The sequence below is a fragment of the Ranitomeya variabilis genome, chromosome 2, assembly GCF_051348905.1.
Source record: "Ranitomeya variabilis isolate aRanVar5 chromosome 2, aRanVar5.hap1, whole genome shotgun sequence".
Classification (NCBI taxonomy): Eukaryota; Metazoa; Chordata; class Amphibia; order Anura; family Dendrobatidae; genus Ranitomeya; species Ranitomeya variabilis.
The window spans coordinates 1,110,098,062-1,110,169,612 of NC_135233.1; the positions used below are offsets into that span (position 1 = coordinate 1,110,098,062).

The window sequence follows — 71,551 nt, forward strand, 5'->3', positions numbered from 1 at the left end:
GCCCCGACACCTCCTCATGTACCACACCGCCCCGACACCTCATGTACCACACCGCCCCGACACCTCCTCCTGTACCACACCGCCCCGACACCTCCTCCTGTACCACACCGCCCCGACACCTCCTCATGTACCACACTGCCCCGACACCTCCTCATGTACCACACCGCCCCGACACCTCCTCATGTACCACACAGCCCCGACACCTCCTCATGTACCACACCGTCCTGACACCTCCTCATGTACCACACCGCCCCGACACCTCCTCATGTACCGCACCGCCCCGACACCTCCTCCAGTACCACACCGCCTCGATACCTCCTCCTGTACCACACCGCCCCGACACCTCCTCCTGTACCACACCGCCCCGACACCTCCTCATGTACCACACCGCCCCGACACCTCCTCATGTACCACACCGCCCCAACACCTCCTCATGTACCACACCGCCCCGACACCTCCTCATGTACCACACCGTCCTGACACCTCCTCATGTACCACACCGCCCCAACACCTCCTCATGTACCACACCGCCCCGACACCTCCTCCTGTACCACACCGCCCCGACACCTCCTCATGTACCACACCGCCCCGACACCTCCTCATGTACCACACCGTCCTGACACCTCCTCATGTACCACACCGCCCCGACACCTCCTCATGTACCGCACCGCCCCGACACCTCCTCATGTACCACACCGCCCCGACACCTCCTCATGTACCACACCGCCCCGACACCTCCTCATGTACCGCACCGCCCCGACACCTCCTCATGTACCACACCGCCCCGACACCTCCTCATGTACCGCACCGCCCCGACACCTCCTCATGTACCACACCGCCTCGATACCTCCTCCTGTACCACACCGCCCCGACACCTCCTCATGTACCACACCGCCCCAACACCTCCTCATGTACCACACCGCCCCAACACCTCCTCATGTACCACACCGCCCCGACACCTCCTCATGTACCACACCGTCCTGACACCTCCTCATGTACCACACCGCCCCAACACCTCCTCATGTACCACACCGCCCCGACACCTCCTCCTGTACCACACCGCCCCGACACCTCCTCATGTACCACACCGCCCCGACACCTCCTCATGTACCACACCGCCCCGACACCTCCTCCTGTACCACACCGCCCCGACACCTCCTCATGTACCACACCGCCCCGACACCTCCTCATGTACCACACCGCCCCGACACCTCCTCCTGTACCACACCGCCCCAACACCTCCTCCAATACCGCACTGCCCCTAAAGTCACATGTTTAGTCCTCAGGTTCCACCAATCAGGTGTGGTACTGAAGCTGTAGCACAGACAAAGTCACCAATCACATTCCTGCTTTCATGTGTTTAGCCTGGATAATAGCAGCGATCTGATTGGTTCACATGTGATACTCTGCTCACTCCTTCTCCAGCAGAGTGACTGTATGACGCGGGGGTTGCCGGGAGATGTAGTCTGATGCTGACGCGGAGGATGCCGGGAGATGTAGTCTGATGCTGACGCGGAGGATGCCAGGAGATGACGTCATCAGACGCAGGGGACGCTGGGAGTTGTAGTCTGTGATGCAGCGCACTTGTTCCGGCATGGAGAAGAGAGCGGTAGAGAAGAGAGGCTGCGGGGAGATGGAGGGGGAGCCGGGGCGAGGACGGACACACAGGTGCGGAGCGGGCGGGGCTGTATAATGTCCGGGAACTGTGCGGCCTCCGTGTGCGACTCCTCAGTGCCCCCTGCTGAGCGGAGAGTGTGAGGATACAATGTCACCCGTAGTGGGCGGAGTATCTCAGGCCCTTCCCTCTGTGGTGGGCGGAGTATCTCAGGCCCTTCCCTCTGTGGTGGGCGGAGTATCTCAGGCCCTTCCCCCTGTGGTGGGCGGAGTATCTCAGGCCCTTCCCCCCTGTGGTGGGCGGAGTATCTCAGACCCTTCCCCCTGTGGTGGGCGGAGTATCTCAGGCCCTTCCCCCTGTGGTGGGCGGAGTATCTCAGGCCCTTCCCCCTGTGGTGGGCGGAGTATCTCAGGCCCTTCCCCCCTGTGGTGGGCGGAGTATCTCAGACCCTTCTCCCTTTGGTGGGCGGAGTATCTCAGGCCCTTCCCCCTGTGGTGGGTGGAGTATCTCAGGCCCTTCCCCCCTGTGGTGGGCGGAGTATCTCAGGCCCTTCCCCCTGTGGTGGGCGGAGTATCTCAGACCCTTCCCCCTGTGGTGGGTGGAGTATCTCAGGCCCTTCCCCCTGTGGTGGGTGGAGTATCTCAGGCCCTTCCCCCCTGTGGTGGGCGGAGTATCTCAGGCCCTTCCCCCTGTGGTGGGCGGAGTATCTCAGACCCTTCCCCCTGTGGTGGGCGGAGTATCTCAGGCCCTTCCCCCTGTGGTGGGCGGAGTATCTCAGGCCCTTCCCCCTGTGGTGGGCGGAGTATCTCAGACCCTTCTCCCTTTGGTGGGCGGAGTATCTCAGGCCCTTCCCCCTGTGGTGGGTGGAGTATCTCAGGCCCTTCCCCCTGTGGTGGGCGGAGTATCTCAGACCCTTCCCCCTGTGGTGGGCGGAGTATCTCAGGCCCTTCCCCCCTGTGGTGGGCGGAGTATCTCAGACCCTTCCCCCTGTGGTGGGCGGAGTATCTCAGGCCCTTCCCCCTGTGGTGGGCGGAGTATCTCAGGCCCTTCCCCCTGTGGTGGGCGGAGTATCTCAGACCCTTCCCCCTGTGGTGGGCGGAGTATCTCAGACCCTTCCCCCTGTGGTGGGCGGAGTATCTCAGAGCCTTCTCCCTTTGGTGGGCGGAGTATCTCAGACCCTTCCCCCTGTGGTGGGCGGAGTATCTCAGGCCCTTCCCCCTGTGGTGGGCGGAGTATCTCAGGCCCTTCCCCCTGTGGTGGGCGGAGTATCTCAGGCCCTTCCCCCTGTGGTGGGCGGAGTATCTCAGACCCTTCTCCCTGTGGTGGGCGGAGTATCTCAGACCCTTCCCCCTGTGGTGGGCGGAGTATCTCAGACCCTTCCCCCTGTGGTGGGCGGAGTATCTCAGGCCCTTCCCCCTGTGGTGGGCGGAGTATCTCAGGCCCTTCCCCCTGTGGTGGGCGGAGTATCTCAGGCCCTTCCCCCCTGTGGTGGGCGGAGTATCTCAGACCCTTCTCCCTGTGGTGGGCGGAGTATCTCAGACCCTTCCCCCTGTGGTGGGCGGAGTATCTCAGGCCCTTCCCCCTGTGGTGGGCGGAGTATCTCAGGCCCTTCCCCCTGTGGTGGGCGGAGTATCTCAGACCCTTCCCCATGTGGTGGGCGGAGTATCTCAGACCCTTCTCCCTGTGGTGGGCGGAGTATCTCAGGCCCTTCCCCCCTGTGGTGGGCGGAGTATCTCAGGCCCTTCCCCCCTGTGGTGGGCGGAGTATCTCAGACCCTTCCCCCTGTGGTGGGCGGAGTATCTCAGACCCTTCTCCCTGTGGTGGGCGGAGTATCTCAGACCCTCCTCCCTGTGGTGGGCGGAGTATCTCAGGCCCTTCCCTGTTGTGGATTCTGTTTGTGGGCTCCCTCTGGTGGTTACTGCTGGTACTGGGTGACTTTGGTGGGTTGCGGCCTTTGGTTTCCACCTGTCCATCAGAGGCTGGGTGTTTCCTATTTTACCTGGCCTTTCTGTCATTCCCTTGCCGGCTATCAATGTATTCAGATGTGCTCTGTTTGGTTCCTGCCTACCTGCTCCCAGATCTTTCAGGATAAGCTAAGTGCTGATTTTCAGTTGTTGGTTTTTTTGTCCAGCTTGCTTATTATGTCTCTATGCTAGCTGGTAGCTCTAGTGGACTGAGGTTCTCCCCATGTGCCATGAGTTGGCACATGGGTTCTTGTAATCTCAGGATGGTTTTTTGATTAGGGTTTTTTGCTGACCGCTCAGACCCCTTTTGTATCGTTCTGCTTTCTAGTTTACAGCAGGCCTCAATTTGCTGAACCTATATATATCATCTCTATGTGTGTGCCTTCCTCTCATTTCACCGTCAATACATGTGGGGGGCAACTATACCTTTTGGGGTTCATTCCTCTGGAGGCAAGTGAGGTCTTATTTTCTCTGCAGTACTAGTTAGCTCTTAGGCTGGTGCGTGGCGTCTAGAACCAACGTAGGCACGCTCCCTGGCTATCTCTAGTTGCGTTTGTCAGGCGTAGGGCAGCGGTCAGCCCAGGTTCCATCACCCTAAAGCTCGTCCGATATTTTGTATTACTTTGCTTGTCCCTTGCTATCCCTAGCCATTGGGATTCATGACACTTCTCCCTGTGGTGGGCGGAGTATCTCAGGCCCTTCCCCCTGTGGTGGGCGGAGTATCTCAGGCCCTTCCCCCTGTGGTGGGCGGAGTATCTCAGACCCTTCCCCCTGTGGTGGGCGGAGTATCTCAGGCCCTTCTCCCTGTGGTTGGCGGAGTATCTCAGACCCTTCCCCCTGTGGTGGGCGGAGTATCTCAGGCCCTTCTTTCTGTGGTGGGCGGAGTATCTCAGGCCCTTCTCCCTGTGGTGGGCGGAGTATCTCAGACCCTCCTCCCTGTGGTGGGCGGAGTATCTCAGGCCCTTCCCCCTGTGGTGGGTGGAGTATCTCAGGCCCTTCTCCCTGTGGTGGGCGGAGTATCTCAGGCCCTTCTCCCTGTGGTGGGCGGAGTATCTCAGGCCCTTCTCCCTGTGGTGGGCGGAGTATCTCAGACCCTCCTCCCTGTGGTGGGCGGAGTATCTCAGGCCCTTCACCCTGTCGTGGGTGGAGTATCTCAGGCCCTTCCCCCTGTGGTGGGCGGAGTATCTCAGGCCCTTCCCCCCTGTGGTGGGCGGAGTATCTCAGACCCTTCCCCCTGTGGTGGGCGGAGTATCTCAGGCCCTTCCCCCTGTGGTGGGCGGAGTATCTCAGGCCCTTCCCCCTGTGGTGGGCGGAGTATCTCAGACCCTTCCCCCTGTGGTGGGCGGAGTATCTCAGACCCTTCCCCCTGTGGTGGGCGGAGTATCTCAGAGCCTTCTCCCTTTGGTGGGCGGAGTATCTCAGACCCTTCCCCCTGTGGTGGGCGGAGTATCTCAGGCCCTTCCCCCTGTGGTGGGCGGAGTATCTCAGGCCCTTCCCCCTGTGGTGGGCGGAGTATCTCAGGCCCTTCCCCCTGTGGTGGGCGGAGTATCTCAGACCCTTCTCCCTGTGGTGGGCGGAGTATCTCAGACCCTTCCCCCTGTGGTGGGCGGAGTATCTCAGACCCTTCCCCCTGTGGTGGGCGGAGTATCTCAGGCCCTTCCCCCTGTGGTGGGCGGAGTATCTCAGGCCCTTGCCCCTGTGGTGGGCGGAGTATCTCAGGCCCTTCCCCCTGTGGTGGGCGGAGTATCTCAGGCCCTTCCCCCCTGTGGTGGGCGGAGTATCTCAGACCCTTCTCCCTGTGGTGGGCGGAGTATCTCAGACCCTTCCCCCTGTGGTGGGCGGAGTATCTCAGGCCCTTCCCCCTGTGGTGGGCGGAGTATCTCAGGCCCTTCCCCCTGTGGTGGGCGGAGTATCTCAGACCCTTCCCCATGTGGTGGGCGGAGTATCTCAGACCCTTCTCCCTGTGGTGGGCGGAGTATCTCAGGCCCTTCCCCCCTGTGGTGGGCGGAGTATCTCAGGCCCTTCCCCCCTGTGGTGGGCGGAGTATCTCAGACCCTTCCCCCTGTGGTGGGCGGAGTATCTCAGACCCTTCTCCCTGTGGTGGGCGGAGTATCTCAGACCCTCCTCCCTGTGGTGGGCGGAGTATCTCAGGCCCTTCCCTGTTGTGGATTCTGTTTGTGGGCTCCCTCTGGTGGTTACTGCTGGTACTGGGTGACTTTGGTGGGTTGCGGCCTTTGGTTTCCACCTGTCCATCAGAGGCTGGGTGTTTCCTATTTTACCTGGCCTTTCTGTCATTCCCTTGCCGGCTATCAATGTATTCAGATGTGCTCTGTTTGGTTCCTGCCTACCTGCTCCCAGATCTTTCAGGATAAGCTAAGTGCTGATTTTCAGTTGTTGGTTTTTTTGTCCAGCTTGCTTATTATGTCTCTATGCTAGCTGGTAGCTCTAGTGGACTGAGGTTCTCCCCATGTGCCATGAGTTGGCACATGGGTTCTTGTAATCTCAGGATGGTTTTTTGATTAGGGTTTTTTGCTGACCGCTCAGACCCCTTTTGTATCGTTCTGCTTTCTAGTTTACAGCAGGCCTCAATTTGCTGAACCTATATATATCATCTCTATGTGTGTGCCTTCCTCTCATTTCACCGTCAATACATGTGGGGGGCAACTATACCTTTTGGGGTTCATTCCTCTGGAGGCAAGTGAGGTCTTATTTTCTCTGCAGTACTAGTTAGCTCTTAGGCTGGTGCGTGGCGTCTAGAACCAACGTAGGCACGCTCCCTGGCTATCTCTAGTTGCGTTTGTCAGGCGTAGGGCAGCGGTCAGCCCAGGTTCCATCACCCTAAAGCTCGTCCGATATTTTGTATTACTTTGCTTGTCCCTTGCTATCCCTAGCCATTGGGATTCATGACACTTCTCCCTGTGGTGGGCGGAGTATCTCAGGCCCTTCCCCCTGTGGTGGGCGGAGTATCTCAGGCCCTTCCCCCTGTGGTGGGCGGAGTATCTCAGACCCTTCCCCCTGTGGTGGGCGGAGTATCTCAGGCCCTTCTCCCTGTGGTTGGCGGAGTATCTCAGACCCTTCCCCCTGTGGTGGGCGGAGTATCTCAGGCCCTTCTTTCTGTGGTGGGCGGAGTATCTCAGGCCCTTCTCCCTGTGGTGGGCGGAGTATCTCAGACCCTCCTCCCTGTGGTGGGCGGAGTATCTCAGGCCCTTCCCCCTGTGGTGGGTGGAGTATCTCAGGCCCTTCTCCCTGTGGTTGGCGGAGTATCTCAGGCCCTTCTCCCTGTGGTGGGCGGAGTATCTCAGGCCCTTCTCCCTGTGGTGGGCGGAGTATCTCAGACCCTCCTCCCTGTGGTGGGCGGAGTATCTCAGGCCCTTCACCCTGTCGTGGGTGGAGTATCTCAGGCCCTTCCCCCTGTGGTGGGCGGAGTATCTCAGGCCCTTCTCCCTGTGGTTGGCGGAGTATCTCAGACCCTTCCCCCTGTGGTGGGCGGAGTATCTCAGGCCCTTCTCCCTGTGGTGGGCGGAGTATCTCAGGCCCTTCTCCCTGTGTTAGGCGGAATATCTCAGACCCTTCCCCCTGTGGTGGGCGGAGTATCTCAGGCTCTTCTGTGGTGGGCGGAGTATCTCAGGCTCTTCTCCTGTGGTGGGCGGAGTATCTCACCCTCTTCTGTGGTGGGCGGAGTATCTCAGGCCCTTCCCCCTGTGGTGGGCGGAGTGTCTCAGGCCCTTCCTCCTGTGGTGGGCAGAGTGTCTCAGGCCCTTCCTCCTGTGGTGGGCGGAGTATCCCAGGCTCTTTTCCCTGTGGTGGGCGGAGTATCTCAGACCCTTCCCCCTGTGGTTGGCGGAGTATCTCAGGCTCTTCTCCTGTGGTGGGCGGAGTATCTCAGGCCCTTCTGTGGTGGGCGGAGTGTCTCAGACCCTTCCCCCTGTGGTGGGCGGAGTATCAGGCTCTTCTCCCTGTGGTAGGCGGAGTATCTCAGGCCCTTCCCCCTGTGATGGGCGGAGTATATCAGGCTCTTCTCCTGTGGTGGGCGGAGTGTCTCAGACCCTTCCCCCTGTGGTGGGCGGAGTATCTCAGGCTCTTCTCCCTGTGGTAGGCGGAGTATCTCAGGCCCTTCCCCCTGTGATGGGCGGAGTATATCAGGCTCTTCTCCTGTGGTGGGCGGAGTATCTCAGGCTCTTCTGTGGTGGGCGGAGCATATCAGGCTCTTCTCCTGTGGTGGGCGGAGTATCTCAGGCCCTTTCCCCCAGTGGTGGGCGGAGTATCTCACCCTCTTCTGTGGTGGGCGGAGTATCTCAGGCTCTTCTGTGGTGGGCGGAGTTTCTAAGGCTCTTCTCCTGTGGTGGGTGGAGTATATCAGGCTCTTCTCCTGTGGTGGGCGGAGTATCTCAGGCTCTTGTCCTGTGGTGGGCGGAGTATCTCAGGCCCTTCCCCCTGTGGTGGGTGGAGTATATCAGGCTCTTCTCCCTGTGGTGGGCGGAGTATCTCAGACCCTTCTCCCTGTGGTGGGCGGAGTATCTCAGGCCCTTCCCCCTGTGGTGGGTGGAGTATATCAGACCCTTCTCCCTGTGGTGGGCGGAGTATCTCAGGCTCTTCTCCTGTGTTGGGCCGAGTATCTCAGGCTCTTCTGTGGTGGGCGGAGTATCTCAGGCTCTTCCCCCTGTGGTGGGCGGAGTATCTCAGGCTCTTCTTCTCTGGTGGGCGGAGTATCTCAGGCTCTTCGACGTCCTGCAGGGGAGGAGTGGAGAGGCGATCTGCAGGGGGAGGAGCGGAGAGGTGATCTGCAGGGGGAGGAGCGGAGAGGCGACCTGCAGGGGGAGGAGCGGAGAGACGTCCTGCAGGGGAGGAGTGGAGAGGCGACCTGCAGGGGGAGGAGCGGAGAGGCGTCCTGCAGGGGAGGAGCGGAGAGGCGATCTGCAGGGGGAGGAGCGGGGAGGCGATCTGCAGGGGGAGGAGTGGAGAGGTGATCTGCAGGGGAGGAGCGGAGAGACGACCTGCAGGGGGAGGAGCGGAGAGACGTTCTGCAGGGGAGGAGCGGAGAGGCGACCTGCAGGGGGAGGAGCGGAGAGACGTCCTGCAGGGGAGGAGCGGAGAGGCGTCCTGCAGGGGAGGAGCGGAGAGGCGTTCTGCAGGGGGAGGAGCGGTGAGGCGACCTGCAGGGAGAGGAGCGGAGAGGCGATCTGCAGGGGGAGGAGCGGAGAGGCGACCTGCAGGGGGAGGAGCGGAGAGGCGATCTGCAGGGGGAGGAGCGGAGAGGCGACCTGCAGGGGGAGGAGCGGAGAGACGTCCTGCAGGGGAGGAGCGGAGAGGCGACCTGCAGGGAGAGGAGCGGTGAGGTCATCTGCAGGGGGAGGAGCGGAGAGGCGACCTGCAGGGGAGGAGCGGGGAGGCGGCCTGCAGGGGGAGGAGCGGAGAGACGTCCTGCAGGGGGAGGAGCGGAGAGGCGATCTGCAGGGGGAGGAGCGGAGAGGCGACCTTCAGGGGGAGGAGCGGAGAGGCGATCTGCAGGGGAGGAGCGGTGAGGCGACCTGCAGGGGAGGAGCGGGGAGGCGGCCTGCAGGGGGAGGAGCGGTGAGGTGATCTGCAGGGGGAGGTGCGGAGAGGCGACCTGCAGGGGGAGGAGCGGAGAGGTGTCCTGCAGGGGGAGGAGCGGAGAGGCGACCTTCAGGGGGAGGAGCGGAGAGGCGATCTGCAGGGGAGGAGCGGTGAGGCGACCTCCAGGGGAGGAGCGGGGAGGCGGCCTGCAGGGGAGGAGCGGGGAGGCGGCCTGCAGGGGGAGGAGCGGAGAGACGTCCTGCAGGGGGAGGAACGGAGAGGCGTTCTGCAGGGGGAGGAGCGGAGAGGTGTCCTGCAGGGGGAGGAGCGGAGAGACATCCTGCAGGGGGAGGAGCGGAGAGGCGATCTGCAGGCAGGGATGGATTGGAGGAGGTGACACTGACTTTTCTCCCTCCTGTGGTCAGTGACAGTGGCGAGGACTCTCTGGACACCCTGCTCACCCGACTGCCTCTCACCCCGTCTCTGTCACCCCGGAAACGCACCACCAGCCAGAGTAAAACTGAGCCTCCATTGTTGCGCACCAGTAAAAGGACCATCTACACGGCCGGACGCCCTCCCTGGTACAACGAGTCGGGGACCCCTTTCAAGGAGGCTTTTGTGATCGGTGAGTTGGTGTGGTGGCACAGCGTGGCCTCGCAGTGCGCTAGTCTGACACCCATGATTCTCTCTTCCAGGTCTGTGCGGGGGCAGCGCATCGGGGAAGACAACTGTGGCCAATAAGATTATAGAAGCTCTGGACGTGCCGTGGGTGGTGCTCCTGTCCATGGACTGCTTCTATAAGGTGGGAGCCCCCCTATTACCGTGAGAGGGTGCGTGCTCACCGTTACCGCTCTTTGTGACTCCTCCCCTGTGGTGATGTCATCACGCCACATTCCTGAAATTCAGGGTCCTCCCCTTCTGTGGTGTTCTCCCTTTGCCAGCCACCTGGGGGCATCACGACCCCATCCCAGAGAGGGCAGGCGATGATGTACGGCGCCCATTGTATGGTGGTAGTAATGATGATCAGGCCGCGGGGCGCACTCTAGTTTTCCTTGTGGCGGTTTTATTGGTGCTCTTATCTAGCCCAGCATGTGGTGCAGTACGAGCGGTGTAGTGGTGGGCAGAACGTGCGTTGTAGTGGTGGGCAGTACGTGCGTTGTAGTGGTGGGCAGTACGAGCGGTGTAGTGGTGGGCAGTACGAGCGGTGTAGTGGTGGGCAGTACGTGCGTTGTAGTGGTGGGCAGTACGAGCGGTGTAGTGGTGGGCAGTAGTAGCGGTGTAGTGGTGGGCAGTACGAGCGGTGTAGTGGTGGGCAGTACGAGCGGTGTAGTGGTGGGCAGTACGAGCGGTGTAGTGGTGGGCAGTACGAGCGGTGTGGTGGGCAGTACGAGCGGTGTGGTGGGCAGTACGAGCGGTGTGGTGGGCAGTAGTAGCGGTGTAGTGGTGGGCAGTACGAGCGGTGTAGTGGTGGGCAGTACGAGCGGTGTAGTGGTGGGCAGTACGAGCGGTGTAGTGGTGGGCAGTACGAGCGGTGTGGTGGGCAGTACGAGCGGTGTGGTGGGCAGTACGAGCGGTGTAGTGGTGGGCAGTACGAGCGGTGCGGTGGGCAGTACGAGCGGTGTAGTGGTGGGCAGTACGAGCGGTGTAGCGGTGGGCAGTACGAGCGGTGTAGCGGTGGGCAGTACGAGCGGTGTAGCGGTGGGCAGTACGAGCGGTGGAGCGGTGGGCAGTACGAGCGGTGGAGTGGTGGGCAGTACGAGCGGTGTAGCGGTGGGCAGTACGAGCGGTGGAGTGGTGGGCAGTACGAGCGGTGGAGCGGTGGGCAGTACGAGCGGTGGAGTGGTGGGCAGTACGAGCGGTGTAGCGGTGGGCAGTACGAGCGGTGGAGCGGTGGGCAGTACGAGCGGTGTAGTGGTGGGCAGTACGAGCGGTGGAGTGGTGGGCAGTATGAGCGGTGTAGCGGTGGGCAGTACGAGCGGTGTAGCAGTACGAGCGGTGTAGTGGTGGGCAGTACGAGCGGTGTAGTGGTGGGCAGTACGAGCGGTGTAGTGGTGGGCAGTACGAGCGGTGTAGTGGTGGGCAGTACGAGCGGTGTAGTGGTGGGCAGTACGAGCGGTGTAGTGGTGGGCAGTACGAGCGGTGGAGTGGTGGGCAGTATGAGCGGTGTAGCGGTGGGCAGTACGAGCGGTGTAGCAGTACGAGCGGTGTAGTGGTGGGCAGTACGAGCGGTGTAGTGGTGGGCAGTACGAGCGGTGTAGTGGTGGGCAGTACGAGCGGTGTAGTGGTGGGCAGTACGAGCGGTGTAGTGGTGGGCAGTACGAGCGGTGTAGTGGTGGGCAGTACGAGCGGTGTAGTGGTGGGCAGTACGAGCGGTGTAGTGGTGGGCAGTACGAGCGGTGTGGTGGTGGGCAGTACGAGCGGTGTGGTGGGCAGTACGAGCGGTGTGGTGGGCAGTACGAGCGGTGTAGTGGTGGGCAGTACGAGCGGTGTGGTGGGCAGTACGAGCGGCAGGGTGGATAAAAATCAATGTTTTTTAAAAAAAAATCAAAAAAATCGGATTTTTTTTATTTAAATCGGATTTTTTTGATTTAAATCGGATTTTTTTAAATAAACTGCTTTTTGAGGAAAATATTTTACCATCCAAAGGTTGTTCCATCATGAGATAAAGCTGAGTTGTTTAACTCAGTAGAATAAAGGCTGTATATGTGTAACATTCACAATGCCATGCTCTTCCAGAGGTTTCTGTAGGATTAGTGGGCAGTTTCTCTCCTATATTATCACAGACGCTCGCTTTACTTACGCAGTTCTCAAAACTGAATTGGACTCCGCAGAGGTCCCAGCCTCTTCTTCACGGCAAAAATGTTACAACATGAACAGAGTTGAGAAAAAGACCTTAATCCTATTGTTCTACAAACCTATGAATACAGAATCAACCCCTTCAGTGCCAAGTCCAAGAAGTTAGACAATATGTTTCTGATTGTTTGGAGTGGAATAGATCTGCACAACACAAGAAGAATGTGAATCTAAGTGTGAGGAGGAGGAAGGGCAAGCAGACAAAAAAATGAAAGTGAAACTTTGAGCACAATACTGCAGCATAGCCACAGACAGACAAGTCTGGATCTGTTTGTGTGTACGATCTGAGGTTTATTACATTCTTTCCTTATAATGGCAGCAGGCCGTAAAAGAGACCCAGTTTGGGAATATTTTAATGAAGCTCCTTCGCCTATCGGTAAGGCAGGCATGCGTGCAAAATGCAAACGATGCAACAAAGAGATGCAAGGCCTGGTGGCGTGAATGAGGCAACATCATGAGAAGTGCGGTGATGAAGATGACCAAAGAAACACTTCACTATCAACATCTTCATTTCCCTTCTGGTTGCAGTTTTCATAATGTGATTTCAAACGGCAAACAAGTCCTTGGATATCCTTTTGACAGTATTTGCACTTTGCTCTTGCACCTTTCTTTCCAAGATCTGCTGCTGGCATCTCAACAAAATGAACCCAAATAGGGTCTCTCTTACGACCTGCCATGGCTCACACAGATCACTTATGAAGTTTGATTGTTACTACAGCCAAGTACTGCTGACTATCCAACAAGTTTGGGCATGTCAACTGAATGGAAAAAGAAACTAAACCAAAAGTGAAACCAAGCTAGAAGTGTGGAATTAAAGGGGCAGTATGAACAAAATGTGGAGGCTATTAATAGTTTATACAATTAAGACATGCTGCTTTTAAACACCTACCTATTGCCATATAGTAAAACAAAAAAGATTTTTACTTACTTTGGGGTCCCCCCCTCACCCTGGCGTTAGATCGTTGCCCCTAGTTTCGTCCGTGTAACTATGGGCGCACATGCGCACTGCTCTCACTTCTCATTTTAATCGTGATTTATATTAAAAAAAACCTTTTGATTTAAATCAGTGATTTAAATCATGATTAAAATCATGATTTAAATCGATCCGATTTAAATAGAAAAAAATCTTTTGATTTAAATCGTGATTTAAATCATGATTTAAATCGGCGTGATTTAAATCAATCCACCCTGACGAGCGGTGTAGCGGTGGGCAGTACGAGCGGTGTAGCGGTGGGCAGTACGAGCGGTGGATCGGTGGGCAGTACGAGCGGTGGATCGGTGGGCAGTACGAGCGGTGGAGCGGTGGGCAGTACGAGCGGTGTAGCGGTGGGCAGTACGAGCGGTGTAGCGGTGGGCAGTACGAGCGGTGGAGTGGTGGGCAATATGAGTCAGGGTTGTGGAGTCGGTAGGCTAAATCTCCGACTCCTCAATTTCCATGACACACTCCGACTCCCTCATACACGGCTCATGTGTAAGTGACAAATTTACTGTAGTAAAATGGTAACATCAGGCTTTTAATCATTATTATGATACAATAATCCAGCCATTTAGATCTAGAATTTAGATTTAGAACACTAAATATATTTATTGGAATACAACTTTAGGACAAAAACCTTATTCATATTTACAATTTATTATAGTATAATAACATTTGTGCAGTCTATGAATTTGTTCTGAGAAATAGTATCGCCTCCATCAGATCCTCCTTCATAGATGACCTCACATCTGACCTGATTATTTTGAGGCTGGAGAACGACCTCTCTACACTAACTTGGGTTGGGGTAAAGCAGTAACCACATGGGCGACATCTCTAACAATTTCAGGGTATAAAGGAATTGCCTCGTGCACAGTCAGCTTTGATGAAAGATTGAACTCTTCTAATTTTGCTGAAATGTGGTCAATCTGTGTTCTATGGGAGTGGAATCTTTTTCCTGCAGCGACACTTTGCCTGCTCCATGTCATCCAAATACTTGTCGAAATCAAACTCCTCATCTGATGAGGATGAAGGAACGGCAGCACCCGAGTCCTCTTGCTCTTGGCCGTCCTGTAGCTCACGCATCCGACTGCTACCTCAAGCAGAGCTTCTGTCCATTTAGTAGCTGTTGGTCATCCAGCAATATACGATGACTCAGGTCCACATAAACAGCGGTGCATCGGTGGTGTGCAGTACAAGCAGTGTGGTGGTGCGCAGTACGAGCGTTGTTGTGGTGTGCAATGCGAGCAGTACAGCGGTGGTGCATAGTATGGGCGGTGTTGTGTGTACTACGAGCAGTGCAGCGGTGTGTGCAGTACAAGCGGTGTTGTGGTGCGCAGTACGGGCGGTGTGGTGTTGTGTGCATTCTCTGAGAGGCTCCGAGCTTGCATCAAACCCTGGATCTCTGGTGCCCGGGGCTGAGCCTGGATCTGTGATGCCCAAGGCTGAGCCTGGATTTGTGGTGCCCGGGGCTGAGCCTGGATCTCTGGTGCCCGGGGCTGAGCCTGGATCTGTGGTGTCAGGGGCTGAGCCTGAGTCTGTAGTGCGCGGGGCTGAGCGGGGATCTACGGTGCTCGGGACTGAGCCTGGATCTGCGGTGCCCGGGTCTGAGCCGGGATCTTTCGTGACCGGGGCTGAGCCTGGATCTGTGGTGACCGGGGCTGAGCCTGGATCTGTGGTGACCGGGGCTGAGCCAGGATCTGCGGTATCGGTGCTAAGCCAGGATTTGTGGTGCCTGGGCTGAACCTGGATCTTTGGGGCCCGGGGCTGAGCCTGGATCTGTGGTGCCTCAGTTTGTAGTGTCCGAGGCTGATCATGGTTATATGGTGCCCAGTGTCGCTGAGCCCGGATCCGTGCCATCGGGGGTGGGTGGCAGAGACCAGATATGGGGTGCTGGTGCTCGTACTCTTGGATATTACTGGTTGTGTCCTCCCAGATCCTCACTAAGGAGCAGCAGGATTTGGCCGCCAGGAATGAGTATAACTTCGATCACCCTGATGCGTTTGACTTCGATCTTCTGGTCAGTGTCCTGCGCAAACTGAAGAAGGGGAAGAGCGTGAAAGTGCCGGTGTACGACTTCACCACACACAGCCGCCGCAAGGACTGGGTGAGTGACCCCACAATGACATAACATGGGAACCAACCGGTGTAAGACCACCCTTCACCAAGGTATGACCCCATCCTCTCTACTCCTGCAGAAAACCGTTTATGGCGCTAATGTCGTCATATTTGAGGGAATTCTCTCCTTTGCCAATAAGGAGCTTCTGAAGGTAAAATCAACGGCTTCTGCTAATTTCCGAGCTTTGTTTCCGGGCTCCCCGGTGTCTGGGCGCGCTCCCCTCTTCGCACTGCATCTGAGCGCACTCCCCGCTTCTCCCTGCATCTGAGTTCACTCCCTGCTTCCCCTTGCATCTGAGCGTACTCCCCACCTCGCCCAGCGTTTCCCTGATTCACCTGGCGATTGGCCACGCTCCTCTCTTTGCCTGGCGTCTGGGCGCGCTTCCCGCTTCACCTGACGTCTGGGCGCGCTCCACTCCTCGCTTTGCCTGGGGTTTCCCAACTCGTCCGGTGTCTGGCTTCGCTCCCCGCTTCGCCTGGCGTTTCCCCGACTCTCCCGGTGTTTCCCTGACTCGCTCGGTGTCTGGGCGCTCTCCCCGCTTCGCCCAGTGTCTGAGTGCGCTCTCCGCTTTCACCAGCGTTTCCCCAACTCGCCTGGCATCTGGGCACGCTCCCTGCCTCGCCTGGTGTCTGGGTGCGCTCCCGGCTTCCCTTGCGTTTCCCTGTCTCACCTGGCATCTGAGCGCGCTCCCTGCCTCGCCCAGTGTCTGGGTGCACTCCCCGCTTTCCCCGGCGTTTCCCTGCCTCGGTCGGCGTCTGGGTGCGCTCCTTGCCTCGCTCGGCATCTGGACTCGGTCCATGCCTCGCTCGGCATCTGGGCACACTCCCTGTCTGGGTGTGCTTCCTGCTTTCCCCGGTGTTTCCCCATCTCGCCCGGCATCTGGGCGCCCTCCCTGCCTCGCTTGGCGTCTAGGCGCGCTCACTGCCTCGCTTGGCATCAGGGTGTGCTCCCTGCCTTGCCCAATGTCTGGGTGCGCTCCCGGCGTTTCCCCGTCTTGCCCGGCGTCTGGGCTCACTCCCTGCCTCGTTCGGCGTCTGGGCACGCTCCCTGCCTCGCTCGGCGTCTGGGTGCGCTCCCTGCCTCGCTCGGCGTCTGGGTGCGCTCCCTGCCTCGCTCGGCGTCTGGGTGCGCTCCCTGCCTCACTCGGCGTCTGGGTGCGCTCCCTGCCTCGCTCGGCGTCTGGGTGCGCTCCCTGCCTCGTTTGGCGTCTGGGCTCACTCCCTGCCTCGTTTGGCGTCTGGGCTCACTCCCTGCCTCGTTCGGCGTCTGCGCACGCTCCCTGCCTCGTTCGGTGTTTGCGCACGCTCCCTGCCTCGCTCGGCGTCTAGGCGCGCTCCCTGCCTCACTCGGCGTCTGGGCGCACTCCCTGCCTTGCCTGGCGTCTGGGCGCGCTCCCTGCCTCACTCGGCGTCTGGGCGCACTCCCTGCCTTGCCTGGTGTCTGGGTGCACTCCCGGCATTTCCTTGTCTCGCCCGGCGTCTGGGCTCACTCCCTGCCTCGCTCGGCATCTGGGCTCACTCCCTGCCTCGCTCGGCATCTGGGTGCGCTCCATGCCTCGCCTGGCGTCTGGGCGCACTCCCTGCCTCGCCCAGTGTCTGGGTGTGCTCGCCACTTCCCTCGGCGTTTCCCCGCCTTGCTCAGTGTCTGGGCCCTCTCCCCGCCTCGCCCAGTATCTGGGTGTACTCCCCGCTTCCCTGCCTCGCTCGGCATCTGGGCTCACTCCCTACCTCGTTCGGCGTCTGGGCACACTCCCTGCCTCGCTCGACGTCTGGGTGCACTCCCTGCCTCGCCTGGTGTCTGGGCGCGCTCCCAGCCTTGCTCGGCGTCTGGGCGCACTCCCTGCCTCGCCTGGTGTCTGGGCGCGCTCCCAGCCTTGCTCGGCGTCTGGGCGCACTCCCTGCCTCGCCCGGTGTCTGGGTGTGCTCCCCTTGGCGTTTCCCCGCCTCGCCCAGTATCTGGGGGCGCTCCCCGCTTCCCCGTCTCGCCCGGCGTCTGGGCGCGCTCCCTGCATTGCTCGGCTGTCTCACCGCACCTCTATCTTTTCTGCACGCTGGGGTGGTATTTGCTCCGTTACGTGATTTTGCTTTCCTCCAGCTTTTAGACATGAAGGTGTTTGTAGATACAGACTCTGACATTCGGCTGGTGCGGCGGTTGAAGCGAGACATCACCGAGCGCGGCCGTGACATTGTCGGGGTGATCAAGCAATACAATAAGTTTGTGAAGCCGGCGTTCGAGCAGTATATCGAGCCCACCGTACAGCTGGCAGATATCGTGGTGCCCAGAGGTAATCTGCACCCTGTGGTGTCATGTATGTGTACCTGCGCCATGTTACCCCGACCTCCCACCTGTATACCGCAGGTAGTATATACACCTGGGGTCTGCACCTGATGTAATGTTTTGGATAATTGTGTGTTTTAGGGGGGGAGAACTCTGTGGCTCTGGACCTCATTGTTCAGCACGTGCACAGTCAGCTGGAAAAGGTGAGTCCCGTCCAGCGCAGCGCCCCCTCCAGGTGATACTGCGCTGACGCTGTCACTTAGTACGGCTGACGTGGTGCTGCCAGGTGCCATCTGGTGCTGTCATACCGGACTCCCCGCAGCTGCTCTGCCGCCTTGCTCGCTGTATTCACTTACCTGTGTGCATAAGGCCTGATCTTCCTGCCCGAGTACCACTGTGACGGGGACATAGTGCACATGGTCAGACGTATGTACTATGCCTTGTCCTACCTGAGCCTTGTAGGCTGCGATGGGGAGGTGAATACTGTAACTGTGAACAGCCGTGGCGGACAATATGACCGGATAGCATGACTGTCACTGTAACACTGCACGCTCGCATGCCTTGTCGTCTTCATATTACCATCTCTTACCTGATGATCGCTCTTCCTGCGCTCTCTACCACATGATCGCTCTTCTTCCTGCGCTCTCTACCTCATGATCGCTCTTCCTGCGCTCTCTACTACATGACCCCTCTTCTTCCTGCGCTCTATACCTTATAATCGCTCTTTCTGCGCTCTCTCCCTCATGATCGCTCTTCCTGCGCTCTCTTCTTCCTGCGCTCTCTACCTCATGATCGCTCTTCTTCCTGCGCTCTCTACCTCACGATCGCTCTTCCTGCGTTCTCTACCACATGATCCCTCTTCTTCCTGCGCTCTCTACCACATGATCGCTCTTCCTGCGCTCTCTACCTCATGATCGCTCTTCTTCCTGCGATCTCTACCTCATGATCACTCTTACTGCGCTCTCTACCTCATGATGGCTCTTCCTGCTCTCTCTACCACATGATCCCTCTTCTTCCTACGCACTCTACCTCATAATCGCTCTTCCTACGCTCTCTACCACACGATCCCTCTTCTTCTTGCGCTCTCTTCCTTATGATCGCTCTTCCTGCGCTCTCTACCTCATGATCGCTCTTCCTGCGCTCTCGACCTCATGATCGCTCTTCTTCCTGCAATCTCTACCTCATGATCACTCTTACTGTGCTCTCTACCTCATGATCGCTCTTCTTCCTGCGCTCTCTACCTCATGATCGCTCTTCCTGCGCTCTCTACTACATGACCCCTCTTCTTCCTGCGCTCTCTACCTTATGATCGCTCTTTCTGCGCTCTCTCCCTCATGATCGCTCTTCCTGCGCTCTCTTCTTCCTGCGCTCTCTACCTCATGACCCCTCTTCTTCCTGCGCTCTCTACCTCACGATCGCTCTTCCTGCGTTCTCTACCACATGATCCCTCTTCTTCCTGCGCTCTCTACCACATGATCGCTCTTCCTGCGCTCTCTACCACATGATCGCTCTTCTTCCTGCGCTCTCTACCTCATGATCGCTCTTCCTGTGCTGTCTACCTCATGATCGCTCTTCCTGCGCTCTCTACTACATGACCCCTCTTCTTCCTGCGCTCTCTACCTTATAATCGCTCTTTCTGCGCTCTCTCCCTCATGATCGCTCTTCCTGCGCTCTCTTCTTCCTGCGCTCTCTACCTCATGATCGCTCTTCTTCCTGCGCTCTCTACCTCACGATCGCTCTTCCTGCGTTCTCTACCACATGATCCCTCTTCTTCCTGCGCTCTCTACCACATGATCGCTCTTCCTGCGCTCTCTACCACATGATCGCTCTTCCTGCGCTCTCTACCTCATGATCGCTCTTCTTCCTGCGATCTCTACCTCATGATCACTCTTACTGCGCTCTCTACCTCATGATCGCTCTTCCTGCGCTCTCTACCACATGATCCCTCTTCTTCCTGCGCACTCTACCTCATAATCGCTCTTCCTACGCTCTCTACCACACGATCCCTCTTCTTCTTGTGCTCTCTTCCTTATGATCGCTCTTCCTGCGCTCTCTACCTCATGATCGCTCTTCCTGCGCTCTCGACCTCATGATCGCTCTTCTTCCTGCGCTGTCTAACACATGATCGCTCTTCTTCCTGCGCTCTCTACCACATGATTTCTTTTCTTCCTGCGCTCTCTACCACATGATCGCTCTTCTTCCTGCACTCTCTACCACATGATCCCTCTTCTTCCTGCGCTCTCTACCTCATGATCGCTCTTCCTGCGCTCTCTACCTCATGATCGCTCTTCCTGCGCTCTCTACCTCATGATCGCTCTTCCTGCGCTGTCTACCTCATGATCGCTCTTCCTGCGCTCTCTACTACATGACCCCTCTTATTCCTGCGCTCTCTACCTTATGATCGCTCTTCCTGCGCTCTCTACCACATGATCGCTCTTCCTGCGCTCTCTACCTCATGATCGCTCTTCTTCCTGCGATCTCTACCTCATGATCACTCTTACTGCGCTCTCTACCTCATGATCGCTCTTCCTGCGCTCTCTACTACATGACCCCTCTTCTTCCTGCGCTCTCTACCCTATGATCGCTCTTTCTGCGCTCTCTCCCTCATGATCGCTCTTCCTGCGCTCTCTTCTTCCTGCGCTCTCTACCTCATGATCGCTCTTCTTCCTGCGCTCTCTACCTCACGATCGCTCTTCCTGCGTTCTCTACCTCACGATCGCTCTTCCTGCGTTCTCTACATGATCCCTCTTCTTCCTGCGTTCTCTACCACATGATCGCTCTTCTTCCTGCGCTCTCTACCTCATGATCGCTCTTCCTGTGCTGTCTACCTCATGATCGCTCTTCCTGCGCTCTCTACTACATGACCCCTCTTCTTCCTGCGCTCTCTACCTTATAATCGCTCTTTCTGCGCTCTCTCCCTCATGATCGCTCTTCCTGCGCTCTCTTCTTCCTGCGCTCTCTACCTCATGATCGCTCTTCTTCCTGCGCTCTCTACCTCACGATCGCTCTTCCTGCGTTCTCTACCACATGATCCCTCTTCTTCCTGCGCTCTCTACCACATGATCGCTCTTCCTGCGCTCTCTACCACATGATCGCTCTTCCTGCGCTCTCTACCTCATGATCGCTCTTCTTCCTGCGATCTCTACCTCATGATCACTCTTACTGCGCTCTCTACCTCATGATCGCTCTTCCTGCGCTCTCTACCACATGATCCCTCTTCTTCCTGCGCACTCTACCTCATAATCGCTCTTCCTACGCTCTCTACCACACGATCCCTCTTCTTCTTGTGCTCTCTTCCTTATGATCGCTCTTCCTGCGCTCTCTACCTCATGATCGCTCTTCCTGCGCTCTCGACCTCATGATCGCTCTTCTTCCTGCGCTGTCTAACACATGATCGCTCTTCTTCCTGCGCTCTCTACCACATGATTTCTTTTCTTCCTGCGCTCTCTACCACATGATCGCTCTTCTTCCTGCACTCTCTACCACATGATCCCTCTTCTTCCTGCGCTCTCTACCTCATGATCGCTCTTCCTGCGCTCTCTACCTCATGATCGCTCTTCCTGCGCTCTCTACCTCATGATCGCTCTTCCTGCGCTGTCTACCTCATGATCGCTCTTCCTGCGCTCTCTACTACATGACCCCTCTTATTCCTGCGCTCTCTACCTTATGATCGCTCTTCCTGCGCTCTCTACCACATGATCGCTCTTCCTGCGCTCTCTACCTCATGATCGCTCTTCTTCCTGCGATCTCTACCTCATGATCACTCTTACTGCGCTCTCTACTTCATGATCGCTCTTCCTGCGCTCTCTACTACATGACCCCTCTTCTTCCTGCGCTCTCTACCCTATGATCGCTCTTTCTGCGCTCTCTCCCTCATGATCGCTCTTCCTGCGCTCTCTTCTTCCTGCGCTCTCTACCTCATGATCGCTCTTCTTCCTGCGCTCTCTACCTCACGATCGCTCTTCCTGCGTTCTCTACCACATGATCCCTCTTCTTCCTGCGCTCTCTACCACATGATCGCTCTTCCTGCGCTCTCAACCACATGATCGCTCTTCCTGCGCTCTCTACCTCATGATCGCTCTTCTTCCTGCGATCTCTACCTCATGATCACTCTTACTGCGCTCTCTACCTCATGATCGCTCTTCTTCCTGCGATCTCTACCTCATGATCACTCTTACTGCGCTCTCTACCACATGATCCCTCTTCTTCCTGCGCACTCTACCTCATAATCGCTCTTCCTACGCTCTCTACCACACGATCCCTCTTCTTCTTGCGCTCTCTTCCTTATGATCACTCTTCCTGCGCTCTCTACCTCATGATCGCTCTTCCTGCGCTCTCGACCTCATGATCGCTCTTCTTCCTGCGCTGTCTAACACATGATCGCTCTTCTTCCTGCGCTCTCTACCACATGATTTCTTTTCTTCCTGCGCTCTCTACCACATGATCGCTCTTCTTCCTGCACTCGCTACCACATGATCCCTCTTCTTCCTGCGCTCTCTACCTCATGATCGCTCTTCCTGCGCTCTCTACCTCATGATCGCTCTTCCTGCGCTGTCTACCTCATGATCGCTCTTCCTGCGCTCTCTACCACATGATCGCTCTTCCTGCGCTCTCTACCTCATGATCGCTCTTCTTCCTGCAATCTCTACCTCATGATCACTCTTACTGCGCTCTCTACCTCATGATCGCTCTTCTTCCTGCGCTCTCTACCTCATGATCGCTCTTCCTGCGCTCTCTACTACATGACCCCTCTTCTTCCTGCGCTCTCTACCTTATGATCGCTCTTTCTGCGCTCTCTCCCTCATGATCGCTCTTCCTGCGCTCTCTTCTTCCTGCGCTCTCTACCTCATGACCCCTCTTCTTCCTGCGCTCTCTACCTCACGATCGCTCTTCCTGCGTTCTCTACCACATGATCCCTCTTCTTCCTGCGCTCTCTACCACATGATCGCTCTTCCTGCGCTCTCTACCACATGATCGCTCTTCTTCCTGCGCTCTCTACCTCATGATCGCTCTTCCTGTGCTGTCTACCTCATGATCGCTCTTCCTGCGCTCTCTACTACATGACCCCTCTTCTTCCTGCGCTCTCTACCTTATAATCGCTCTTTCTGCGCTCTCTCCCTCATGATCGCTCTTCCTGCGCTCTCTTCTTCCTGCGCTCTCTACCTCATGATCGCTCTTCTTCCTGCGCTCTCTACCTCACGATCGCTCTTCCTGCGTTCTCTACCACATGATCCCTCTTCTTCCTGCGCTCTCTACCACATGATCGCTCTTCCTGCGCTCTCTACCACATGATCGCTCTTCCTGCGCTCTCTACCTCATGATCGCTCTTCTTCCTGCGATCTCTACCTCATGATCACTCTTACTGCGCTCTCTACCTCATGATCGCTCTTCCTGCGCTCTCTACCACATGATCCCTCTTCTTCCTGCGCACTCTACCTCATAATCGCTCTTCCTACGCTCTCTACCACACGATCCCTCTTCTTCTTGTGCTCTCTTCCTTATGATCGCTCTTCCTGCGCTCTCTACCTCATGATCGCTCTTCCTGCGCTCTCGACCTCATGATCGCTCTTCTTCCTGCGCTGTCTAACACATGATCGCTCTTCTTCCTGCGCTCTCTACCACATGATTTATTTTCTTCCTGCGCTCTCTACCACATGATCGCTCTTCTTCCTGCACTCTCTACCACATGATCCCTCTTCTTCCTGCGCTCTCTACCTCATGATCGCTCTTCCTGCGCTCTCTACTACATGACCCCTCTTCTTCCTGCGCTCTCTACCCTATGATCGCTCTTTCTGCGCTCTCTCCCTCATGATCGCTCTTCCTGCGCTCTCTTCTTCCTGCGCTCTCTACCTCATGATCGCTCTTCTTCCTGCGCTCTCTACCTCACGATCGCTCTTCCTGCGTTCTCTACCACATGATGCCTGTTGTGAATTTGGATTCTGGGCTCCCCCGGTGGCTACTGGTGGAATTGAACTGGTGTCTTCATCTTCTCTGTTCACCTGTTCCCATCAAGATGTGGGAGTCGCTATATAGCCTTGCTGCTTTGTTAGTTGCTTGCCGGTCAACAATGTTATCAGAAGCCTCTCTGTGCTTGTTCCTGCTCCTAGACAACTACTAGATAAGTTGGACTCTTGTCCATGTTTGTTTTTGCATTTTGTTCCAGTTCACAGCTGTAGTTTCGTTACTGTGTCTGGAAAGCTCTTGTGAACGGGAATTGCCACTCTGGTGTTATGAGTTAATGCCAGAGTTTTAAAGTAATTTCTGGATGGTGTATTGATAGGGTTTTCAGCTGACCATGAAAGTGTCCTTTCTGTCTTCTGCTATGTAGTAAGTGGACCTCAAATTTGCTAAACCTATTTTCATACTACGTTTGTTATTTCATCTTAACTCACCGCCAATACATGTGGGGGGCCTCTGTCTCCTTTCGGGGTATTTCTCTAGAGGTGAGCTAGGACTGATATTTTCCTCTGCTAGCATTATTTAGTCCTCCGGCTGGTGCTGGGCATCTAGAATCAACGTAGGCATGCTACCCGGCCACTGCTAGTTGTGCGTTAGGTTTAGTTCATGGTCAGCTCAGTTCCCATCTTCCAAGAGCTAGTTCCTATATATGCTTATGCTATGTTCTCTTGCCATTGAGATCATGACAGTTTGACCGGCCAGCAAAGTGTTAATTGTTTGGGCTGAAGCAGGAGAAAAAGAAGTGTTGAAGGGAAATTTTTTTTTTTTTCCCCCTCAGAGTTTTGCTGCCTAGCCCTTAATTGCTGTCTAGCTGCTTCTTACCTCCTCTTAACCCTTGAATGGCTCTGTGTCCACCTGTTTGTAATGGATCTTCAGAGTGTAACTGCAGGTTTGAATATTCTCGCCACGAAGGTACAAAATTTGCAAGATTTTGTTTGTCATGCACCTGTATCTGAGCCGAGAATTCCTTTGCCGGAATTTTTCTCGGGGAATAGATCCGGGTTTCAGAATTTTCGAAATAATTGCAAATTATTTTTGTCCCTGAAATCTCGCTCTGCCGGAGATCCTGCACAGCAGGTCAGGATTGTGATTTCCTTGCTCCGGGGCGACCCTCAAGACTGGGCTTTTTCATTGACACCAGGGGATCCTGCGTTGCTCAATGTGGATGCGTTTTTTCTGGCCTTGGGGTTGCTTTATGACGAACCTCATTTGGAGCTTCAGGCAGAAAAAACTTTGATGTCCCTATCTCAGGGGCAAGATGAAGCGGAAATTTACTGCCAAAGATTCCGTAAATGGTCTGTGCTTACTCAGTGGAATGAGTGCGCCCTGGCGGCGACTTTCAGAGAGGGTCTCTCTGATGCCATTAAGGATGTTATGGTGGGGTTCCCTGTGCCTGCGGGTCTGAATGAGTCCATGACAATGGCTATTCAGATCGATAGGCGTTTGCGGGAGCGCAAACCAGTGCACCATCTGGCGGTGTCCACTGAGAAGTCGCCAGAGAGTATGCAGTGTGATAGAATTCTGTCCCGAAGCGAGCGGCAGAATTTTAGACGGAAAAATGGGTTGTGTTTCTATTGTGGTGATTCTACTCATGTTATATCAGCATGCTCTAAGCGCACTAAAAAGCTTGGTAAATCTGTTTCCATTTGCACCTTACCGTCTAAATTTATTCTATCTGTGACCCTGATTTGCTCTTTGTCATCTATTACCACGGACGCCTATGTCGACTCTGGCGCCGCTTTGAGTCTTATGGATTGGTCCTTTGCCAAACGCTGTGGGTATGATTTAGAGCCTTTGGAGACTCCTATTCCTCTGAAGGGGATTGACTCCACCCCATTGGCTAATAATAAACCACAATACTGGACACAAGTAACTATGCGTATTAATCCGGATCACCAGGAGATTATTCGCTTTCTGGTGCTGTATAATCTACATGATGATTTGGTGCTAGGATTGCCTTGGCTGCAATCTCACAACCCAGTCCTCGACTGGAGAGCTATGTCTGTGTTGAGCTGGGGATGTAAGGGGGCTCATGGGGATGTACCTGTGGTTTCCATTTCATCATCCATTCCCTCTGAAATTCCTGAGTTCCTGTCTGACTATCGTGACGTCTTTGAAGAATCCAAGGTTGGTTCACTACCTCCGCACCGAGAGTGCGATTGTGCCATAGATTTAATCCCGGGTAGTAAATACCCAAAGGGTCGTTTATTTAATCTGTCTGTGCCTGAACACGCGGCTATGCGAGAATATATAAAGGAGTCCTTGGAAAAGGGACATATTCGTCCATCGTCATCTCCCTTAGGAGCCGGCTTTTTCTTTGTGTCAAAAAAAGACGGCTCTTTGAGACCATGTATTGATTATCGGCTTTTGAATAAAATCACTGTTAAATATCAATACCCATTGCCGTTGCTGACTGATTTGTTTGCTCGCATAAAGGGGGCCAAGTGGTTCTCTAAGATTGACCTTCGTGGGGCGTATAATTTGGTGCGAATCAGGCAGGGGGATGAGTGGAAAACCGCATTTAATACGCCCGAGGGCCACTTTGAGTATTTAGTGATGCCTTTTGGTCTTTCTAATGCTCCGTCAGTTTTCCAGTCCTTTATGCATGATATTTTTCGCGATTATTTGGATAAATTTATGATTGTGTATCTGGATGATATTCTGATTTTTTTCGGATGACTGGGACTCTCATGTCCAGCAAGTCAGGAGGGTTTTTCAGGTTTTGCGGTCTAATTCTTTGTGTGTGAAGGGTTCTAAGTGTGTTTTTGGGGTACAGAGGATTTCCTTTTTGGGATATATTTTTTCCCCCTCTTCCATTGAAATGGATCCTGTCAAGGTTCAAGCTATTTGTGATTGGACGCAGCCCTCTTCTCTTAAGAGTCTTCAGAAATTTTTGGGCTTTGCTAACTTTTATCGTCGATTTATTGCTGGTTTTTCGGATATTGCTAAGCCATTGACCGATTTGACTAAGAAGGGTGCTGATGTTGCTGATTGGTCCCCTGATGCTGTGGAGGCCTTTCGGGAGCTTAAGCGCCGTTTTTCCTCTGCCCCTGTGTTGCGTCAGCCTGATGTTGCTCTACCTTTTCAGGTTGAGGTCGACGCTTCTGAGATCGGAGCTGGGGCAGTGTTGTCGCAGAAAAGTTCTGACTGCTCCGTGATGAGGCCTTGTGCCTTCTTTTCCCGTAAATTTTCGCCCGCTGAGCGGAATTATGATGTTGGGAATCGGGAGCTTTTGGCCATGAAGTGGGCTTTTGAGGAGTGGCGCCATTGGCTTGAGGGGGCCAGACATCAGGTGGTGGTATTGACTGACCACAAAAATTTGATTTATCTTGAGACCGCCAGGCGCCTGAATCCTAGACAGGCGCGCTGGTCATTATTTTTCTCTCGGTTTAATTTTGTGGTGTCATACCTACCGGGTTCTAAGAATGTTAAGGCGGATGCCCTTTCTAGGAGTTTTGAGCCTGACTCGCCTGGTAACTCTGAGCCCACAGGTATCCTTAAGGATGGAGTGGTATTGTCAGCCGTTTCTCCAGACCTGCGGCGGGCCTTGCAGGAGTTTCAGGCGGAGAGACCTGATCGTTGCCCACCTGATAAACTGTTTGTTCCTGATGATTGGACCAGTAGAGTCATCTCTGAGGTTCATTCTTCTGCGTTGGCAGGTCATCCTGGCATTTTTGGTACCAGGGATTTGGTGGCAAGGTCCTTCTGGTGGCCTTCCCTGTCACGAGATGTGCGAGGCTTTGTGCAGTCTTGTGACGTTTGTGCTCGGGCCAAGCCTTGTTGTTCTCGGGCTAGTGGATTATTGTTGCCCTTGCCTATTCCTAAGAGGCCTTGGACGCACATCTCGATGGATTTTATTTCAGATCTGCCTGTTTCTCAGAAGATGTCTGTCATCTGGGTGGTGTGTGACCGTTTTTCTAAGATGGTCCATTTGGTTCCTCTGCCCAAGTTACCTTCTTCTTCCGAGTTGGTTCCTCTGTTTTTTCAAAACGTTGTTCGTTTGCATGGTATTCCTGAGAATATCGTTTCTGACAGAGGGACCCAATTCGTGTCTAGATTTTGGCGGGCATTCTGTGCTAGGATGGGCATAGATTTATCTTTTTCGTCCGCTTTCCATCCTCAGACGAATGGCCAGACCGAGCGGATTAATCAGACCCTGGAGACATATCTGAGGTGTTTTGTGTCTGCTGACCAGGATGATTGGGTTGCTTTTTTGCCATTGGCGGAGTTCGCTCTCAATAATCGGGCCAGCTCTGCCACTTTGGTGTCCCCGTTTTTCTGTAATTCGGGGTTTCATCCTCGATTTTCCTCTGGTCAGGTGGAATCTTCGGATTGTCCTGGAGTGGATGCTGTGGTGGAGAGATTGCATCAGATCTGGGGGCAGGTGGTGGACAATTTGAGGTTGTCCCAGGAGAAGACTCAGCTTTTTGCCAACCGCCACCGTCGTGTTGGTCCTCGGCTTTCTGTTGGGGATTTGGTGTGGTTGTCTTCTCGTTTTGTCCCTATGAGGGTCTCTTCTCCTAAGTTTAAGCCTCGGTTTATCGGCCCGTATAAGATATTGGAGATTCTTAACCCTGTTTCCTTCCGTTTGGACCTCCCTGCATCCTTTTCTATTCATAACGTTTTTCATCGGTCATTATTGCGCAGGTATGAGGTACCGGTTGTGCCTTCCGTTGAGCCTCCTGCTCCGGTGTTGGTTGAGGGTGAGTTGGAGTACGTTGTGGAGAAAATCTTGGACTCTCGTGTTTCCAGACGGAGACTCCAGTATCTGGTCAAGTGGAAGGGATACGGCCAGGAGGATAATTCTTGGGTGAATGCATCTGATGTTCATGCCTCCGATCTGGTTCGTGCCTTTCATAGGGCCCATCCTGATCGCCCTGGTGGTTCTGGTTAGGGTTCGGTGCCCCCTCCTTGAGGGGGGGGTACTGTTGTGAATTTGGATTCTGGGCTCCCCCGGTGGCTACTGGTGGAATTGAACTGGTGTCTTCATCTTCTCTGTTCACCTGTTCCCATCAAGATGTGGGAGTCGCTATATAACCTTGCTGCTCTGTTAGTTGCTTGCCGGTCAACAATGTTATCAGAAGCCTCTCTGTGCTTGTTCCTGCTCCTAGACAACTACTAGATAAGTTGGACTCTTGTCCATGTTTGTTTTTGCATTTTGTTCCAGTTCACAGCTGTAGTTTCGTTACTGTGTCTGGAAAGCTCTTGTGAACGGGAATTGCCACTCTGGTGTTATGAGTTAATGCCAGAGTTTTAAAGTAATTTCTGGATGGTATTTTTGATAGGGTTTTCAGCTGACCATGAAAGTGTCCTTTCTGTCTTCTGCTATGTAGTAAGTGGACCTCAAATTTGCTAAACCTATTTTCATACTACGTTTGTTATTTCATCTCAACTCACCGCCAATACATGTGGGGGGCCTCTGTCTCCTTTCGGGGTATTTCTCTAGAGGTGAGCTAGGACTAATATTTTCTTCTGCTAGCTTTATTTAGTCCTCCGGCTGGGCTGGGCATCTAGAATCAACGTAGGCATGCTACCCGGCCACTGCTAGTTGTGCGTTAGGTTTAGTTCATGGTCAGCTCAGTTCCCATCTTCCAAGAGCTAGTTCCTATATATGCTTATGCTATGTTCTCTTGCCATTGAGATCATGACAGATCCCTCTTCTTCCTGCGCTCTCTACCACATGATCGCTCTTCCTGCGCTCTCAACCACATGATCGCTCTTCCTGCGCTCTCTACCTCATGATCGCTCTTCTTCCTGCGATCTCTACCTCATGATCACTCTTACTGCGCTCTCTACCTCATGATCGCTCTTCTTCCTGCGATCTCTACCTCATGATCACTCTTACTGCGCTCTCTACCACATGATCCCTCTTCTTCCTGCGCACTCTACCTCATAATCGCTCTTCCTACGCTCTCTACCACACGATCCCTCTTCTTCTTGCGCTCTCTTCCTTATGATCACTCTTCCTGCGCTCTCTACCTCATGATCGCTCTTCCTGCGCTCTCGACCTCATGATCGCTCTTCTTCCTGCGCTGTCTAACACATGATCGCTCTTCTTCCTGCGCTCTCTACCACATGATTTCTTTTCTTCCTGCGCTCTCTACCACATGATCGCTCTTCTTCCTGCACTCGCTACCACATGATCCCTCTTCTTCCTGCGCTCTCTACCTCATGATCGCTCTTCCTGCGCTCTCTACCTCATGATCGCTCTTCCTGCGCTGTCTACCTCATGATCGCTCTTCCTGCGCTCTCTACTACATGACCCCTCTTCTTCCTGCGCTCTCTACCTTATGATCGCTCTTCCTGCGCTCTCTACCACATGATCGCTCTTCCTGCGCTCTCTACCTCATGATCGCTCTTTTTCCTGCGATCTCTACCTCATGATCACTCTTACTGCGCTCTCTACCTCATGATCGCTCTTACTGCGCTCTCTACCACATGATCCCTCTTCTTCCTGCGCACTCTACCTCATAATCGCTCTTCCTACGCTCTCTACCACACGATCCCTCTTCTTCTTGCGCTCTCTTCCTTATGATCGCTCTTCCTGCGCTCTCTACCTCATGATTGCTCTTCCTGCGCTCTCGACCTCATGATCGCTCTTCTTCCTGCGCTGTCTAACACATGATCGCTCTTCTTCCTGCGCTCTCTACCACATGATTTCTTTTCTTCCTGCGCTCTCTACCACATGATCGCTCTTCTTCCTGCACTCTCTACCACATGATCCCTCTTCTTCCTGCGCTCTCTACCTCATGATCGCTCTTCCTGCGATCTCTACCTCATGATCACTCTTACTGCGCTCTCTACCTCATGATCGCTCTTCCTGCGCTCTCTACCACATGATCCCTCTTCTTCCTGCGCACTCTACCTCATAACCGCTCTTCCTACGCTCTCTACCACACGATCCCTCTTCTTCTTGCGCTCTCTTCCTTATGATCGCTCTTCCTGCGCTCTCTACCTCATGATCGCTCTTCCTGCGCTCTCGACCTCATGATCGCTCTTCTTCCTGCGCTGTCTACCTTATGATCGCTCTTTCTGCGCTCTCTACCTCATGATCGCTCTTCCTGCGCTCTCTACCACATGATCGCTCTTCTTCCTGCGCTCTCTACCACATGATCGCTCTTCCTGCGCTCTCTACCACATGATCGCTCTTCCTGCCCTCTCTACCACATGATCGCTCTTCCTGCGCTCTCTACCTCATGATCGCTCTTCTTCCTGCGCTCTCTACCTCACGATCGCTCTTCCTGCGTTCTCTACCACATGATCCCTCTTCTTCCTGCGCTCTCTACCACATGATCGCTCTTCCTGCGCTCTCTACCACATGATCGCTCTTCTTCCTGCGCTCTCTACCTCATGATCGCTCTTCCTGTGCTGTCTACCTCATGATTGCTCTTCCTGCGCTCTCTACTACATGACCCCTCTTCTTCCTGCGCTCTCTACCTTATGATCGCTCTTTCTGCGCTCTCTCCCTCATGATCGCTCTTCCTGCGCTCTCTTCTTCCTGCGCTCTACCTCATGATCGCTCTTCTTCCTGCGCTCTCTACCTCACGATCGCTCTTCCTGCGTTCTCTACCACATGATCCCTCTTCTTCCTGCGCTCTCTACCACATGATCGCTCTTCCTGCGCTCTCTACCTCATGATCGCTCTTCTTCCTGCGATCTCTACCTCATGATCACTCTTACTGCGCTCTCTACCTCATGATCGCTCTTCCTGCGCTCTCTACCACATGATCCCTCTTCTTCCTGCGCACTCTACCTCATAACCGCTCTTCCTACGCTCTCTACCACACGATCCCTCTTCTTCTTGCGCTCTCTTCCTTATGATCGCTCTTCCTGCGCTCTCTACCTCATGATCGCTCTTCCTGCGCTCTCGACCTCATGATCGCTCTTCTTCCTGCGCTGTCTAACACATGATTTCTTTTCTTCCTGCGCTCTCTACCACATGATCGCTCTTCTTCCTGCACTCTCTACCACATGATCCCTCTTCTTCCTGCGCTCTCTACCTCATGATCGCTCTTCCTGCGCTCTCTACCTCATGATCGCTCTTCCTGCGCTCTCTACCTCATGATCGCTCTTCCTGCGCTGTCTACCTCATGATCGCTCTTCCTGCGCTCTCTACTACATGACCCCTCTTCTTCCTGCGCTCTCTACCTTATGATCGCTCTTTATGCGCTCTCTACCTCATGATCGCTCTTCCTGCGCTCTCTACCACATGATCGCTCTTCTTCCTGCGCTCTCTACCACATGATCGCTCTTCTTCCTGCGCTCTCTACCACATGATCGCTCTTCCTGCCCTCTCTACCACATGATCGCTCTTCCTGCGCTCTCTACCTCATGATCGCTCTTCTTCCTGCGCTCTCTACCTCACGATCGCTCTTCCTGCGTTCTCTACCACATGATCCCTCTTCTTCCTGCGCTCTCTACCACATGATCGCTCTTCCTGCGCTCTCTACCACATGATCGCTCTTCTTCCTGCGCTCTCTACCACATGATTTCCTTTCTTCCTGCGCTCTCTACCACATGATCGCTCTTCTTCCTGCACTCTCTACCACATGATCCCTCTTCTTCCTGCGCTCTCTACCTCATGATCGCTCTTCCTGCGCTCTCTACCTCATGATCGCTCTTCCTGCGCTGTCTACCTCATGATCGCTCTTCCTGCGCTCTCTACTACATGACCCCTCTTCTTCCTGCGCTCTCTACCTTATGATCGCTCTTCCTGCGCTCTCTACCACATGATCGCTCTTCCTGCGCTCTCTACCTCATGATCGCTCTTCTTCCTGCGATCTCTACCTCATGATCACTCTTACTGCGCTCTCTACCTCATGATCGCTCTTCCTGCGCTCTCTACCACATGATCCCTCTTCTTCCTGCGCACTCTACCTCATAATCGCTCTTCCTACGCTCTCTACCACACGATCCCTCTTCTTCTTGCGCTCTCTTCCTTATGATCGCTCTTCCTGCGCTCTCTACCTCATGATCGCTCTTCCTGCGCTCTCGACCTCATGATCGCTCTTCTTCCTGCGCTGTCTAACACATGATCGCTCTTCTTCCTGCGCTCTCTACCACATGATTTCTTTTCTTCCTGCGCTCTCTACCACATGATCGCTCTTCTTCCTGCACTCTCTACCACATGATCCCTCTTCTTCCTGCGCTCTCTACCTCATGATCGCTCTTCCTGCGCTCTCTACCTCATGATCGCTCTTCCTGCGCTCTCTACCTCATGATCTCTCTTCCTGCGCTGTCTACCTCATGATCGCTCTTCCTGCGCTCTCTACTACATGACCCCTCTTCTTCCTGCGCTCTCTACCTTATGATCGCTCTTTCTGCGCTCTCTACCTCATGATCGCTCTTCCTGCGCTCTCTACTACATGACCCCTCTTCTTCCTGCGCTCTCTACCTCATGATCGCTCTTCTTCCTGTGCTCTCTACCTCATGATCGCTCTTCCTGCGCTCTCTACCACATGATCGCTCTTCTTCCTGCGCTCTCTACCACATGATCGCTCTTCCTGCGCTCTCTACCACATGATCGCTCTTCCTGCCCTCTCTACCACATGATCGCTCTTCCTGCGCTCTCTACCTTATGATCGCTCTTCCTGCGCTCTCTACCACATGATCCCTCTTCTTCCTGCGCACTCTACCTCATAATCGCTCTTCCTACGCTCTCTACCACACGATCCCTCTTCTTCTTGCGCTCTCTTCCTTATGATCTCTCTTCCTGCGCTCTCTACCTCATGATCGCTCTTCCTGCACTCTCGACCTCATGATCGCTCTTCTTCCTGCGCTGTCTACCACATGATCGCTCTTCTTCCTGTGCTCTCTACCACATGATTGCTTTTCTTCCTGCGCTCTCTACCACATGATCGCTCTTCTTCCTGCACTCTCTACCACATGATCCCTCTTCTTCTTGCGCTCTCTACCTCATGATCGCTCTTCCTGCGCTCTCTACCTCATGATCGCTCTTCCTGCGCTCTCTACCTCATGATCGCTTTTTCCTGCGCTGTCTACCACATGATCGCTCTTCCTGCGCTCTCTACCACATGATCCCTCTTCTTCCTGCACTCTGCACCCCATGATCGCTCTTCCTGTGCTCTCTACCTCATGATTGCTCTTCCTGCGCTCTCTACCTCATGATCGCTCTTCTTCCTGCGCTGTGTACCACATGATCCCTCTTCTTCCTGCGCTCTCTACCTCATGATCGCTCTTCTTCCTGTTCTCTCTACCACATCGCTTTTCTTTCTGCGCTCTCTACCACATGATCACTCTTTCTGCACTCTCTACCACATGATCGCTCTTCTTCCTGCGCTCTCTACCTCATGATCGCTCTTCCTCCTGTGTTCTCATAACTCGTGATCGCTCTTCCTCCTGTGTTCTCGTAACTCTTGATCGCTCTTCCTCCTGTGTTCTCGTAACTCATGATCGCTCTTCTTCCTGCTCTCTACCACATGATCGCTCTTCTTCCTGCGCTCTCTACCTCATGATCGCTCTTCCTCCTGTGTTCTCATAACTCGTGATCGCTCTTCCTCCTGTGTTCTCATAACTCGTGATCGCTCTTCCTCCTGTGTTCTCGTAACTCTTGATCGCTCTTCCTCCTGTGTTCTCGTAACTCATGATCGCTCTTCTTCCTGCTCTCTACCACATGATCGCTCTTCTTCCTGCGCTCTCTACCTCATGATTGCTCTTCTTCCTGCGCTCTCTTCCTCATTATCGCTCTTCTTCCTGCCCTCTCTACCTCATGTTCGCTCTTCTTCCTTCCCTCTCTACCTCATGATTGCTCTTCTTCCTGCGCTCTTTACCTCATGATCGCTCTTCCTCCTGTGTTCTCGTAACTCATGATCGCTCTTCCTCCTGCTTTCTCGTAACTCATGATCGCTCTTCTTCCTGCTCTCTACCACATGATCGCACTTCTTCCTGCGCTCTCTACCTCATGATCGCTCTTCTTCCTGCGCTCTCTTCCTCATTATCGCTCTTCTTCCTATGCTCCCTACTTCATGATCGCTCTTCTTCCTGCCCTCTCTACCTCATGTTCGCTCTTCTTCCTTCCCTCTCTACCTCATGATCGCTCTTCTTCCTGCGCTCTCTACCTCATGATCGCTCTTCCTCCTGTGTTCTCGTAACTCATGATCGCTCTTCCTCCTGCGTTCTCGTAACTCATGATCGCTCTTCTTCCTGCTCTCTACCACATGATCGCTCTTCTTCCTGCGCTCTCTACCTCATGATCGCTCTTCTTCCTGCGCTCTCTTCCTCATTATCGCTCTTCTTCCTATGCTCCCTACCTCATGATCGCTCTTTTTCCTGCCCTCTCTACCTCATGTTCGCTCTTCTTCCTTCCCTCTCTACCTCATGATCGCTCTTCTTCCTGCGCTCTCTACCTCATGATCGCTCTTCCTCCTGTGTTCTCGTAACTCATGATCGCTCTTCTTCCTGCTCTCTACCTCATGATCTTTCTTCTTCCTGCATTCTCGTAACTCGTCATCTCTCATCTTCCCCGATCATTATCCCTCTGTCTTTGGCACTCTCTCTCGCAGCCGTCACCCTCTGTCTTGCTGTCTACTCCGTTGTGCTCCTTTATTCCTGTTTCATGTTGTTTTCCTTCTCTCTCTCTAACCATCCGTGTGATCCTGCGTGCTGTGACGTTAACCCTTGGTTGACCTGTTCTTTGTGTCAGCGGGAGATCACAGTAAGGTAGGATTGTGGGTCGTACATGGCGGGTGGTGGGGCGTTGGGTGTACGAAGGGGGGTTGTGGCTTCACTAAATATTGTCCAGGATAAGGAGAGTTTGATTTATATGAACTGCAAAATATGGTGAAGGCCAGAATTCTTCAGTGCTGACGGTGCTGCTCCTCGGTGCCCATGTTGCTACTCCTCAGTGCCCACTGTGCTACTCCTCAGCGCCCGAGGTGCTACTCCTCAGTGCCCACTATGCTACTCCTCGGTGTCCGTGGTGCTACTCCTCGGTGCCCGTGGGAGGGACTGCTCCTCGGTGCCCACTGTGCTACACCTCGGTGCGCACTATGCTACTCCTCGGTGCCCACTGTGCTACTCCTCGGTGCCCACTGTGCTACTCCTCCGTGCCCACTGTGCTACTCCTCCGTGCCCACTGTGCTACTCCTCCGTGCCCACTGTGCTACTCCTCCGTGCCCACTGTGCTACTCCTCCGTGCCCACTGTGCTACTCCTCCGTGCCGGCGGTGCTACTCTAACATCGTCTCCTGTAGTAGGGACTCCAGATCTCCATAGTCATTACCCCATTTCTTGTCTCTTCCTTTTATCGTGTCTCCATGTCTTCTCCTGCCGTACTGTGCAGAGGATGCAGCGCTGGGATATGTGAGCCGCCTGTTTTCTGCATGTGTGACTTTCCACAGCTGTGTTAACAATGCATGCCAAGCACATACAACTCCACCATGCTGATGGTGTGACTGCTTGGAGCTGTGTAGTCTGTGCTGCTCCTCCGTGACTGACTTGGATACTATTTTGTTATGTCTCCTCTTGAGATCCAAGGACTGAATAAGTGAGGAGCCATGTGGAGATGTCGGCCTCAGGGTTGTTCTGGCTGCTTCTGGATTGAAAAGTGTCTTGTAGTTCTTGTCTGCTGACGTCTGATTACACTGGATGTTGGGGTGGTTTATGTTGTGCTTTGATGTTTGGCTTGGTAGTGATGGCACATTTTGAGCTCACCAGTTTCTTCTTTGGTGCCTGGAGATGTTGGGTCGAGTAGCAACGATGGAAGAACCCTTCTTTCCAGGTGAAGTGATTGAACTGGTCATCGTGCTGTAAATAGTTGTTGGGTTGGACTGTTGTGTATTCGTAGTTGGTTGATATTGTGCAGTTGAAGATGAGTTGGGAGTTGCTAGGCAGGTTGTTGTTCTATATTGACCATTGAAGTTGGGCTGCTGTTTGGGATGAAGGCTGTCAATGGGCTGCTCATTGTCTTTTAATGACTGTAGATATTGTGTTGGATCAGGGTCGTTGGGCTTGTTGTTATTTTGTAGTGACTATTGATGTTGAACTAGACCTTGTTTGCAGTTGTTGGCATTTTTATTGACTAATGATTTTTGATGTTGGTTGGACCTTTTTGGGAGTTGTTGGGATTCTCTTTGTCTTGCGGTGACCTTTGATGTTGGATTAGACCATATTGGGAGTTGTTGTGATGCTCATTGTCTTGCAGTGACCATTGATGTTGGGTTAGACCATGTTGGGAGTTGTTGGGATGCTCATTGTCTTGCGGTGATCGTTGATGTTGGTTTGGACCATGTTGGGATTCTCGTTGTTTTGTAGTGTCGATTGTTGTTGGGAGTTGTTGTGATCCTCATTATCTTGCGGTGACCATTGATGTTGGAAGTTGTTGGGATGCTCATTGTCTTGTGGTGACCCTTGATGTTGGATTATATCATATTGGGAGTTGTTGGGATGTTCATTGTCTTTCAGTGACCATTGATGTTGGATTGGACCATATTGAGATTTGTTGGGATGCTCATTGTCTTGCGATGACCATTGTTGTTGGGATGCTCATTGTCTTGCAGTGACCATTGATGTTGGGTTGGACCCTTTTGGGAGTTGGTGGGTTGCTCATTGTCTTGCGGTGATCGTTATTGTTGGCTTGGACCATGTTGGGAGTTGTTGGGATGCTCATTGTCTTAAAGGGATCCTGTCACCTGAATTCGGCGGGACAGGTTTGCGGTCATATGGGCGGCGTTTTCGGGTGTTTGATTCACCCTTTCCTTACCCGCTGGCTGCATGCTGGCCGCAATATTTGATTGAAGTTCATGCTCTGTCCTCCCTAGTACATGCCTGCACCGCGCAGTATGCTTTGCCCATCTGCGGGCAAAGCCGAAAAGCATTAGTGCGCATGCGCCGGCACACTATGTCCTGGAAGTAATTCGCTGTGTTCCGGGACATAGTGCTCCGGCGCATGCGCACTAATGCTTTTCGGCTTTGCCCGCAGTTGGGCAAAGCATACTGCGCGTGTGCAAGGCGTGTACTACGGAGGACAGAGCATGAACTTCAATCAAATATTGCGGCCAGCATGCAGCCAGCGGGTAAGGAAAGGGTGAATCAAACACCCGAAAACCCCACCCATATGACCGCAAACCTGTCCCGCCAAATTAAGGTGACAGGTTCCATTGATGTAGAAATTTGTTGAGATGCTAATTGTCTTGTGGTGACCATTGATGTTGGAAGTTGAAGGGATGCTCAATGTCTTGCGGTGACCATTGATGTTTGGTTGGACCATGTTGGGAGTTGTTAGGATGCTCATTGTCTTGCAGTGACCATTGATGTTGGCTTGGACCATGTTGGGAGTTGTTGGGTTGCTCATTGTCTTGCGGTGACCATTACTGTTTGAAGTTGTTGGGATGCTCATTGTCTTGTGGTGACCAAAGATGTTGGAAGTTGTTGTGATGCTCATTGTCTTGTGGTGACCAAGGATGTTGGAAGTTGTTGGGATGCTCATTGTCTTGTGGTGACCATTACTGTTGGAAGTAGTTGGGATGCTCGTTGTCTTGCAGTGACCATTGATGTTGGGAGTTATTGGGATGTTCATTGTCTTGCGGTGACCATTGATGATGGAAGTTGTTGGGATGCTCATTGTTTTGCGGTGACCAATGATGTTGGGAGTTATTGGGATGTTCATTGTCTTGCGGTGACCATTACTGTTGGAAGTTGTTGGGATGTTCATTGTCTTGCGGTGACCATTGCTGTTGGGAGTTGTCGGGATGCTCATTGTCTTGCAGTGACCATTGATGTTGGGAGTTATTGAGATGTTCATTGTCTTGTGGTGACCATTGATGATGGAAGTTGTTGGGATGCTCATTGTCTTGCTGTGTCCGTTGGGTTGGACCATGTTTGAAGGGTTTGGGCTGGTTCTTGTCTGCTACGTTTTATTGGATGTTGGAGCCAGATCAGTTTCTCTGTGAATTGGTTGCACAATCTTCTGTGTTATGAATGTACACACAGAATAAATGTATGATCTTAATGCAGACAGGCTTTTGGAGGCATTATGTATCTGAAGTTGATGGTTTATGGTACAGATCCTCGCAGCCACCACTGGAGGCAGTTGTGATATTTCAGCATGGCTGGACTGCACATTGTGTTTAGGAAATAAAGGAAGATGCGATGAGCCGTGTTCTAACCCTCCTCCTGTCTTTCATTTACCCGCCTCCTCGTGTCTTTCATCTTTTGGCCTCATTATTGTTCCCAGCCTCTAATGTTACCGATGTTTCAGAGCACAACTAACAGCACGTTTAGGGTCTGCGGTGTGCGTGAGATGACATGGACTCACTCTAAGCCTCGGATTGTAGCTTGGGGATATAACCGTTGTGTTATAGTGCATGTCTTTGGTTTGTGATAGTGATTTTTGGGTTTTTTTCTTTTTCTGGTTTGTCTGACCCCTTCACCCATCTCTGCCATCAGAGCGGCACTAGCCTCAGCTCATCAGGGGCAGCCTCTTCCGGATACTCTGAGTGTTCTTGAGAGTACCCCACAAGTGCGCGGGATGCACACCATTATCCGGTAAGATCTGTACACGTGAGCTACCCCAACCACAACCCCCACTACGGTCTCCAATAATAAAATACTGCTTCGCCCAGGAACAAGGACACCAATCGAGATGAGTTCATCTTCTACTCAAAGCGCCTGATGCGTCTCCTGATCGAGCACGCGCTCTCCTTCCTCCCTCTCAACGTAGGTGATGCATGTCTGTGACTGCGCGGCCTCCCTCAGTCTCTGACTGTGGACTCCATTCCCTGCAGTTACAGTATTATTGCTCTTTTCCTTCCTTTTTCAGCCCGTGACAGTGGAGACCCCACAGGGCACATTGTATCAGGGCAAAAGGTTCCATCGTCAGCGGGTACGTATTGAAGTGTGCAGATCTCCAGACACACTTAGCTGGATTAAAAAAAACTACTGAACGTGGACGCCATTGGCACATGTATGGTAACGTGCCGGTCTGTCACAACCACTTACATGGTGGTGGTGGATGTGACTGTGGTCTTAGGAGATCCTTCAGAACTTCACAGATTGCCAGGAACCTGGGCAGAAGCGTGCCAGTAATGGCCGTGTGCTGATGGGAATTATATTTTTATGTGGTTAACACTCTGGAAGTTGAGTTACTTAGGATCATAGCATTCTTTAGGGACAAGATCTGTCCTCTGATTCCAGATCACAGGGGTCTCTATTCTGCGAGCTGGAGAGACCATGGAGCAGGCCCTCACCGCAGTGTGTAAGGACATCCGCCTGGGCAAGATCCTGATCCAGACCAATCACAATACAGGAGAACCAGAGGTGAGGCTGAACGTTACACGCATGTGAGCCACGTACTACTGGCAATGACGTTTGTGACATATAACAGAGGAGGGTCAGTGGTAGGAGCAGTACATGTGGCATCTCCTGCACCCGACCTTCCCGCTTGTCCTGGTGACTGATGCTTATATCATTGACTCTACACCTTATAGCTTCATTACCTGCGACTGCCAAAAGAGATCAGCGAGGATTATGTCATCCTGATGGACAGCACTGTGTCAACTGGGGCGGCTGCCATGATGGCCATACGTGTCCTCCTGGTAGGTGATGTCCCGTGTGATGTGGTTATCATCTCTGCTTCTCTCCTGGCTGTGTCCTCCATCTGTTGTTGATTCCTCAGGTGGTGGTTGCGTATTTCTTTCCCCCGGTCATGTCCTCTATTTCATCTTCTAGGATCATGATGTCCAAGAGGACAAGATCTTCTTGATTTCATTGCTGATGGCAGAGATGGGTGTCCACTCTGTGGCATACGCCTTCCCACGAGTCCGCATCATCACCACGGCCGTGGATAAACGCGTCAACCAGGAGTTTCATATAATCCCAGGCATCGGTGAGAATGAGGCCTTTATATTCTCTGTCTTGGGGTGTTACTGGAGGGGGTGATCCATTCATCATTCCCATATCATCCTAGAACGGGACAGATTCTGTGTCTCCGTGCCATATGGTCATGTAACACTTTATTGCCTCTGCAGGTAATTTCGGGGACCGTTTCTTTGGCACTGATGCCCCGTCTGACTGGTGTGATGGTGATGAGTGCAACATGGACTACTGAGTGTAGTTACGTGCCAAGACCCACAGGACCTTCGGCAAATCCTCCACTTATTTATTAGTCGCTCTCCTGGACATTCTTGAATCTGGATCTGAATGTGTGGTGGTCAGACGCAGACCCCGGGATATGGAGCCGCCACCTTGGTGCCACTGATGACTCCACAATGGCCGCAGAGCGACTCTACGTTATAGCACTTACACATTATCAGTACATGTGTGTTACGCTCATTTGGAGACGCAATGATTAACACCCAGCGCCCATCATAAAAGCATAAACATGGGAGTGACAAGGTGTATAGAGATGTAAAAGTGTCTGCAATAAGTCATATACTCCGCACCGCCCTGGTCGTCTGTGGAGCAGCTGCCATATTGCAATATACGGGGGGAACCCCGCACCCATCAGGGATCAGCACTTCTCAGTATACAGCTGCGGTTCAGGGTCTGTGCCTTGTGTGACGACTGAGCCACCGTACGACCGCTGTCAGATCGGCAACTTTATGTAGGAAAATAAATTCTACCTTTTAATATGGTTTTACGCTATGTCTGGAGGTGTCCGGTTTATTTCAGCCTTTAGTGTTAGATATAGACAGAATAGAAAGCCGGGGGGTGGGGGGTGGGTGGCACCTGATTTCAGGTGACTCGTCTGGATGAATAGGTTTCAGGTGAAGCAAGTGAAGTTGCGGCCTAAAGTGAGACCACCTTTTCAGTAAGTTGTGGATCACCCAAGAAATATCCAAGGGAGACATCGTGTGTTAATACATTGATATCCACAGCCCCAGATCCAGAAAAGTCGGGGCGCTGTGTAAACTGTAAAGAAAAGAAGAACACAATGGTTTGGAAATTTCTTCTCTAAATATTATGTCACACAGAACAGATCGGACATTTCTCTAGTTTATTTGTAAAAATTAATTTACAAGTTGATGGCCAGGACGCATCTCAGAACAGATGGGACGGGGTTAACAGAAGGTTGGAATAGTAAATGATGCTGATGAAAAACTGCATATAAAAGCATGTTAGAGAGGGAGAGTCTCTCCGAAGCAAAGATAGAAGCATAATAACATCAAAAGTCTCAGAGACTCTGGAGAGATCCATGTGCACAAGGGATAAGGCTGACCGTCAGTATCAGATCCTTGTGATCTCAGGCCGGATCCTTGTGATCTCAGGCTGCACTGCATTACATACAGGCATGAATCACTGCATGGACTTGGGATTGTGATCACAGGTCACCAGGCAATCCACAAATATAACATAAAGTTCCTTCATGTAAAGAAGTTTTATATCTGCACAATCCAGAAACGCTGCCGTCGTCTCTCGACCAACGCTCATTTATAATAGACGGAGGCGAATGTGGTCGGAGGAATCAGAAAAAATTCTTTATGGAAGCCGCAAACACAGTGTCCTGCCAACTCAGGAGGAGAAGGACCATCCAGCTTGTTAACAGTTCACGTCTCTGATGTATAGACGGTGTCAAAGATCACAGCCGGGAGGTGCACAGATCCACCCGCTACTTCCAGGTAACGCAACTGTGCTGCTTCCAATCGCCAGGACAATTAGACAATTGACTGACAAGCGATGGACGAGGCCACGGCTGCTTACACTACCAGGCCGGTTATTGGGGGAACTAACGGTGAGCGTATGGTATATACACCTCCGATTCCAACGCATGGAATATATATACACTAGTACTGTCACTGCCAGCCCTGCAATAACTAAAGAACTACTCGCTGCCACCGCTAATTGTTTATACAGGCCAATTAGACACCTGCTACAGGTAGCGTATGGCTTCAAGGGTGCGGTTTTCAGAGCAAGAGGAACAGAGCTATTAAAGTTTATATATTTAATCCAGAAAGATGGGCAGTGTTTATAAAAAAAAAAAAAAAACATACAAGATGATACAAAATGGGAACAATATTCTATACACATTACATAAAATAATAAGGATAACAGAAGAAACTTCCTAAACTTGGTTACAAAAATGGCTCAGAGCATAGCGGAGGGAAGCACTTCGATTGGAAACATGGAGACTACCCACATCGAACTATGGCTTTCACAGACTGACAGTAATCCAGACCCAGTTTTTGCTTTTAATTAGCTCCTAAGTTACGCCCCTATGACCTCATGTGGGTCGGATTGTGGGATGTCCTGGTTTTTTAGAATTTTATGAGATTGACAACAATTACAATGTCGGCGCTCCTGAAGGTCGCAGGGTTTAGATATTGACGGCATATTTTCTATCGTGATTTTACCGTTACATAGAGACCAAACATGACCGGTATAGCCTCATCTATCTGATCGTTATTCAATTGGAGGGATTCTAGTGGCCCCACAGTGATGCGGGTTAATGTGCCACATCTGTCTCTTCACTATGAAGCCGAAAATCAATATTTTATAAATATCGGATCTACGCAAAACCCCAATATTCATATCTAGACAATGGAAACTTGAATGCTGGAGAGATTATTTTATCATAGGAGCTTCTGCCTTGGGGAGGGGCAGTTCTCCTTGTGGTTAACTGATCTCAGCCTCCTTGTCTATTTTCTCAAAGAATTTCCAGATTAATTACCTAGCCACTGCAGGGGGTCTCTGCTTCAAATGGGGAGTTTCATTTGATTTTGTCCCTATATGTTCACCATGTGGTCCTACTTCCAAACGGGGATTGGATTGTCAGCTCAACCTCCAGAAGGAGATTTTATGGATTTACATTTTTCTATGATAGGAAGCATCAGCGCCTATGGCAGGAGCAGCGCACACATGAAAGGCACCACCAATGCTGAGCATTATATGGAGGCGATAGATGTCTGGATAGAGCAGATGACATTCTATGTCAGGGAAGGCCTTGTATATGTCAGCAGGACACTGGTAAGACACAAACTACATCCATCACACAGCACGGCTCCTCAGAAGAAGAGTTTGGGTGATAAACCAGCCGCCTGCAATACAGACCTTCCACCAATAGAAAACATTGCGTGCATTATGAAATGATAAATCCAGCAAAGACAAGAATGGAACAACGTTCCTCTCCAAAACTCCAGCAATTGTCTCCTCATGTACATTTACAGACTGTTGTAAGATAGGGGGACTCCGCACAATGGTTGACTCTGCCAGGGTGCAATGTTGGATGTGGCGCTGGCACAACGGTGGACAACTGTTCCGAGATCGGTTTGTAAATGAGTTAGTTTATGAAATGGATTGAAAAATCTCCTATCTTCAACTTCTGATCTGTACTCCGGAGGACAGAGAATGAACTTCAATCCAATATTGCGGCCAGCATGCAGCCAGCGGGTAAGGAAAGGGTGAATCAAACACCCGAAAACCCCGCCCATATGACCCAAAACTGGTCCCGCCAAATTCAGGTGACAGGTTCCCTGTAAAGTCCTAGGTTGTAGCCAAGCACCAACATACATGGCCTGAAAAGCTCAAATCTGAGCACTTCTAGTAATGACGGGCACGCTTCGAGGGTAGTAAGAACTACGAGCAGCACAATAACCGGGTGCAGAAATACTGGAGAATGGATTCTCCAAACCATGGGCCAGAAGTTGTCCGATGTTCAGGGCCAGACGCAGGTTGAGCATCAGTCCTGTGGAGGCACTTGGCACATTTATGTGAACGCTAGGTTGCATGTATACTTTGCATCTGGGTACTGAAGGCACCGAAGGTGAAAGGTCTATTCCTAATATACACTGCTCAAAAAAATAAAGGGAACACTTAAATAGCACAATGTAACTCCGAGGCAATCACTTCTGTGAAATCAACCTGTCCAGTTATGAAGCAACACTGATCGTGAATCAATTTCTCCTGCTGTTGTGAAAATGGACAGGTAGAAATGATCAGCAATTAATAAGACAACCCCTATGAAGGAGCGGTTATGCAGGGGGTGACCACATCAGCCTGGAATTTGATTTCCCACTTTGATTTTGAGTATCATTCCAAATCCAGACCTCAATGGGATATTAATTTTGATTTACATTGCTTATTTATATGTTTTATTGTTCTTCACACATTCTATTATGTAATGATTAAAGATTTATAACTGGAATATTCCAGTCAGTGATATCTAGGATGTCGGATTTTAGTGTTTCCTTTATTATTTTGAGCAGTGTATTTACATACAGAAATCTGAGGATTGAGTCATTTCTCTACCATATTGCTCTGGTGCCTACTAATGGCCAACTGAAGATCACTCAAAGAGGAAATCCAGGCCTTTCAGAAGGGGCTTGAACTTTGCTTGGTGAAGTTCTCTCTGAATCTTGGAGTCTCTGCAGTGGACATTGTCGATTTCATAGACGGCTGAGACCAGAAGTTTCACCAGCTCCCCACTCATGTGTACACCGCTCTTCACGGGGAGTCGTTAATTCAGTGTTCTTTGCTAATTTATGAGAAAGTGACAAATATTTGCATAACTGAGCAAAAGTTAGGAGGAAAATATGTCTACCACTGTACTGACACTGATCTGCTGCAGCGCTTATCCAGCAAGTACTGATGCCAAGACTATACAAGTATTAGCACTATGGAGAAAGCAGTGCCGCTCGTATCCTGGAGTGGTTACATGGCACTGCACCCTCCTAATGAGCAGTGTCTAACTCCAAGTGCAGTGAAATTGTTAAAAATGTGCAATTCTGCAATTATTTTGGGGGTTTTGTTTTTTACTGCGTTCATCATACAGTACAAATGACCTGACATTGTGATTCTCTAGCTCGGTACGATTATTGTGGTACCAGACATGAATACTCGTTCTTTAAGTGGCTAAAAATTTGAGCAAATTCATAAAAAACAAATGAGCTTTTCTTGCTGTTTTCCGAGAACCACAATTCATGTTTTGACTGTGAGGGCTTGTTGTTTTGTTGCCTTGAGATATTTTTTATCTGTTATTTTGGCGTCAATACGATGCTTTGATTACTTTTTATTGTATTCTGCTGCAGATGAAAATGCAAAATTCTGATGTTTTGATTTGATCGCTCTGCTGCTGTAACTCCTGCTGGATCAGGAGGTTGTTGGGTTTCCTGATGGATCTGCTGCTGCTGCTGCTGGTGCTGCTAGACTTAATTCTTAAGTTCCTCCATACTGCAGACTGTGTTCACAACGCTGTAGGTGTCTTTACCCAGGACATTCAATCTTTACACTGCAATCGCCTTTGCTCTCTGGGATTTCACACCCACATTTCTTCCACCAATTGTAGGGATTCACTCTCTCTGGTAAGCATTAGGCCTTAGGCCGGTTTCACACGTCAGTGATTCCAGTACGTGAGGTGACAGTTTCCTCACGTACCGGAGACACTGACACACGTAGACCCATAAAAATCAATGCATCTGTTCAGATGTCATTGATTTTTTGCGGACCGTGTCTCCGTGTGCCAAACACGGAGACATGTCAGTGTTCGTGGGAGCGCACGTTTTACACGGACCCAATAGAGTCAATGGGTCCGCGTAAAACACGGACCTCACACGGACATTCTCCGTCTGGGGTCCGTGTGCGTGCAGGAGACAGCGCTACAGTAAGCGCTGTCCCCCCCACATGGTGCTGAAGCCGGTATTCATATCTTCCCTGCAGCAGCGTTTGCTGTAGAGAAAATATGAAGAATAGTGTTAAAAATAAAGATCCATGTGTCCGCCGCCCCCCCCGCTAGTCAGAAAATACTTACCCGCTCCCTCGCTGCTTCCTGGTCTGGCCGCGCCTCCTACTGTATGCGGTCACGTGGGGCCGATCATTTACAATCATGAATTAGTCGGCTCCGCCCCTATGGGAGGTGGAGCCACATATTCATGACTGTAAATGATCGGCCCCACGTGACCGCATGCAGGAGAAGCCGCGGCCAGACCAGGAAGCAGCGAGGGAGCGGGTAAGTATTTTCTGACCAGCGGGGGGGCGCACAGGGGGTGGGGGGGCGGCGGACACCTAAATCTTTATTTTTAACACTATTCTTCATATTTGCTCTGCAGCAAACGCTACTGCAGAGAGGATATGAATCGCAGCTTCAGCACCATGCAGAGTGGGTACCACACGCTCCGTGTGGTACCCACTCGCCATACGGGCGGCACACGTGTGCCGCTTGTATGGCCTCCGTGAGTTCCCAGGCACACGGACACGGATAACTCCGGTACCGATTTATTCCGGTACCGGAATTATCTGGACGTGTGGGACAGCCCTTAGGTAGGGTTCACACAGGCAATGAACACCTAGCCTGATTATATGCAGAGCTAGCCAGGTGCACTAATCAACACCTGTAGAGCTAGGATTTAACCCTAGCCTATCCGGCATTATTGCACAATCAAGTCTACATCAGAAGTTTCCGGACTCTGCTAAAAAGCTTAAGATGACGAGGAATTTCACCTTTCAGCGACAAAGACCAAAGTGACCTCCACATCACCAAAAGAACGACCACACCAGAAGAAGATGGAAGTTCTGGAACGGCCGATCCCAGACCTGAACAATCTGTGGTGATCTGAAGAGGGCGCTGTACACAGGAGATGCCCCGCAATCTGTGGTGATCTGAAGAGGGCGCTGTACACGGGAGATGTCCCTGCAATCTGTGGTGACCTGAAGAGGACGCTGTACACAGGAGATGTCCCCGCAATCTGTGGTGACCTGAAGAGGACGCTGTACACAGGAGATGTCCCCACAATCTGTGGTGACCTGAAGAGGGCGCTGTACACAGGAGATGTCCCCGCAATCTATGGTGACCTGAAGAGGGCGCTGTACACAGGAGATGTCCCCGCAATCTGTGGTGACCTGAAGAGGGCGCTGTACACAGGAGATGCCCCCGCTACCTGTGGTGACCTGAAGAGGGCGCTGTACACAGGAGATGCCCCCGCAATCTGTGGTGACCTGAAGAGGGCGCTGTACACAGGAGATGTCCCCGCAATCTGTGGTGACCTGAAGAGGGCGCTGTACACATGAGATGTCCCCGCAATCTGTAGTGACCTGAAGAGGACGCTGTACACAGGAGATGTCCCCGCAATCTGTGGTGACCTGAAGAGGGCGCTGTACACAGGAGATGTCCCCGCAATCTGTGGTGACCTGAAGAGGGAGGTGTACACAGGAGATGTCCCCGCAATCTGTGGTGACCTGAAGAGGACGCTGTACACAGGAGATGTCCCCGTAATCTGTGGTGACCTGAAGAGGGCGCTGTACACAGGAGATGTCCCCACAATCTGTGGTGACCTGAAGAGGGCGCTGTACACAGGAGATGTCCCCGCAATCTGTGTTGACTAGAAGAGGGCGCTGTACACAGGAGATGTCCCCGCAATCTGTGGTGACCTGAAGAGGGCGCTGTACACAGAAGATGTCCCCGCAATCTGTGGTGACCTGAAGAGGGCGCTGTACACAGGAGATGTCCCCACAATCTGTGGTGACCTGAAGAGGACGCTGTACACAGGAGATGCCCCCACAATCTGTGGTGACCTGAAGAGGACGCTGTACACAGGAGATGTCCCCACAATCTGTGGTGACCTGAAGAGGGCGCTGTACACAGGAGATGTCCCCGCAATCTGTGATGACCTGAAGAGGACGCTGTACACAGGAGATGCCCCGCAATCTGTGGTGACCTGAAGAGGGCGCTGTACACAGGAGATGTCCCCACAATCTGTGGTGACCTGAAGAGGGCGCTGTACACAGGAGATGCCCCCACAATCTGTGGTGACCTGAAGAGGACGCTGTACACAGGAGATGTCCCCGCAATCTGTGGTGACCTGAAGAGGACGCTGTACACAGGAGATGCCCCGCAATCTGTGGTGACCTGAAGAGGACGCTGTACACAGGAGATGTCCCCGCAATCTGTGGTGACCTGAAGAGGGCGCTGTACACAGGAGATGTCCCCGCAATCTGTGGTGACCTGAAGAGGGCGCTGTACACAGGAGATGTCCCCGCAATCTGTGGTGACCTGAAGAGGACGCTGTACACAGGAGATGCCCCGCAATCTGTGGTGACCTGAAGAGGGCGCTGTACACAGGAGATGTCCCCGCAATCTGTGGTGACCTGAAGAGGGCGCTGTACACAGGAGATGTCCCCGCAATCTGTGGTGACCTGAAGAGGGCGCTGTACACAGGAGATGTCCCGCAATCTGTGGTGACCTGAAGAGGACGCTGTACACAGGAGATGCCCCCGCAATCTGTGGTGACCTGAAGAGGTCGCTGTACACAGGAGATGTCCCCGCAATCTGTGGTGACCTGAGGAGGGCGCTGTACACAGGAGATGTCCCCGCAATCTGTGGTGACCTGAAGAGGGCGCTGTACACAGGAGATGTCCCCGCAATCTGTGGTGACCTGAAGAGGACGCTGTACACAGGAGATGCCCCGCAATCTGTGGTGACCTGAAGAGGACGCTGTACACAGGAGATGTCCCCGCAATCTGTGGTGACCTGAAGAGGACGTTGTACACAGGAGATGCCCCCGCAATCTGTGGTGACCTGAAGAGGGCGCTGTACACAGGAGATGTCCCCGCAATCTGTGGTGACCTGAAGAGGACGCTGTACACAGAAGATGTCCCCGTAATCTGTGGTGACCTGAAGAGGGCGCTGTACACAGGAGATGCCCCGCAATCTGTGGTGACCTGAAGAGGACGCTGTACACAGGAGATGTCCCCGCAATCTGTGGTGACCTGAAGAGGGCGCTGTACACAGGAGATGCCCCGCAATCTGTGGTGACCTGAAGAGGACGCTGTACACAGGAGATGTCCCCGCAATCTGTGGTGACCTGAAGAGGGCACTGTACACAGGAGATGCCCCCGCAATCTGTGGTGACCTGAAGAGGGCGCTGTACACAGGAGATGTCCCCGCAATCTGTGGTGACCTGAAGAGGGCGCTGTACACAGGAGATGACCCCGCAATCTGTGGTGACCTGAAGAGGGCGTTGTACACAGGAGATGCCCCCGCAATCTGTGGTGACCTGAAGAGGACGCTGTATACAGGAGATGTCCCCGCAATCTGTGGTGACCTGAAGAGGACGCTGTACACAGGAGATGTCCCCGCAATCTGTGGTGACCTGAAGAGGGCGCCGCACACAGGAGATGTCCCCGCAATCTGTGTTGACCAGAAGAGGGCGCTCTACACAGGACATGCCCCGCAATCTGACATGACAGATGTGGAGCTGCTGCCAGGAGCCGGTCAATATTGCCAATCCTAGATGTGCCGAGATATAGACCCTGACCCAAAAACACTGAACGCTGCCAGAAACTGACAGGATTGCAACAAAGTATCAGTGTAAGGGAGTGCAGATTTATGCAACTACATTATGTTACTTCTTTATACTTCATTTTCTACCCAAAATTATTTCAGTTTATTTCTCAATGCATTTCCAAAGATTATATGGGTGACATTAAAGGGGGAAAAAGTTCTGAAATTATTCTGTAACACCCCAGGTAACCTGTTGTTACAGTGATGTTGCCTTCCTTTCGGGGATGGTGATGTCATGCTTGGAGGCAAGGAGGATTTCCTTTACCAGGTAAGCACCTACATGCAACACAATCTGAATCCAGGCCAGAAGGGGGAGCGCTGAATCCGGATTCAGGAAGATATCCTGAAGGGTTGGAATGTAGTGGGCATCAGAGGAAAGAAGCAAGGAAAGACCTTAGAGGGGAACTGTGACCGACACCCTCTGACCTGAAGCACAGAAACCGGGCACCGGGAGTCCGAGGTTGTGTTGAACTCTAGGTCGCAGAATCGGAGGGTAAAGGACTTTATGTAATTTGCCCGCACCCAAACCTGAAGGTGCAGCAGTACACGAAGAGCCCGGGTCGTGATAGAGACCCTATAAAAAGGCTCACACTGCCCACCATATGGGTAACTGTCCCAGGACCTTATCACCAGAGGCAGCAGGGACCTCGCATACGAGCGCGAGCAGAAAGGCTTACGGACCTCCCCTGGGAGAGGGATCCACCATTGCCTCCAGGCCCACCAGACCTTATCACCACCTGTTCCTGGTACCCTGGACTGTGGCCTGATTCAACCAGTAAACCATGTAAAGACATTACAACCCTGTGTCCTCCTTTTATTTGCCGGCATCCACCACGCCGTCCGTGCCCAGCAAAAGGGAGCCCTGGGACCCAGCTTCACCTGTGGGAAGCGATACCATCTAGCTGCCATACCATCACCCCCAGAGAACCCCTTTAAGCAGCATCGGTCACCCCTGCCCGAGTACCATAGGTGTTGTCATGAACTTTTATTGGTTTACAACTCCCTTTAAAAACTATCCCTTTTACTAGGGCGCCCAGGGCCACGGGTCGGGTCGCCGCCACCGTGACCACCCCTTTAACGACAACCGGACCCTGTACAGAGTACCCCTAGGCCCTGGCGGGTGACTCAATTCTTCTTGATAGGACTTTGTACATGTCAAAAACTTGACTTTTAGTATTTTGAGTTTTTTCTGGGCACTTTTTCAGGTGGGTTTTGGATTGTATTCGCCAGCAAAATATGTCATCTGCATCTACCTTTATAAGTTGAAGAAACCTCGGAATGCTAATCGCAGCTAAAAATGTTGACGTGAGGAAGAGAAGTCTCGCTATGAGCAATGGTTGGACTCTGAGAGGACAATGGAACAGGTCTCTGATAACATCAGCCGAGGAAGCGTTTCCCTATAACTTAGGGTACCGTTACACTAAACGACTTACCAACGATCACGACCAGCGATGCGATTGTTGGTAAGTCGCTGTGTGGTCGCTGGGGAGCTGTCACACAGACCGCTCTCTCCAGCGACCAACGATCAGGGGAACGACTTCGGCATCGTTGAAACTGTCTTCAACGATGCCGAAGTCCCCCTGCAGCACCCGGGTAACCAGGGTAAACATCGGGTTACTAAGTGCAGGGCCGCGCTTAGTAACCCGATGTTTACCCTGGTTACCATTGTAAAAGTAAAAAAAAAACACTACATACTCACATTCTGATGTCTGTCACGTCCCCCGGCGTCCACAGGGTTACGTGCTGCTGCCGAGAGCTTCCTGCACTGACTGAATGTGTCAGCGCCGGCAGCAGCGGTGACGTCACCGCTGTGCTCTGCTTTACGGCCGGCCGGCGCTGACACATTCAGTGCAGGGAAGCCGCCGGCGGGGGACGTGAAAGACATCAGAAGGTGAGTATGTAGTGTTTTTTTTTTTTACTTCTACAATGGTAACCAGGGTAAATATCGGGTTACTAAGTGCGGCCCTGCGCTTAGTAACCCGATATTTACCCTGGTTAAAAGTGAACACATCGCTGGATCGGTGTCACACACGCCGATCCAGTGATGACAGCGGGTGATCAAAAAACAAAGAGGAAAGTAGAGGTCATGCAAATGGGGATCACCACACGAAGGGTTTAGCAAAAATAGACGTGATTTTATTAATATGATACAATACATAGGAAACAAGCTATAAAGAAAACACACATTTAAAAACAATTAAAAAGGAAACATACTTGTTCCTTAAGAACACAGCCCATAATAGGGCTTACACCTGCGCCAAAAGTAGTGGGTCAATATCCAATAAGACAATGCCTATATGAACATCACTGTGCATGCATATATAAAACCATAGGGCAAATACATATATAAACCATAGGGCAAATACATAAAGGTTTGTTCAGATGGACAGAATGACAAGAAATCCCAGCAACACATAGCATATGCACAGTTTATACCAAAATTGTTGCTACAAATGCAGCCCCAGATGCTAACCCTTGATGGAGGCATGTACCTTACTTAGGCATATACAGAGGTAAGAATCCTGACTCCCATCACCAATTCAGGCTGAGAGCGAGTAAATGTACAAGGAGCCCCGTGTGCAACCATGCAATACGATACCCAAAAACCAATAAGGTATGACCCAGTCAATTCACCGCAGGTGAAGCGGAGACCCGACGCGTGTCGCCCCTCAAAGGAGGGGGTGATCAGCGCCGAAATAAAGTTCTGGCCTTCTAGCTCCGACCAGCGATATCACAGCGGGATCCAGATCGCTGCTGCCTGTCAAACACAACGAGATCGCTATCCAGGACGCTGCAAGGTCACGGATCGTCGTCGTTCTCGCTGCAAAGTCGCTTAGTGTGACGGTACCTTTAGCCCATAGCATGAACCTGTCATATTGACACCTCCATTCATCATGCTGCTTTCATCATAAATCTGTTGGAAATATTGATGGCTCCTGAGGACAAGTGGCTTTAGTGCAGGTATGTGCTATGACGCTCGGCAGAGAGGGCTCAGCTGGTGGCACAGATAATACATTTTCACCAGGGAACAGATAGAACACAATTTACTGGATAATCTGCTCAAATCCAAGCCATTCCCTACAATTCACAGGTGGGATGTAATGTACTGGAATAATGGCCACAGCTGAGCATTCAGTACAACGGCCAGATGACTGCCGCTGAGGTCAAGTGCTGGAGCTGCAGCCAGAACGACTGGACGGGCGGCATCAGACACATGACAACTCGACTTCACCATCTTCAGCATTGAGTCTCTAATCATTGTTCATTTACAGAACTCTATGGGGGACATGTGCCCACAATCCCTACCAGCCGGAAGTAAGGAGAGCCGTGCCACAGCTGGCTACCAGGCTACCATAAGCAATTACAAGCTGTGGTACTTACAAAAGGGGGTGCTACTAGTTACTGACCATGCAGGATGCACAAACTTTTGCATCGGACCATTTCTGGTTTTTGAAATTTTTTAAATGAAAAAAAAAGTACAAAATATATATTTTTTTGCTTAAAATACAAAGGCAATGCGTCATCTGTAGCTTTAGGCATTTTAGATCATTTCATCTTCAACTTGCTTAACTGTTCACAATAACAGTAATTTTGACCAGGGGTGCACAAACTTTTACCAAATAGTGAAAGCTTGTCAGGAACATATTGAGCAACCAACTTCCCCAGATCAGTCTTCAATAAAATATTTATGGGGAGCTTATCTGACACAACCCTCATATCCCTCAACCCTTTCCCAGCTCCTCAGTCTAGGAAAACTGAGGCCATCTGCAAAGGTCTGCGAACACCCTCAATCCCGGTGACAGTCAGGGTCTTTCCAAGGATTAGGACTTCAGGGGACACCAATTCAGGGCAGATGAGGGTTTGTTCGGCACCAGTGCCATTGAGCCTCACAGAGAGTGTCGCCCACAGCAACAGACTGCAAGTTGTCACAGACCTTCCCAACAGCCCCACCCCAAAAAAGAACAGTTGTCTCTGTCTCTCCAGTTACACGTTACAGATATGTCCCGTCCAATGGCAGGTAAATCACCTGGGGGAATCTGGGACGGGCTTACTGCAAGCAGCTGTAGCAGACCCCGCGGCTAAGCCTTTGGCACGGGCGGCAGGTCAAGTGGTTGGCTTTTGGCATGGGCCTTTCCAGTTAACTCTCCTGGGACTTCAGCTCATGATTGGCCACACAGGAGTTCGCTATGCTCACTGGTTAAACCCCATCTTTGGGTTTACTGTTCCGAATGAGCTATCAAGCGTCCGGTGAGCAGACGTTCAGGAACTGCTTGTTCCTGAAGGTCTTTTATGGTCTCCTCAGTGGTGGCAGACATACCGCTGGTCCACAGTTCTGTGGCGTCCCTCTGGTGGATGAGAGGGCAGTATAAGTTTCCTGGGGCCCACTGTGAATCTTTCGGAACTTCTGCTGGTACATCTCAGGATTGAGGCTAAATTTGTCATCAAGGCCTTTTTAATGACCTTATATTCCCCACCCAGCTCTCCATGTAGAGCTTCAAACACTTTCAGGGCTGCACCTCTTAGTCCCAGAGTTACATAGGTTGAAAAAAGACCTAGGTCAATCAAGTTCAACTTTCCTCCACCAATTGTACCTTGCCCACTGTGCAGGAAGGATCTGCTACTATTTGCATCTCAAAGGCTATGAGGAAGTTGTCAAGCTTCACATCGTTCTCCAACACTGCAAAGTCCTCTGAACGGGGCTCAGCTGTAGCAGGCTCGCTGAACTGATGGTGCTGGTGAGATGGCGACTGCTGGAACCGGGCCAGCTCCAGCTGGTACTTTCATTCGGCATGATGTGTGGCTTGATGCTCTGCTTGTCCTTTGTATTGCTCAATAGCTTCAGTCATCCCTCACTATGTTCTGCGCGGAGTTGCAGTAAGACCATCTGCAGGTACGGGTCCAGGATACTTTGGTCACTGATGTGCCTTGTATCCATAGTTGGGACCACTGCAGAAGTGTTGCACAGGCTTTGGCTCACCTCCCCTTCATCGAGGCTCACGTAAGGGTCTTGCTGTGTTTCAAATTGCAACAGTTCAGTAATTATTTTCTTTCTGCATTTATGAGAGGCATCAATCCATCTCAGTGTACAGATAGCAGCAAAAAACTCCATCTCAGCTGGTTGTATCAGGCCTCTTCTACAGCAGCCATATTTATAAAATTATTATATAATATATTTATTATAATGAAAGGACAGAAAACAAGAATGGGAGAGGGGTGTAACTGCTACACGTACAATAATGTCCCAGGTGTAATTAAACAGTGAGTCCGATCCACAAAACCCTCACAGGGACCGTGCTGATTGATCGAATCATTAATGCTCCATATCCCACCACTGCCACCATCAGGACAATCACACAATTGACTAATGAGTGATGGACGAGGTACTGGCTAATGATGCTACTAAGCAGGGCACTTCCACAGTGAACATATAGCATATGCACATTCAATTACACTACTGACCAGCGACCATCCCAGGAGAATAGAATACACAGGTGTGTACATATATATACAGCAAGGAGGGTGGTCGAGGCTTGATAAGAATCCAAGACACCATCACGGATTAAACACGAAGCATCCAGGAATACATCAGAAAAATAGCACCAAAAGATGAGATGCTGAGGGAAAGCCTAAGGCAGCAACAACAGATATGGAAGGAAGAACAGGAACATGAAGCGTCATGGCAAGGCAAGCCGCTGCATGGGACGTATCATCGACAGATAATGGAGGTGGCTGACATGGAGAAATCCTACCAATGGCTGGAGGAAGCTGGACTCCGAGGCCCTAATCATAGTGGCACAAGAGCAAGCACTAAGTACCAGATCCATAGAAGCAGGAATCTACCACACAAGACAAGACCCAAGGTGCAGACTATGCAAAGAAACCTCAGAAACCATCCAACACATAGGGCAGGATGCAAAATGCAAGCAGGAACAGCGTATACCGAATGCCACAACCAAGTAGCGGGAATTGTATATAGGAACATCTGCACAGTGTATGGGCTAAGTCCCCCTAAGTCCAGGTGGGAGACCCCAGAAAAAGTGGTGGAGAATGAAAGAGCTAAAATCCTGTGGAACTTCAAGATCCAGACAGATGAGCAGTTGTTGGCTAACCAACCATACACTGTGATAGTAGACAAGGATCAGAAGACAGCAATGATAAAATAGGTGGCAGTGCCAAGTGACCGCAACATCAGAAAGAAGGAATATGAGAAGCTGGAGAAATACCAGGGCCTCAATGGAGAACTGGAGAAGATGTGAAAGGTGAAGGCAACAGAGATTCCAGTGGTGATAGGAGCACTTGGAGTAGTGACCCCTAAGTTGGAAGATTGGCTGCAACAGATCCCAGGAGCAACATCTGACCTCTGTCCAGAAAAGCACAATGCTGGGAACAACTAAGATCCTGCGCAAGAACCCTCAAACTCCCAGGTCTCTGGTAGAGGACCCGAGAATGAGAAAGGACAACAAAGACCACCTCCATTGGGGGTCAGAAGGAAGTTTTTTATATTGTGACAGGGTCACTGGTGCTGTATGTGAGAGGAGATATGTGTCACGAAAATTGCTTTCTTTCATGATGTGAAACCCATATGTTTCTCTCCAGCATGCTATGTGCTGAAGGGGTTAACCAGCCATTACAAGGGTCAGGTTTTTAGTGAGTAGGTTAGAGATGGGCTGGATGCCTACTCACCATATCTCCACCTCAAGGGTGTGGCTGGGAAGGTAAATGTCCAGCCCCTTTTTTTTTTCTCTGTGTTGTGTGTTTGGAGAGGAAAGTCTCCAGATGTGGCTCCAGGAGAATCTGAAGATATATAGTGGTCTGAGCGGGCGAACCCCTCAGTTATAAAGACTTTGCTGTGATTTATCTATTGTTTTACTGTTATGCCAGAAAGGTCATGTTTATTTTGTTAAACCCTGCCACGGTTTATGCTGTCTCATAGTAAACCAGCCGGTGACTTACCTAAGAAGTGTTCTGGTGTCTACCTCTAAAAGCAGCTGAGTGAGTCAACCCCTCACAGTTGGTGTTTCGAATGTGGGCACTGATCCAGGAACACGCATAGCGGCTGCTGACAAACTGCATGTCCTGGGTAAAATCCACCATCCAGCAGGAGACGTCTGGAAACATGGAGGAGTTGGGAAGTATCTGGTTGAGGTCCAACAGCAGCAACTGGCAAATCAACAGCAGCAAATGGCGCAACAGGAAATTAACAAACTGGCACAGCAACTCCAACAGCAGCGACAACAACAGGATGCGCCAACTCGGCAGATGGAACTCCTCGCAGAGGCCGTTTTGAAAGGCCAGCTGTCTCCCCAACTCCAGGTGATAACTCATACATCTGAAAAGCGGTAAGGTGAGCCATGCAAAAGATGATCTCAGGGAATGATGGGATGCTTTTCTGACTGTTTTTGCGAGAGTGGCTGAACAGGATAAACTTCCACCAGAGCAGTGGGCGGAGGTGCTGGTGCCATATTTGTCAGGAGAACCCCAAAAGGTGTATTATGACTTAGCAATCCAGGATGCCAAAGAATACGCCAAATTAAAGACCAAAATCTTGGCATGCCTGTTCGTTGGAGCTCAATGAGTCCACTGCTGGGAGTATGCTGGTGACAAACCCCATCGCTCGCAGATGTTTGACTTGTTGCACCTAGTACCAAAGTTGTTGCAGCCAGAGACTTCCCCTCCGGCCCAGATCATTGAGCAGGTGGTGATGGACAGGTTCATCCACTCCCTTCCCAGGGCAATACAGACCTGGGCTGCCCAGGGAGACCCTCGGAATGCGGATGACCTGGTTAGTCCAGTGGAGAAGGTACCAGGTTGTTGAAAAAACCATCGGGAAACCAAACATAGTCACGTCCCCGTACTGGGATACCCAAAGGAGGGGTGGGCTCACCACAGAGGGCGTCTGGATCCACAAGTGGAGGGTGTTCCAATCCTGCTGAGGGGTCCCCTTTGGATGTTAAGGACGTGGTCTGTTGTTGATGCCAATATCCTGGACACATAGCTGCCTGGTGTCAGATGTTCCCTGAAGCAATGGACTGCAGCCTAGGCTGGCATTGTTCCTATTGTGCCAATCCGCCTGCAATGTGGACTGTCAACCTGGCGGGGGACCGCAGGCATGTACTGTGTCAGTTAATGGGGTACTCGTTCTTAGACCTTTGGACTCGGGAACTCTAGTGACCCTAATTAGTGTTACACTGTCCCACCAGTTAATCCCTGATAAGTTTGTGGGCGTCTGCTGCATACATGGAGACACTAAGGACTACCTTGTGGCTAGAGTAACCATTTGAACAGAATGTGGTGCTAAATGCCATGGGGTGCTAAAAGACTTAATACATCCCATCATACTGAGGGCGGATTTTTCATTATTTTTCAACTTGTGGCAAAAGGGGGCTGTATGGAGTGTCTCAGACAGAAGCCAGTTCCCTCGGGAAGAAACTCCATCAAAGTCAAAGATGGAGGAGTTTAATCTATGTGTCCTCACTGGAGAGGGGGACGAGATGTTGACAGAGGAGCCCAACTTCCTTGACTTAGAAGTACCCAAAGAAAACTTTGGGACTGCTCAATTTAGGGACCTTACCTTAAAGGGGGCATTTGATAATTTTACGGTATGTATTGGGGTTGCTCAAGAGCCGGGGGCTGACACCAGGTTCCCACACTTTGCAGTGACCAAACTGAGGGGAGGTGAGATAGTGGAGCAGCTGATAGTTCCAGGACCCAAATAGCAGAGGATTTTAGACATGGCCCATTCACATGTTTTGGGGGGCATCTGGGGGTAGAGCACGGCCTGGTAGAGCACTTCAGGAAGTCCTTAAAGGCCATGCTCAAGAAGGTAATTTAGAAGGACAGTCGAGACTGGGGACTATCTGCTTCCATTTCTGCTCTTCTCCATCAGAGAAGTTCCTCAAGCCTCCACTAGCTTCTCATCATTCGAACTCCTGTACGGTCGATATTTGCGAGGGCTCCTGGACATCGCCAAGGAAACCTGGGAATCCAAGATCACGCCACACCGGAGCGTCATTGAGTGTGTCACCCAGTTACAGGAGAGGATGGTGAAAGTAATGCCACTCGTGATGGAGCATCTTCTCCAGGCACAAGCAAGGTGTGGAGAAACTGGGTCAGTGGGTGATCTCGTCCGCTGGCCTGGTTGCCTTTAGCAAGACTGAATGGACCGAGGCTCATACCACTGAATACCCTATCTATCTCTACGCAAACAACACAGGGTTAGGGTAAAACAGTGTGGCAATACTTTATTGAACCACAACACACAATAGCAAACAGAACAGTCCCAGCAATTACCCCCAAGATGGTGCACATTACAGGGTCCCTCCCTTCCGCTGACTCGCCGGGATAATGGTAGATTTTACGTCAGAGCTCCCAGGGTCGCTATTCCACCTGTAATACACACACAGAGAAGAGATATCGACAAGCGTAGGAAGATGACCGAGAACAGTCCATAGAGTCCATACAAGGTCTAAAGCCAGTTGACACGAGAGTCACCACCTGGCTTATCCGACCATCTCCATGGAACCAGGCGACCAATGGGTCCCAAACCTGGCTTTCTCCAAACATATCCATGGTTTCGAGATGGTCACTGGATCAGATCTGTGTCATTCCAACTGGAGCCGAAAACCCCTAGGTTGTTGCCTATAGAATCATAGATCCGTGTCCCTCATGACGGTGCCATGATGAATTGGCTGCAGTCCTGTCTCTCGTCCATTGGGTGGTTTGCAGAATGTCCGGCTGGTAGCTCTGTGTCATGAGATCTTCTCTCTGAGTCTTTTTATACCCGAGGCATGTAAACTATTTTTAGAATTACCCAATGTCCTTCAGTCCCCCTCACAGCCTTTCCCAATCTACCTTCGAAGTCAACAAACTGGTTACAGACTACAGTACACAATTAGCATATCAGCACACAGTAAACAAAAGATAAACACACACCATGTACAAGTCACTATTACAGACTTAAGGCTGAGTCACACATAACGATATCGTTAACGATATCGTTGCAACTTCACGCTTTTGGTGATGTAGCAACGATCCCGCTAAGGATCTTGTTATGTGTGACAGCGACCAATGATCAGGCCCCTGCTGGGAGATCGTTGGTCGTTGGGGAATGATCAGGACCATTTTTTGGTCGCTGATCACCCGCTGTCATCGCTGGATCGGCGTGTGTGACGCCGATCCAGCGATGTGTTCACTTGTAACCAGGGTAAATATCGGGTTACTAAGCGCAGGGCTGCACTTAGTAACCCGATATTTACCCTGGTTACCATTGTAAAAGTAAAAAAAAACAGTACATACTCACATTCTGATGTCTGTCACGTCCCCCGGCGTCCACAGGGTTAAAACTGCTTTCGGCATGAGCGTTGCTAATGCACGCGCTCCGGCCGAGAGCTTCCCTGCACTGACTGTGTCAGCGCCGGCCGTAAAGCAGAGCACAGCGGTGACATCACTGCTGTTACTGCCGGCGCTGACACAGTCAGTGCAGGGAAGCTCTCGGCAGCAGCGCGTGCATTAGCAACGCTCTTGCCGAAAGCAGTTTTAACCCTGTGGACGCCGGCGGGGGACGTGACAGACATGAGAATGTGAGTATGTACTGTTTTTTTTTTTTACTTTTACAATGGTAACCAGGGTAAATATCGGGTTACTAAGCGCGGCCCTGCACTTAGTAACCCGATGTTTACCCTGGTTACCCGGCGCTGCAGGGGGACTTCAGCATCGTTGAAGACAGTTTCAACTATGCCGAAGTCGTTCCCTTGATCGTTGGTCGCTGGAGAGAGCTGTCTGTGTGACAGCTCCCCAGCGACCACACAACGACTTACCAACGATCACGGCCAGGTCGTATCGCTGGTCGTGATCATTGGTAAGTCGTTTGGTGTGACTTAGGCTTTACAGTATATGTTAAATAGTATATCATTTTGCAAGTCTGCTTGACCCACCAGACATAAGCCCTTCAATCCACAAGCCAATATACAGATAAAAAGTAAATTTTTCTTGGTTTGCAAAAACATAGTTGTCTGGGTAATTAAGATATACTCTCGTTTCTTCATACAAGGGTATATAACCGATCAGTAAGGCTGAGGCAGTTCTAACCCAGGGACTGTGTGCTAGTGTTGAACCCTACGGTGGAGAGCAAGTTCTTAGCCAAGTGGCAAGACCCATACTAGATAGTGGAAAAACTGGGTGAGGTGAATTATAAGGTACACCAGCTAGGTTGAAAGAAGCCGCACCAAGTGTATCATGTGAACTTGCTCAAGCCATGGCGAGATCGGGAATCGCTGGAAACTTCTTGCCCGGGAGCCTGTCCCAAAGCCATAGTGGATGAGGTCACAATTGCTGAGACTCTAACGCTGGCCCAGAAGCAACAGTGTCAGGAACTGCTGCAGCAGAACCATGACCTTTTCTCTGAGTTGCCAGGGCATACACAGGTGATGGAGCATGATGTGTTAACAGAGCCTCATATAAGGGTGAATCTCAAGCCCTATAGAATTCCCAAAGCCCGCCGGGAGATAATATCAAATGAGGTTAAGAGATTGCTAGACATTGGTGTGATAGAGGAGTCAAAAAGTGGATAGTTGAGTCCAATCGTCTCCGACGGTGATGGCAGTTTTGTAATGACTACCGCAGGCTGGACGAGATGTAAAGTTTTGATGTGTATCCGATGCCTCATGTGGATGAATTCATTGAGAGACTTGGACCCGCAAGGTACATTACAGCCCTCGACCTGACAAAGGGCTACTGGCAGATCCCCATGTGCCAGAGTGCCCTTCTGTCTGCAGGGGGCCCCAGCTACCTTCCAGAGGGCTATGGATCAGATCTTGGCTTCACATAAGAAGAATGCCGCAGCATATCTTGATGACAGTGCGGTCTTCAGCCCTGACTGGAGTAGTCATCTACCAATGGTACAGGCGATCCTGGATGTTTTGAGTAAAGCTGGGTTCACCATAAATCTGAAAAAGTGTGTCATAGGGAAGGAAGAGGCCAAGTATTTAGGGTACGTCATTGGGAGAAGCGAAATCAAGCCACAGTTAAACAAGGTCGAGGCGATTCAGAAGTGGCCCCATCCGCTTTCCAAGACGCAAGTGCAGACGTTTCTTGGAATTATGGGATATTACCAGCGGTTTATCCCAAGTTTTGTGTAATTACGGCACCAGATCTCCCTAAAGGCACCAAGTCAACAATGGTGAAATGGACTGGTGACACAGAGATGGCATTTCAGGAGCTGAAGTGGGCTCTGTGTAAACATCTGGTTCTGGTTGCACCAGACATTAGTAAATAATTCATGGTCCAGACCGATGCTTCGGAAGTCAGGTTAGGAGCCGTGCTGTCTCAGGAAATAAATGGGGAATAGCATCCCATCCTGTATCTGAGCTGGAAACTCTCTTCCTGTGAGAAAAACTATGCCATTGTCGAGAAGGAGTTTCTAGCCATAAAATGGGCAGTAGATACACCTAAATATTACCTACTAGGCCTAGGTTTAAGCTAGTGTTGGACCATGCCTTTCTGAGATGGTTAAGGGAAAAGAAGGGTAAGAATACCCAGATGACAAGGTGGTTCTTAGCCTTCCAAGATTTCAGGCTCCACGTAGAGCATAGACCAGGCAAGTTACATGGTAACGCAGATGATCTCTCCCAAATCCCATTTGGTGTCTCAAGGTGCCAAAACCCCCGGGTGGATATGCGACAGGGTCATTGTGCTGTATGTGAAGGGAGATATGTGTCACGAAGATTGCTTTCTTCCATGATGTGAAACCCATATGTTTTTCCTCAGCATGCTATGTGCTGAAGAAGTTAACCAGCCATTACAAGGGTCGGGTTTTAGTGAGTAGGTGAGAGATGGACAGGATGCCTACTCACCATATCTCCACCTCAAGGGTGTAGCTGGGAAAGTAAATGTGCAGCCACTGTTTTATTTTTCTCTGTGTTGTGTGTTTGGAGAGGAAAGATGAACCCTTCAGAGATAAGGACTTAGCTGAGATTTATATTTTGTTTTGTCCTTATGCCAGAAAGGCCATGTTTATTTTGTTAAACCCTGCAAGGTGTATGCTGCCCCATAATAAACCAGCAGGTGACTTAACTAATAAGCTCTCCGGTGTCTACCTCTGAAAGTAGCCGAGAAAGTCAACCCCTCAATATATATATATATATATATATATATATATATATATATATATATATATATATATATATATATATATATATATACAGTACAGACCAAAAGTTTGGGTGGTGACCATGGCAGCCATTTTGAACTCGTCCATTTTGGATCCAACTTTATTTTTTTCAATGGGTAGAGGGTCATGTAACACATCAAACTTATTGAGAATTTCACAAGAAAAACAATGGTGTGCTTAGTTTTAACGTACCTTTATTCTTCCATTAGTTATTTACAAGTTTATGACCACTTATAAAATGTGTTCAAAGTGCTGCCCATTGTGTTGGATTGTCAATGCAACCCTCTTCTCCCACTCTTGACACACTGATAGCAACAGCACAGAAGAAATGCTAGTCTAAGGGGGTCAGATTCCTTGTAGGAATGCTTGGACCTGACACCCTTAATGTGGTGGTGCACCATCTTGCTGGAAAAACTCAGGGAACGTGTCATCTTCAGTGCATCAAGAGGGCAGCACATCATCATGTAGCAATTTCAGATATCCAGTGGCACTGAGGTTTCCATTGATGAAGAATGGCCCCACTATCTTTGTACCCCATATACCACACCATACCATCAATTATAGGTGTCAGGCCCGAGCATTCCTACATGAACAGTTTCATAGAAAGTGGATTGGTCAGCGTGGGCAGTTGAATGGCCACCAAGGTTTCCGATCTGACCCCCTTAGACTTTTATCTTTGGGGTCATCTGAAGGCAGGGGAAGGGGTCTGTCGACTTCACTCTGTAATTATTATAGGGGATAACTCAGGAGACTCTTTGCGTGGAACAAGACAACTACAGGACACAGTTTTATAAGTGGTAAAGTCTATATTATCACACGGTGATTCAAACAGGTGCAGAGAGAAACTCAAGTCCACAACACTTGGTGCAAATAATAAACTCAGCTTAGCAGTCTATAGGAAACTTCAGAGGAAAATGCAATCAAGCAGAAAGTCTATGAAGCACAGTTATTCTTGAGGATACTTGACACGAATAAATCCTTGTCTTAGTCCAGGCACAGATAGATATGCTTATAAGGCAGTTCAAATCATATCTTAGCTCAACCAGGGAGGCCTGGTTAATAGTCTCAGGTTATTGCAAAGCAGAAACAGCTCACATGTCCAGCAAATGCAGATGGAAGTAAACACGAGCAGCAGATGAAGGAGGATTACTGGAAACTGGTGTATGCAGCAGGAACTCAGAGCAGAGTGGCAGGATCACCAAACAGGTTCACAGGAGCAGGTGTATAGCCAGGGAGTAATCAGAGGTCAGGAGCTGGATGCAAGACAGAGTACTCTAGCACAGACTGAAGGCTGGGGTGGAGTTTTATAGCAGGAAGACACAGTGCACATGAGACCAAAGATGCCATCTTGGAAAAGGGCAGTAATGCACAAAAGGTAAAAAATGTTCAGAGTCCTGACATTACTCCCTCCTTAGAAGCGGCCTCAGGACAATCCTGGACCTGGTTTCTCTGGGAATCTCTGATGAAAATGAGAAACCTTCTGTTGGGCATTGATGTTTTCCACAGGTTCCCAAGAGTCTTCCTCGGGGGGATATCCCTGCTATCTTATCAGATATTGGAGCCAATTCCTGCGAATCCTGGAATCAATAATTTCCTCCACCACGAATTGTTCTTGCCCATCAATCACCACAGGCTGCGGAGGTGGCACAACACGTCCCTGGAAGGTATTAGGAGATACAGGCTTTAGTAAAGATACATGAAAAACTGGGTGTAGCTTCATTGTCCTAGGCAGCTTCAGCCGGCAGGCCACAGAGCTCACAATGCCGTTGATCTTGAAAGGGCCAATGAATTTCTGTCCAAGTTTTTGTGAAGGAACGTTTAACTTCAGATTCTTAGTTGCTAACCATACGGAATCTCCAACCTTGAACATGGGTGCAGGTTTACGGAATCTATCAGCCGATCTCTTATAACGTTCTTGAGCAGTGGTCAGGGATTCCTTCAGAACCTCCAGATTCTGTCTCATCGCAGTCAGCCTTTCCTCCACTGCCGGAACCGGAGAATTAATTGGAGACCTAGGTAAAATACACGGATGATAACCCAGATTGGCAAAGAAAGGTGTAAATTTAGTGGAGGAATTCTGAGAATTATTATATGAAAATTCAGCTAACGGCAACAACTCCAACCAATCATCCTGGAGATGCCTGACATAACATCTTAGATATTGTTCCAGCGTCTGGTTGGTACGCTCAGTCTGACCATTTGTCTGGGGATGGTAAGCAGAAGAGAGACAGACATTAATATTGAGTGCAGAGCAAAACCCCTTCCAGAATCTTGAAGTGAACTGTACTCCACGGTCAGAGATGATCTCATCCGGAACCCCGTGCAACCGAAAGACATTCTGTATAACCAAGTTCACTGTATCTTTAGCTGAGGGGAGGCCGGTGCACAGAACAAAATGAGCAGCTTTAGTCAGGCGATCAACTACCACCATGATTGTATTCAGGTCCCCCTATGTAGGCAGCTCCACAATAAAGTCCATTGATATAGACCCCCAAGGGCGGGATTTAACAGGTAATGGTTGTAGAAGACCAGAAGGTGCCACATGAGGAGTCTTGAAACGGGCACATACCTCGCAAGAGAGAACATAGTCCTTGGTATCCTTCAGGCAAGTTGGCCACCAGAAGAATCGGCTCAGGAACTCTTGTGTCTTCTGTACCCCCCTGTGACCAGCCAACTTGGAGTCATGTACCAAATTGAGGATCTGCAGACGGACGACCTCCGGGACGTAGATACGTCGATCTCTGGACCACATGCCACCCTTAAAGACAAGATTAATATCCACAGGTGGGTTGGCCAGAAATACATCACCTTCATAGGCCTCCCTGCACTCCTTCCACAAGTCCTGATCATGGATAACTCTGATGAAATTGGCATCAGATAGAATGGTCTTGGACGGGGCTCCAGGTACGGAATCCACAGCATGGATTCGGGATAAAGCATCAGCCTTCCCATTACGAGAACCTGGACGGTACGAGATAACAAAGTTAAATTGATTTAAAAATAAGTTCCAATGAGCCTGACGAGGAGAAAGACATCTAGCGGATCTAAGGAACTCTAGATTGCGATGGTCAGTTAGCACTATGATCCGTTGTGCAGCTCTTTGCAGATGATGCCTCCATTCTTTGAAAGCCGCAATAATAGCCAGCAATTCCTTGTCTCCCTGTCATGATTCTCAATGGCGAGAGAACATAGCCCAGCATATATAAGAACTAGCTCTTGGAAGATGGAATCTAAACTGACCATGAACTAAACCTGCCGCACAATTAACAGTGGCCGGGTAGCGTGCCTACGTTTTATCCCTAGACGCCCAGCGCCAGCCGGAGGACTAACTAATCCTAGCAGAGGAAAATACAGTCCTGGCTCACCTCTAGAGAAATTTCCCCAAAAGGCAGACAGAGGCCCCCACATATATTGGCGGTGATTTTAGATGAAATGACAAACGTAGTATGAAAATAGGTTTAGCAAAATCGAGGTCCGCTTACTAGATAGCAGGAAGACAGAAAGGGCACTTTCATGGTCAGCTGAAAACCCTATCAAAACACCATCCAGAAATTACTTTAAGACTCTAGTATTAACTCATAACACCAGAGTGGCAATTTCAGATCACAAGAGCTTTCCAGACACAGTAACGAAACAGCAGCTGTGAACTGGAACAAAATGCAAAAACAAACAAGGACGAAAGTCCAACTTAGCTGGGAGTTGTCTAGTAGCAGGAACATGCAAAGAAAGGCTTCTGATTACATTGTTGACCGGCATGAAACTGACAGAGGAGCAAGGTTATATAGAGACTCCCACATCCTGATGGGAACAGGTGAACAGAGAGGATGATGCACACAAGTTCAATTCCACCAGTGGCCACCGGGGGAGCCCAGAATCCAATTTCACAACAGTACCCCCCCCTCAAGGAGGGGGCACCGAACCCTCACCAGAACCACCAGGGCGATCAGGATGAGCCCTATGAAAGGCACGGACAAGATCGGAGGCATGAACATCAGAGGCAGTCACCCAAGAATTATCCTCCTGACCGTATCCCTTCCATTTGACCAGATACTGGAATTTCCGTCTGGAAACACGGGAGTCTAAGATCTTTTCCACAACGTACTCCAACTCACCCTCAACCAACACCGGAGCAGGAGGCTCAACGGAAGGCACAACCGGTACCTCATACCTGCGCAATAATGACCGATGAAAAACATTATGAATAGAAAAAGATGCAGGGAGGTCCAAACGGAAGGACACAGGGTTAAGAATCTCCAATATCTTGTACGGGCCGATGAACCGAGGCTTAAACTTAGGAGAAGAAACCCTCATAGGGACAAAACGAGAAGACAACCACACCAAGTCCCCAACACAAAGCCGAGGACCAACACGACGACGGCGGTTGGCAAAAAGCTGAGTCTTCTCCTGGGACAACTTCAAATTGTCCACTACCTGCCCCCAAATCTGATGCAACCTCTCCACCACAGCATCCACTCCAGGACAATCCGAAGATTCCACCTGACCGGAGGAAAATCGAGGATGAAACCCCGAATTACAGAAAAACGGGGACACCAAGGTGGCAGAGCTGGCCCGATTATTGAGGGCGAACTCCGCCAATGGCAAAAAAGCAACCCAATCATCCTGATCCGCAGACACAAAACACCTCAAATATGTCTCCAAGGTCTGATTAGTCCGCTTGGTCTGGCCATTAGTCTGAGGATGGAAAGCAGACGAAAAAGACAAATCTATGCCCATCCTAGCACAGAATGCCCGCCAAAATCTAGACACGAATTGGGTCCCTCTGTCAGAAACGATATTCTCCGGAATACCATGCAAACGAACAACATTTTGAAAAAACAGAGGAACCAACTCGGAAGAAGAAGGCAACTTAGGCAAGGGAACCAAATGGACCATCTTAGAGAAACGGTCACACACCACCCAGATGACAGACATCTTCTGAGAAACAGGCAGATCCGAAATAAAATCCATCGAGATGTGCGTCCAAGGCCTCTTCGGAATAGGCAAGGGCAACAACAATCCACTAGCCCGAGAACAACAAGGCTTGGCCCGAGCACAAACGTCACAAGACTGCACAAAGCCTCGCACATCTCGTGACAGGGAAGGCCACCAGAAGGACCTTGCCACCAAATCCCTGGTACCAAAGATTCCAGGATGACCTGCCAACGCAGAAGAATGAACCTCAGAGATGACTCTACTGGTCCAATCATCAGGAACAAACAGTCTACCAGGTGGGCAACGATCCGGTCTATCCGCCTGAAACTCCTGCAAGGCCCGCCGCAGGTCTGGAGAAACGGCAGACAATATCACTCCATCCTTAAGGATACCTGTGGGCTCAGAATTACCAGGGGAGTCAGGCTCAAAACTCCTAGAAAGGGCATCCGCCTTAACATTCTTAGAACCCGGTAGGTATGACACCACAAAATTAAACCGAGAGAAAAACAACGACCAGCGCGCCTGTCTAGGATTCAGGCGCCTGGCAGACTCAAGGTAAATTAAATTTTTGTGGTCAGTCAATACCACCACCTGATGTCTGGCCCCCTCAAGCCAGTGACGCCACTCCTCAAAAGCCCACTTCATGGCCAAAAGCTCCCGATTCCCAATATCATAATTCCGCTCGGCGGGCGAAAGTTTACGGGAAAAAAAAGCACAAGGTCTCATCACGGGGCAGTCGGAACTTCTCTGCGACAACACCGCCCCAGCTCCGATTTCAGAAGCGTCGACCTCAACCTGAAAAGGAAGAGCAACATCAGGCTGACGCAACACAGGGGCGGAAGAAAAGCGGCGCTTAAGCTCCCGAAAGGCCTCCACAGCATCAGGGGACCAATCAGCAACATCAGCACCCTTCTTAGTCAAATCACTCAATGGTTTAACAACATCAGAAAAACCAGCAATAAATCGACGATAAAAGTTAGCAAAGCCCAAAAATTTCTGAAGACTCTTAAGAGAAGAGGGTTGCGTCCAATCACAAATAGCCTGAACCTTGACAGGATCCATCTCGATGGAAGAGGGGGAAAAAATGTATCCCAAGAAGGAAATCTTTTGAACCCCAAAAACGCACTTAGAACCCTTCACACACAAGGAATTAGACCGCAAAACCTGAAAAACCCTCCTGACCTGCTGGACATGAGAGTCCCAGTCATCCGAAAAAATCAGAATATCATCCAGATACACAATCATAAATTTATCCAAATAATCGCGGAAAATGTCATGCATAAAGGACTGGAAGACTGAAGGGGCATTTGAAAGACCAAAAGGCATCACCAAATACTCAAAGTGGCCCTCGGGCGTATTAAATGCGGTTTTCCACTCATCCCCCTGCTTGATTCGCACCAAATTATACGCCCCACGGAGATCAATCTTAGAGAACCACTTGGCCCCCTTTATACGAGCAAACAAATCAGTCAGCAGTGGTAACGGATATTGATATTTAACCGTGATTTTATTCAAAAGCCGATAATCAATACACGGCCTCAAAGAGCCATCTTTCTTAGACACAAAGAAAAAACCGGCTCCTAAGGGAGATGACGAAGGACGAATATGTCCCTTTTCCAAGGACTCCTTTATATATTCTCGCATAGCAGCATGTTCAGGCACAGACAGATTAAATAAACGACCCTTAGGGTATTTACTACCCGGGATCAAGTCTATGGCACAATCGCACTCCCGGTGCGGAGGTAGTGAACCAACCTTGGGTTCTTCAAAAACGTCACGATAGTCAGACAAGAATTCAGGAATCTCAGAGGGAATAGATGATGAAATGGAAACCAAAGGTACGTCCCCATGAGTCCCTTTACATCCCCAGCTTAACACAGACATAGCTTTCCAGTCGAGGACTGGGTTATGAGATTGCAGCCATGGCAATCCTAGCACCAAAAAATCATGTAGATTATACAGCACCAGAAAGCGAATAATCTCCTGGTGATCCGGATTAATACGCATAGTTACTTGTGTCCAGTATTGTGGTTTATTACTAGCCAATGGGGTGGAGTCAATCCCCTTCAGAGGTATAGGAGCTTCCAAAGGCTCCAAATCATACCCACAGCGTTTGGCAAAGGACCAATCCATAAGACTCAAAGCGGCGCCAGAGTCGACATAGGCGTCCGCGGTAATAGATGATAAAGAACAAATCAGGGTCACAGATAGAATAAACTTAGACTGTAAAGTGCTAATTGAAACAGACTTGTCAAGCTTCTTAGTACGCTTAGAGCATGCTGATATAACATGAGTTGAATCACCACAATAGAAGCACAACCCATTTTTTCGTCTAAAATTCTGCCGCTCGCTTCTGGACAGAATTCTATCACATTGCATATTTTCTGGCGTCTTCTCAGTAGACACCGCCAAATGGTGCACAGGTTTGCGCTCCCGCAGACGCCTATCGATCTGAATAGCCATTGTCATGGACTCATTCAGACCCGCAGGCACAGGGAACCCCACCATAACATCCTTAATGGCATCAGAGAGACCTTCTCTGAAAATCGCCGCCAGGGCGCACTCATTCCACTGAGTAAGCACAGACCATTTACGGAATTTTTGGCAGTATATTTCAGCTTCATCTTGCCCCTGAGATAGGGACATCAAAGCTTTTTCCGCCTGAAGCTCTAAATGAGGTTCCTCATAAAGCAACCCCAAGGCCAGAAAAAACGCATCCACATTGAGCAACGCAGGATCCCCTGGTGTCAATGCAAAAGCCCAATCTTGAGGGTCGCCCCGGAGCAAGGAAATTACAATCCTGACCTGCTGTGCAGGATCTCCGGCAGAGCGAGACTTCAGGGACAAAAACAATTTGCAATTATTTTTAAAATTTTGAAAGCAAGATCTATTCCCTGAAAAAAATTCAGGCAAAGGAATTCTAGGTTCAGACATAGGTGCATGAACAACAAAATCTTGCAAATTTTGTACCTTCGTGGCGAGATTATTCAAACCTGTAGCTACACTCTGAAGATCCATTTCAAACAGGTGAACACAGAGCCATTCAAGGATTAGAAGGAGAGAAAGAGAGGAAGGCTGCAGTATAGGCAGACTAGCAAGTGATTCAATTATGAGCACACTCAGAACTAGAGAAAAAAAAAAAAAAAAAAAAAAATTTCAGCAGACTTCTTTTTTCTCTCCTTTCTCAGCCAATAATTTAACCCCTTTTTGTCCGGTCAAACTGTCATGATTCTCAATGGCGAGAGAACATAGCCCAGCATATATAAGAACTAGCTCTTGGAAGATGGAATCTAAACTGACCATGAACTAAACCTGCCGCACAATTAACAGTGGCCGGGTAGCGTGCCTACGTTTTATCCCTAGACGCCCAGCGCCAGCCGGAGGACTAACTAATCCTAGCAGAGGAAAATACAGTCCTGGCTCACCTCTAGAGAAATTTCCCCAAAAGGCAGACAGAGGCCCCCACATATATTGGCGGTGATTTTAGATGAAATTACAAACGTAGTATGAAAATAGGTTTAGCAAAATCGAGGTCCGCTTACTAGATAGCAGGAAGACAGAAAGGGCACTTTCATGGTCAGCTGAAAACCCTATCAAAACACCATCCAGAAATTACTTTAAGACTCTAGTATTAACTCATAACACCAGAGTGGCAATTTCAGATCACAAGAGCTTTCCAGACACAGTAACGAAACAGCAGCTGTGAACTGGAACAAAATGCAAAAACAAACAAGGACGAAAGTCCAACTTAGCTGGGAGTTGTCTAGTAGCAGGAACATGCAAAGAAAGGCTTCTGATTACATTGTTGACCGGCATGAAACTGACAGAGGAGCAAGGTTATATAGAGACTCCCACATCCTGATGGGAACAGGTGAACAGAGAGGATGATGCACACAAGTTCAATTCCACCAGTGGCCACCGGGGGAGCCCA

The 71,551-nt window shown here is 51.1% G+C and overlaps 1 protein-coding gene across 2 annotated transcripts; it reads left to right on the forward strand.

The window, feature by feature from the left end:
- The first annotated feature begins 1,459 nt into the window (after positions 1–1,459).
- LOC143808849 (uridine-cytidine kinase-like 1) lies at positions 1,460–40,893 on the forward strand. 2 transcript variants are annotated; one of them, XM_077291960.1, is made up of 15 exons: positions 1,460–1,668; positions 9,540–9,739; positions 9,810–9,916; positions 14,877–15,047; positions 15,139–15,210; positions 17,154–17,343; positions 17,478–17,539; positions 35,595–35,614; positions 38,699–38,797; positions 38,875–38,968; positions 39,072–39,134; positions 39,446–39,568; positions 39,739–39,846; positions 39,980–40,136; positions 40,279–40,893. In XM_077291960.1, the coding sequence occupies exons 1-15, from the start codon at positions 1,574–1,576 to the stop codon at positions 40,356–40,358; spliced, it is 1,641 nt and encodes a 546-aa protein (XP_077148075.1). In that variant the 5' UTR covers positions 1,460–1,573; the 3' UTR covers positions 40,359–40,893. The 2 variants fall into 2 exon arrangements, with proteins under 2 accessions (XP_077148075.1, XP_077148076.1); XM_077291961.1 differs by lacking the exon at positions 35,595–35,614 and adding an exon at positions 34,957–34,973 and having other exon boundaries at positions 1,462–1,668.
- The last annotated feature ends 30,658 nt before the right edge of the window (positions 40,894–71,551 follow it).

Coding starts and splice junctions, on each gene's coding strand:
- LOC143808849 (XM_077291960.1), top strand. CDS start 1,574: ATGCAGCGCACTTGTTCCGGCATGGAGAAGAGAGCGGTAGAGAAGAGA. Junction 17,540..35,594: donor TGCACAGTCAGCTGGAAAAG/GTGAGTCCCGTC, acceptor CGTACTGTGCAG/AGGATGCAGCGCTGGGATAT. Junction 39,569..39,738: donor ACAATACAGGAGAACCAGAG/GTGAGGCTGAAC, acceptor TACACCTTATAG/CTTCATTACCTGCGACTGCC.